The following is a 72,089-nucleotide window of genomic DNA, read 5'->3' as shown; positions in this document are numbered from 1 at the left end:
AGGACAGAAAAGAAAACAAATATGAGGAGGAGAAAAATGGAAGATATATTTAAAAATAGGAAAAAAATGAAATTCTAGAAATAAAGTAAAATGTCTGAACTAAAAATTATTCAGGATCAATTTCCAATATGTATCTTTAATTTAGCAGAGTTGACCTTTAAATTATATTACATCTATGCACATAAAGTATAACACTCTTATAACAAATACTTATATACCCTCATCTTTGTGCATTGTTATTATATACTTTACATAGATTATAAATTCCATAATAACTACAGGTTATTATCTTGTCTTTAAATAATCAATTGTCTTTTAAAGACATTTAAAAATAAGGAAAGAAATTACTTTTTTATATTTACAAACATGTTTACCATTTGGAGCATTAATTATTTTTCTTTCTCAGTCTATATATCCATATGACATAATTTCCCTTATGCTTCGATAAGTTTTCTTAACATTTCTTATAGTGTATGTCTTCAATGATGAATTCTCTTGGCTTTTATTGGTCCTAAAGTCTTTATTTTGCTTTTATTTTCTAAAAGGTAGTTTTGTTGGATATATAATTCTGGGTTGGCAGATTTTATTCCCAACTCTTCAAAGATGTCATTCTATTGTCTAATGGGCTTCATGGTTTCTGATGAGAAATATGCTGCCATTCTTTTCTTCATTTCTCTGTATAGTATGTGTGTTTTATCTCTGGATCCTTTTCTAAATTATCTGTTTATCACATGTTTGCAGAATTATGAAGTGTCTTTTTGTGCTTTTCTTTGTGTGTGTGTGTGCTTTTCCTTATGTTTCTTCTGCTCAGGAGTCACTGAAATTCTTGGATATGTGTGGTTTTAGTTTTCATCAATTGTAAAATTTTTCAGGCATTATTATTTCAAATGCTTTTCTTTTACCTCTTGTATTCCTCCCCAAACATGTTTTTGTTCTTTTTCTCTGTGTGTTCATTTTTAATAGTTGATGCTATGCCTTCAAAGTCTCTGATATTTTTTCCATAGTATCTAATTTGTTTAGTAATTGAAAAAATAATTACACAAGCAAAAGAAAAAATACTAATAAGGTCATAAAGTACTTGATCAAGACTTCAAAAAAAAAAAAATCGAATTGACATTTGTAGAACACTCCACCCAACAACAGCAGAAAACACATTCATTTCAAATGCACATGAAACACCCACCAAGATAGACCAAAATCTGGACCATTAAACAAAACTCAATAAAGTTTAAAAGATTCAAATTTAAAACATGTCATCTGACCATGCTTAATATAAACTAGAAATCAATAAAAACAGATTTCTGAAAAATTTCCAAATATTGGAAATATTTTTAAATCTAAAAAAAGTTAGAAAACTATTTTTAAACTAAATAAAAGGATGATATATCAAAAACTGTGGGAAGTGGCTAAAAAAGCATTTAGAGGGAAAATTTATTGCATTAAAATCTTTTATTAGAAAAGTATAAATATATGAAATCAATTATTTAAGCTTATAATATACATAAAGAAATTAGAACAAGAATGCCAAATAAAACCCAAAGTGTATAGAAGAAGGTAAATAATAAAGATAAGAAAAGAAGGTGAAAAAAAAAAAAACTGTAGAGGAAAAAATAATAAAACAAGAAGATGGATTTTTAAAAGATCAATAAAGTTTATAAATCTCCAACAAGGGATTATTTAAAAGACAAAAATTATCAATATCAAATAAAAGAAAGAATACAGCTACAGTTTTTACATGCCCTGAAAGCACAGTAAGAGAATATCATGAACAATTCAATGTCAATAAATTTGACAACTTGGATGAGACACACAAATTCCTGAAAGACACAGACAACCAAAGCTCATTGAAAAAGAAATAGATAAATGGTATAGCCCTATATGTATTGAATAAATTAAATTTGTGATTAAAATTCTTCTCACAAGATTAACTCCAGGTTCAGATGACTTCACTGGTGAATTCTACCAAACATTTAAAGACGCAAAATAGCAACTCTACACAAACTCTCCTGGAAATTAGAAGAGTCAGGAACACTTTCCAGCCCATTTTATGAAGCCAGCACAGCCTTGGTGTCAGAATCAGATGAAGATATTACAAGAAAAGAAAACTATAGATTCATATTTTAGCAATTATTGTGGCAAAAGTATTTAACAGATTTCTAGAAAATTGGACTCAGAAATAAATGATAAATTAATATGTCATGACCACTTGGGGTTCATCTGAGGAATCAAAATTTGGATTAGCATTAGAAAAAAATAAACTTTGCTCACTGTATTAGCAGACTAAAAAGAAAAAAAATACATGTTCACTTCAATAGATGCAAAAAAAAGAATTTCATAAAATTCAATATTCATTCCTAATAAAAACTCTCAGCAAACTAGAAACAGAAGGGAACTTCCTCAACCTGAAAAAGGGGCATTCATGACATTTTTCTACTTAGTCTAACACTTAATGGTGAAAGACAGAATGAGTTCCCCTCAAGGTTGGGAACAAGATAACGGTGCTCTTATCACTTGTATTCAACATTGCATAGGGGGACCTAATCCGTGCAATAAGGCAAGAAAAAGAAATAAAAGACATACAAATTGGAAAGGAAGAAGTAAAATAGACACTATGTATTTGTACAAAATCATAATGAATCCAAGTAAAAAAAAAAAAAAAAACACAAGAAACTACAAAGAAGGAGAACTAATAAGTGAGTTTACTAAGGTAATAAGATAAGATGTCAATATAAAAATGCAATCATATTTCCATATACTGGTAACACATAATTGGAAATTGAAAAGAAGAAAAATCTATAATAGTGTCAAACCTATTTAAGGGATAAACTTAAGGTATGAGCAAAGACCTTGACTTGTAAATTACAAAGCACTGCTGTGAGACATTAAAAAATATCTAAACAAATGTAGAACTATATCATGCTTATGGGTCTTAAGACGTAATAATGTTAAGATGTGGATTATCTCCAATGTATAGGTTCAACAAAATCTCCTTAATAATCCCAATAGGCCTTTTCTATTGTTGAAGTTGACAAGCTGATTCTAAAATATACATTGAAATGCAAAGGACATAAACCAACCCACACATTTTGAAAAATGAGAACAAAGTTGTAGGCCGTATGCTACCTTGTTTCATAATTTTCTTTAAGATAGTATGGTGTTGGCATAATTTAGACATACAAATCCATATTACAGAACAGAAAGTCCAATAATAGACCTATACATCTATGGCTAATTAATTGTGACAAGGGTGGCAATGTAATTCAATGGGAAAACATCTTCTTCAACAAACGGTGTTGGAATGACTAGATATCCACGTGCTAGCCAGCCTCCAAGATGACCCCAATAATCTTTGCCCCTTAGCATTCATGTTTTGTAGTAGCTTCCCACTGAATCACAGTAGTTTATGTGACCAGTGGAATATAGTGGGAATGAGAGAATAAGTGTGACTTCTAAGTAGGAGTGACCTTCACTGTATGGGAATCAGATCACGTTGCTCCCCTGCTCAAAATAGTCAAATAGTGTCCTGTCTCACTCAGAATAAAATCCGTAGTCCTTCCCTTGGCTTACTAACACGTGTCTGACACCATCTTCTACTCCTCTTTCCCTTACTCCTCTCGCCCGCGTATTGACTACACTGTTTCTTGACTCTGTCTTGATCTTGAAATCAGCATGGCTTACTCCCACACTTCACTCCAGACTCCGATTAAATGTCACCATAACAAAGAGTCTGTCCTAAGTATTGTCTAAAAAAACCCACCCCCACAACCCTGAGCACACTATACTGTACTCTGCTTCTCTTTGCAGTATAAACTGCCAGGTGACATGTGGGGTATTTGCACGTTTGCTATTGCCTGCTGCCTCTCTCCTGAAATTTAAGCTCCATAAAAATAGGGATTTGTTCTATTCGATGCCAAATCCCCAATGCCTAGAAAAACACCTGTCATGTGGTAGGTGCTCGTTAAATGCGTTGAATGAACAGATAAACCTCTGTATTTTATCAGCTGGGAAAACAGTGGACCAAGAGAGGTAAAATGATGCAGAGATTCAAAAGAGAAGAAGTGAAAATCAATGGGGGCAAAAAACAGGGGTTTATCACAACATCATACCAGCCCCAAACAGCATTCAAAAGCTCACAGTTTGGGTCAGCTTATAGGTGAGAAGTGAAGACTTAGTCCAGGAGTTAAGCCAAGTTGGAAAGTCTGGAGCCATTCAGGCAGCCCAGCTTGCAGGGATATAATGCTGTTGAGAAGACCCCAAAACAGAGAACAAATAAAATAGGCTAGGAGCAGATTTGGTACTACCTTCTGAAGGAATAAGTATCTGAAATGGGTCAATTTCTGGGTTATTCTGGGAAGAGCAGGTGAGGAGTAGAAAAGAGAAAGTTATCTTAGCAAAAAGGGGAATTGGAGTTTTATATATTTGCTTTATAGTAGGAAATAGACCTGGAGAAATTCATTTAACTTCTCTTAGCCTTGATTTTTTCCCACAACAAAATAGGGATGACAATAATACTCATTTCATAAGGTTATTAGGATGGTGATGTGAAATATGCATGTGATTATTAATTGAGTGATTTTTCAGATACCACAAAGGGCTTTAAATAAAATTATTATTTAAGAAAGAAAACAAAGGGAATTGCAGGTAGATTATGTTCAAATTCTGACAAATAATGAAAACAGGATTCCAGGATTTTATGAAACACTCTCAGCTCTGCTTTCTTCCCCATCTTTCCTCCTGAAACTTGTTATTTCTGTCCTCATTTTCCATGAGTGCCAAGGACAGAGGCACCGCAGAGACTTCTCGTCTCCCTTTCATTGGAGAAGGCCCTGCGTTTCACCTTGGCACCTAGCCACCCAGTCACAGACCGCAGTGCCTAGCTCCCATTGTCAGCTAGTGGGATTCCAGTGAAACTGATCTGTGCCAATCCTCTGTCACCTTCTGGGGCTTGCTTGCTGTGAACTTGCTTCTTCCCGCAGGCTGGAGCACTGCAAAGATACCTGGCCAGCCTGGGTCCCTAGGTAACTTGTGGAGGAAAACCCTCCGACCCACTCTAGGCTGTTTCATAAGAAAGAAATGAACTTTAATCATATGTCCCTTTGTGACAGCTACATAGCCAGTATCCTAAATACTGGGATAGTGCAGTTGACGAGGTTTAGAGTTAGAAAATCCAAGTTCAGAGCCCGTATCAACCACTCACTAGGCATGTGACCCTGAGTCTTCATTCCTCAAAGTAAATCTGCTAATAAAACCTGCCTTGCAAAGCAAGTTTAAAGTTGTAATGTTTACAACTTTAAAATTTGTATAGTGTCTGATCCTTGGTATTTATTTGGTAAAGTGGTATCGTTATTCACCTTATTGACCATACACAAATGCCTACCAGAAGCTATAGCACCTGAGCATGTCACGAAAGAAAGGGACAAAGGAGAAGAGAGGCCCCAAGGTCCTGCGACCCTCACTCTCCTTTTTCAGTTCTCTGGGAGTAGCAATCTCCTCCCAGAATTTCATGCCGAACACTAAAGACGGCCCTCACAAGTCAATGTGGGAAGTCTTTATGGAGCCAGGTTTCTTAATCTTACTTAAGTAAAGGTATTTCCATCCCCCCAATCCATTACTTCACAGAAGCCTTGGTGACAATAAACTGTGTCCTGCTCTCAAATCATGTGCTTTCCCTCAGCTCAGAAAGCTAAACACTGAAGACAAAGCAAAACCTCCATGATCCTCCAAATAGGATTGTTGTTGTTTTAAAACCCTCAATGAGGAAATGCTTGAAAATAACTTTTCAGCCAGAACACGACCAATGCGGGCAAGTCCTCCCAAACGCCCTGGGGGTGGTCCCTCTCTGCTCCCTGGAACTCTCCCCTTCAAAGAAATCTGTGCCTCAGATTTGCAACTTTCACATCAATGGCGGAAATCTCAGGCAAACACACAGCAAAAAACATCTTTCCAGATATGATGAACTGTGATGTTTACCATTTTAAAGGAGTCACTTCTTAGTCTGCTACACAGTAAATAACCCATTTGTTTTACTAAAATCACTTCACATAATAAAGAACTGTGTAAATTCAGCAGGAGCTCTGTCATCCCGGGGTGACGAGTTGGCATTGGAGAATTTATCTCTACCATCCACCAGTATGAAGAGCTGGGGCTGCGCTTTTTAATACGGCAAAAACAGTAAGAAAGTTGCAGTTCCGGCTTGTGAATTCATCAAGAGCTGACTTCATGAAATCTTAATGAACAGATTCAAGCAAGGGCTGGGGAAAACTCATTCAGGCAAACAAAAATGCACAAATGAAAGAAACATTAAACCCAAGAAAATACGAACCTATGGAGCCTGAAAATTTAGTCATTCCTGGTATAAGAAACAGTATCCTTTTGTGTATGTATATTCATACATACATATATGTATTTAAGTATATATGTGTACATACAAATGTGTACATTTGTATGTACACATATACTCATATATATAGAGAGAGAAAAGAAAGACAGAGAGAGACAACATATGTATCAAATAACCATAACTCAGACCACTATGATCTAATATTGTACAATGAAACTTTCAATAATGATAAGTTAATAACCTGGATTAAAAGTTGCCCTTGGTCTTGCCCTGTAAATTGCTGTCAGCAAGGGAAAATTCGACTGCCCATTTTAGAGAGAATCCCTGAAAGCAGAATTTACTCCAATATATGAAGGTATAGATGCATAACAAACTGGAGGTGCCCAGTTCATGGTTTTTTTCTAGGGACAAAGATGCTTTTTCTATGTGGAAAAAAAACCCAACTCCATCATCCGAGTCCTCTAGATGCCCCACCCGCCCCCCACCACACACACACACACACACACACACACTCACACACACACAAACTCATCTGAACACACAGCCAGGAGAGGCAGAAATCTGGGTGATATTTCCAGCAAAAGTGGGGAGGACAATGAAGGTTTATAAAGGGGCTATTCATCCCAAACGCCAATAACAGAGTGAAACTATGGTAGGCTATGAGGTTCAAGCATTATCCATGGGACACTGGCTCAGAGGCCACATCGTCATGACAACACTGTGGAGGGGAGTTTCACTCTCCTTAGAGGTGAGGTGTTTGCCCCCATCTTCCCCCGTAGCTGGTTAAGTGACGTGGCAGAACATAAACATTTCTACGACTGGATCTCCTGCTTTACTGCTAGTCCACGATGCACATGTGATTCTGGTCCAATTCTGTTGTCCACGTGAGAGTCCCACTCTTGTCAAGGACATGTGGCCCCTTCCTTCCATGTCACCTGCCAAGTAGCAAAGGCCTAGAGCTGAGAGGGAAATGCAAAGGCTCTGTCCCCAAGGAATTCATCTGAATTGCAAGAGAGATTGGACGCGGGAGGTTTTGTTCCTGCATCCATATGCATCTGGCTGGCACCATTCCTTTCTTCATGCTCCTCACATACCCAATTGAAATCAGTCTAAGCGTCTGGCTGGTACAACCTTCATTTTAAATAAAAGTGCATCCCACCCAGAACATCTCAGAATGCTAGAAAATAGACACACAACCATAGAGATATCAACTGAACGATTTGAGCTAATGGTAGTTTTATCTCCCTATAAACATTTTATTATTAATTCTTTAAGTGGTTAACATGAAATTTTTGCAATACTTTCATTTGGGAGGACTTGGTAAAATCATCCACTTGTCAGGTATACAACTGGAAGAATTGTAATACAAATATAAGTGATCATATTTTGGTCACATGTGGTTAATTTTCCTTAGATAAAACAGAGGAACCCAATATGGAAATGTCAAAATTGCCTCAGAGGGAAAAACTCAATTTGAATATTTATGTACATGCTCCAAGTTGAGGCAATCCAGCAAACTGTTTAATAAAGACAAAAGGATTGAGCTGTTTGTGCATTTTAATTTGCAAAACAAAGAACATCCCATAAATGTGATTTAGTTATATTATTACACTCTTTAATTTATTATTCATGCATCTTATTTTCTATAACCAAAACAACAAGACATGTGTTGCAAAATATCAGCATTGCCACAATTCATACCACTTACAGTAAAACTTGGGTTAACTGGTGCACAGTCAAGCTGGGAGGCCAATTGTAACAAGGGTATGTGTACATACATATAAATGTGTGTGAAAGAGAGAGAAGATCGTTTTATCGATAAAACATAAATGAAAGAAGTCACAATGGAGAAAATATTTAACTTCCTCAGCACAGTGCTATTACCAACTGTTTTCATGTTTCGTGGAATGGTTTGTCTTTTCTACCCCTAACTCGAATGTACACTATGAAACACAAAGCCTTGTCTCTCTTGCTGTCTATCTACTCTTTTCCATTCCCTCAACCAGTGCCTGCCTCTTCACAGGTGTCCAATCATCCAGAAGCTTGAAAGAACGAGGGAGCAGGAACTCTTGCTCCGTGCACATCACGCACTTGGGATCTGTATGACTAGTAAAAAATCACACCACAAGACGGCAGGCCCCCAGTGGCCCCTACACATTTGTGGGTGTTTTAGTTAATTAAGTAATTAATCAATTCATCTTAATTGTGACAAAATATACATAAAATTTACCACTGTAGCCATTTTTAAGTGTACAATTCAGTGACATTGAAGGACACTTCATATTGTTGTGTAACCATCACCACTACCCATCTCCAGGACTTTTTCATCTTGTAAAACTGAAACTGTACCCATTAAACAATAACTCTCCATTAATCCCTTCCCCCAGCCGCTGGCAACCTGCATTTTACATTCTGCTTCTATGAATTTGACTATGCTAGGTATCTCACAGAAGAGGGATCAAACAGTATTTGCCTTTTTGTAACTGGCTTATTTCATTTAGCCTAATGTCCTCAAGGTTCATCTGTGTTGTGACATGTGTCAGGATTTCCTCCCTTTCTGAGGCTGAAAAATATTCCATTGTGTGAATGTATTACGTTTTGTTTACCCATTCATCTGTCGATGACAAGTGGGTCACATTTGGTTTTGATGGCATGTTCCGGCCTGGGGTTTGTTTGTTTATATATTTGTTTTATTTTGTTTATTCATTTTGAATGTCTTTAGATAGGGCATGTCTTCTCCAATTCCTCAACCCTCACCACCCCCTCCTTTCTTCATTCCTTCTCCCGACTTTACCATTAACTCCATTTGTCCATGCTTTTCAATGAAAATTAAATGATAATGATTGTATGTCACTTGCTAAGATTAGAATAGGAATAATCCACATTACAAATTAAGAATTATACCAGAGGAGTTTCTACCTAACGTCTAGTTAATTTTGGTAAAAATTTAAGAAAACATTCATTTTTTGAGCCATCTAGGGTTAATAGGTAGAAATCTGACGGGCATTCTCCTCTGCCTGTTTCATTCTGAATTGTTCTATACAATGCTGATATGGTCACTGGCCTATCTGTGCACAGAGCATACTCTGGCAGAAATTAGGTGGGTGGCCAGAATTCCTTTCATTCATTCATTCATTCATTCATTCAGTCAGTCAGTCAGTCAGTCAGTCAATGCATTTGTATTGAGTGCCTATAATTTGTAAGGTTTTGTATTAGCTTTGCAGACATGAGCATTAACACAACAAAGATCTTTGACCCTTGCGATGCTCATTATTTCTAGGGGAGCGAATAGTAAAGAAACAGTAACCCCAACTGATGTAGAACTTAAATATGAAAAAGTGCCAGGTGAAATCAAAACACTGAAAGGAGTGTGAAGCTACAACAGCAAAGAGAAGGGGAAATAGTCCTAGATGTGGGCGAGTGTTGGAGGGATGGGCAGGGGAATAAGTGCTCATCTCAAATGGAGACAATTACCATGAGGTGTCTGACAATGAATACAAAGTACACAGGGGCAATGATGATATAGGTTTGCTCATTTCCCTTCCTTTCCAGTCCTTTTTCATTCATTCAGTCAAAACTTTATTCAGCACCTACTATGTGCCTGGCACAGAATTGGGCACTAGGAATTAGGGATAGAATGTTGAACCAGACAAGCATGGTTCTTACCCGTATGGAGCTTCCATCATGTTAGGGAAACATACAAAAACACAAGAAAAGTAACAAACAAAATAATGACAAATGCTGTAGGTGCTATGAAGAAAACCAACCAAGGCTAAAATAGAGAACAACATGGTGGGGGAAGCACTTTCAACAGAATGGTCAGGATGATTACCTTCTCTGAGAAAATAACATTTAAGGGCTGTCCAAAAAGATGAGAAAGAGCTGGTTGTACAATGAAACAGAGGGAAAAGCACTGTGGCCCAAAGAAACAGCATAAGCAGAACCAGCCGTGAGTTTGGCCAATCTACACTTGGGAGGCTGCAGTGGCAGGAGAGCGTTTGATGGTAATACGAGGTTTAAGACGTATGGGAGCCTGCTAAGCCCTGGCAGTAAGTTTACAGCTTTTTCCTTTTTTTTTTTTTCTTAATTTTAGACATAATCGGAGAAGTGATAGGATCTGTTATCTGTCTTAGGAAGCGGCCCTTGCTGCTGTGTGGAACATGGATCTGTGATGCCATTTAGGAGCTGCCCAAGTGAGAACGGCTGTGTCCTGGACTCTGCATTTCCATTGTTCTATTTTCGTGGGATGCCCCTCCAGCTAGAATGTAAGCCACAAAAGGGAAGGACTTCTGTCTGTTTTGGTTCACTGCCACACCCCCAGGGCCTGACAGTGCCTGGAATGCAAGAGCTGGTACTCAACAAATATGTCTTGTTATTAAGTAAGATACTCACCCTCTGAAAAATGCTCTTGATATGCTATGTAGTTTAACACATCATGATAATGACCAGGGTAAACTCACTGAAATGATATCTGTGGTGGGGATTCTTATCACTGTCACATGGCCTAAGAATTCTCCGCAAACATGCCAGCAGTCTCACTCTACTTTCAAGCAAAGATTTAATATCTACAAGCAGCTGTAAGATTGCAGATCACTAAGGCTTCATTGCCTTTGCAAAACAGACTACAGGGCATTTTCTCGTGGGCTCTGAAATATTATCATAAAACTAAACCTCACTTGTCAAAACAAACAAGCAAAGTAAATTCCATGAGGCATTATAGCCTCAAAAGCAATTGCATTATTTTTACAAGCTAATTCATAAAACCAGATAATTCATAACAGCACACCCCTTCCTAAACGTGAATGTGAGAGACTCTATAGCATTAATATATCAGTGCAGATGTGTAAATAACTATACTGATCCTTCAATAAAAGTGTTTTATTCTCATCACTATTGGATAAACATGCTATCTGAATAATTTACTTCTTCTTTCCCTTTTGAAATAATATTTCTAAAGGTAAAAATTTAGATTCAGAAAATTAAGAAAAACTGCATTTGATTATAGTCTGCCAAACTTCAAAAGAGGAATATGAATAACTAATAATCACAATAGTAATAATAATAAAGTATTTGGTATGGCAGGCTCACTACTTCACATGCTTCAACCAATTAGTCATCTAAATGGTTCCAATTATTCACATATCTTGGCATTGTGCAAATAAAACATCCGAATGACTGACTGCATTTTTCTTTTCTCATTCAAAGGTTTTTACTCAAAGTTATTGAACTTAGAGAGGAGAGGCAATGCTTTTGAAGAGTATATAACATGCTTTGATTTGATTTATTGTCACAGTAGAAACAACTGTCAGTCATTTAATCTTTTTCTTCTACCCTATAGGTGCATAGGATAAGAAAATTATATAGATACTAATATAAAATAACACTCAATATGCATCTGATCATCTCCGTTCCAAATTCCTTTCATATTCTGACTTGAGTAAATATAGAAAGAGCCAAACTGTTCGAGATCCAGATGGAGTCTTCTAGAGAAACATATATATATATATATATATATATATACACACACACACACACACACACACACACACACATATACATATGTGTGTATATAGATAGGTAGATATAGACATATATAGATACATTAGATAGATATATAGATATATGTGTATATATACATAGAGAGAGAAAGTAAACTCATTATAAAATGCAAAAATATATATCTTGATGGTTGTTAAGGACCCACAGGATCATATTTCTGGCTTTAGTTGACCAGGAGTCCTTACCTGAAATCACTGGACTCATAAGGTTCTGTAATTAGAGCTTCTACTTTATACTAATAGAAGCTGTTTCCAAGACTTAATCCCAACCACACATCTGTACCCAGTAGGTGTAATGGACCTTATTTCTTGATCCTTGGGCAACATTTGCATCATTTAGAAAGTAAATTGGTATTTCCGATTGAGACGATTACCTGCTTATAAAGAGATATTTCAAACTAGTATCTAGTAGGAAGTATTTGACTATCCTAAATATAGTATAATGGGTCTGAAGGGTGGGGTGAAGACAGTGCTTGCAAAGGTGATGGATTATTCAATTGAATTGTGAAAAGAAGAAACAGGATTTAAAATAAATGAAATTGGAAAGAAAACAATATTTGCAAGCACTCTCAAAGTAAGTAAGACTCTATAATATAACATGAATTTGTTCTTGAAAATACCTTGACTTGAAAGCTTTTGAAATTCTTTGATGGAAATTGCTATATGAGTACAAAGCATTAACATTATTAGTAATTATCGTTATAAAAATTAGTTGAAAATAGTGACACAGGAATTTTCAGTTAATTTCACAAGTGTAAATATCACATATCCTGCTAACATGACCAAAATATATAAGTGAACGTATAGACTGATTGTTATTTTTACTCTTTCCACCTGAAAAACAAACATTACAACCAGATGTGTAAAACTCTCAAATGTATCAAGTGACGTTTGACTGCCTAGAAATAGGTTTCTTATAAGAATGCACACTTTCTTTCCCTAATGTGATTTCATCAACCACCTCATTTATCCCACAGTCTCATGTTTAGCAGTGAGTACCTTCCAGGCACTGTGCTAGGAACAGCTGATCAACAGAGCCCCCAAGAGACACTCCACCTTCTAGGAGCTAAGTGCTCATGTGGAATATTTACTTAAGTTTAACCGCTTTTATTATTATTAGTTGTAGGAGGAATAGTATCATTATTAATATTTGATTGAGTCTCCACTCGGTAAGAGTAAAATCATAAAATGTTTAATTTCTGTGCTTCCTGATGTGCAGAAGAAACTTCTGCGGTCCTTTGGATTGACTGTGGCAGGGATTGGGATGGTTTTCCATCTTCTTGCCAAGTAAAATGCATCTATTTATCATTCTGTCTTGATGGAACAAGCATTTCAAAGAGCCTCTTACCTTTAACAATCCCTGGACCAAAGTGTGCATTTTCTGGGTGTGCCCCAGGCCCCAGGAGCAGTAAATACAATAAATAGTCAATTAAAATTCAGCACTTAACAGCCAAGATAGAGTGGAAATACACAGGGGTTTCCTAACCCAGCCCCAGGGACTTAGGAGAGGTTGAGGTCTGAGTTGACTCACAGTGTAATGAGTCCACCGTGAAAACTAGCACATTCCTCACATCTAGCACACACGTATGGTTCAAAACAGGAAATCTCCCTGTAATCTGAATGGTTACCCTGGGCCTCTCTCAAATTTTAGTTCCATTTTTGTCACGTCGGAGGTTTGAAGGAGTGAAGGATAGTTCCAGGAAGGAGAACTTTTCGCATTTCTGCCAGAGGAGGCAATTCTCCTGTGCACAGAGGAAGGACTCTGGCTTGCGAGCCCTCTGTACAAACACAATACGGGAATCGCTGGCGGAGTAAAATGCTGCTGTATGGGGGGGGGGGGGGGGGGGGGAAGCAAAGCAAAGAATTTGCCGTATGTATAAACCAGGGTAGAGACTGCGGAAACCACAAGTTAATCATGGGACTCCGCTAATTAGATGACAGTGTGGGGCTTTGCATGGAAACGAGGTGTGAAGAAGTTGGAAAGGGTCCAGAGGAATGCAATACCTGTATTAGAAAGTCTAGAGAACCTGGCTATTTCCTCTGCCAGAAGGAAGCTAAGCAGCAGTTTAAAAGTCCGTGTGTCAGCATAATGAAGAGGCTCAAAAGCGGGGACGACTGGACAAGTTGAAAGGGTCAGACGGCAGCAGAGGGATTTGGGTTATGGCGGCTCCAGAAATAATCACTTGTTCACATGCTTGGGGGAGGCCATCAACTAGATATAGGTGATTTGATTACTGCCTTGGGCAGGGGAGGTCAAGACCCCTGCAACCGGAGAGCGCTGCCCAAGCCCCTCGGGAACCACTTGTCCACAAGTCACAGTCCCATAAGACAAGAGCCGTATTCCCGCTCCAGCCCTTACCCAGCCTCACTCCAACCTTTTGCCAATAACGCACATCAATAGCAATGATTCAGAGCCCAGAAGAGAAGAAACACTGGTTCTCAACAAATGGGTGCAGGCAGGCGGTTAGGGAGTTTCCTTTGTCTTTTCTTGTAGAAAAAATTTAAAGGTTCTGATTCTTTGCACTTTTAAAAAAAATAAATGATACGCAAATACATCATCATAAATAATTCAAAGCAAGGCAGAAGTACATAAAATATAGAACTGCACTATCCAACATGGTAGCCGCTAGCCACCCCTGGCTCTTGAACACAGGAAATGTGGTTGCTGAGAAATGAGATACGCCGTGAGTCTAAAATACACCTGGATTTCAACGACTTTGGATGAAAACGAGATTGTAAATATTGTATTAATAATAACTTTATCCTGATTATATGTTGAAGTGATATTTTGGCTATAATAGATTGAAAATATATACTATTAAAGCTAACACCATCTGTTTCTTTTTTACATTTTTAAATGCGGCTACTAGAGATTTTAAATTAAATATGTGGTTCACTTTATGTATCTTTTATTATATTTCTGCTGAAGAGTGCTAGAATGAAAGTTTCCCTTTACTCTCAGCACTCCTGTCCCCAGAAAAAGCACTGGTAACATTTTGATTATTTATTAACATTGTTCTTAAAGACCTTCTTCGATACATAGACATTAAAAACAAACTAAAACCATTCTATATGTATTTTGCTGAAATTGTCTCTGTTTTTCTGCAGGTCTGGGCGATTGCTCAATGTTGGTACATGTGCATTTCCCTCATTCTGTGTCATTGCAACAGGCATGTTGTATGAATGTCCCCAATATTTATTAATGCTCTTATTTATGGAATTTAAGTTCTTTTACATTTCTTTTTTGTAAAAGTATTGCTGCAATATGTACACTTGGACTTTCTGGGTCAAACGGAATGAGAACTTCTCCTTTCGATAGAGAATGCCAAATTGTCTTCCAAACAGTATTCATCAAGTTCTGTTACCACCTTGTACAAAAATATCATTTTTCCCACACCTTTGTCAAGCTTTTAAAATTTTGTCCAATTTGATGGATGAAGTATATATATATATATATAATTTAAATTTAGTTTTCCCTGTTACCGCTGAGTTTGAGTATTTTTTCACATGTTCATAACCAGTACAATGACTACACAGGAAACAACTTTATTTATTCTCACAACTTCCTGTTGAAAACCCAGTCCAGGACTCAGACTTCTTCACGTTCTCTTCCTCTTCCTCACTTTTTGTGTGAAATCTCAGACAAATCACTTTGGTTTCCCATTACTAACCGAGAGTAAAAGTCTTCCCATCTCTTACAATCACAGGAACAATCTTATTTCAGGAACTAAAATGGCCAGTTCGGGCGCATAAGCTCATAGTGCTTTACTGCATTCGACTTGAAGCTGACCTATCCCCCAGCCCCTGCTCTTCAGATTGGAACACGGCCCTTCCCACACCTCCCCTCCCCCACCTCTATGAAGGAGCTGGTGTGTGCACTGTGATTCTCTCTTCCTCCCTATTCCCCCTGCCGTACTCACTCTAAGTTATTAACTGTTTTCTTTTCTTGATGGTTATAGAAGCTCTGTACATATTCTGGATATTAATTCTTTGTCTGATATATATGCTGCAACTATTTTCTCTCAGCCTGTCACTTCTTTTTCTTAAACTATATCATATCTTTTACCAAATATAGCTCTTGAATGCTAATTTATCAATCTGTTCTTTTAACTTCTGTGGTTTGTATGCTTAGCAAAGCCTTATATACTTCAAGACGACAGAAATAGGCTCATTTTTATTTTTGTACAAGCACCCTTGAGATATAATTCACATACACTACCACTTGCCCATTAAAGTGTACAATTCAATGGTTTTTAATAGATTCACACAGTTGTGCGATCATCAACGCAATCAAGTTTAGAACATTTTCATCACCTTAAAAAGAAACCGTGTACACTTAGGATACCATCCCTCAATACTCCCATCCCTACCAGCCCATGGCAACTGCTAACCTCCTTTCTGCCTTTATTGATTTGCCTACTATGGGCATTTTATACAAATGGAACCATATACTACGTGGTCATTTTAATGGGTCTTTCACCTAGCATGTCTTCAAAGCTGATCCATGTTGTAGCATATACAAGTTCTTTATTCCTTTTCATTCCTTTTTATCCACTGTATGGATAGACCACATTTACTTATGCATTCATCAGTTGATGGACATTTTGGGTTGTTTCCATCTTTTGACTGTTGTGTATAATGGTTCTATGAACATTCCTGTACAAGTTTTTGTATGGACATACGTTTTAATTTTCTTGCATCTATACCTAAGAGTGGAATTTTGGAGTCAAATGATAATTCTATGTTTAACTTTATGAGGACATGCCAGGCTGTTTTCCAAAGCGGCTGCACCACTTTCCATTTCCACCAGCAGTGCATGAGCGTTCCAATTTCTCCACATCCTCACTAACACTTGGTATGATCTGACTTTTTGATTCCAGCCATCCTAGTGGGTGTGAAGTGGTATCTCATTGTAGTTTTGATTTGCATTTCCATAATGACTAATAATATTAAGCAGTTTTTTCATGTGCTTATTGTCATTGTGTACCTCCTTTGGAGAAATGTCTATTTGAATCCTTTGCCCATTTTTAGTTGGGTTATTTGTCTTTTTATTATTGAGTTGTAAGAGTTCTTTATATAATACAACATCCCTTTTCAGACATATAATTTGCAAATATTTTCTCCCATTCACTGGGCTGTCTTTTCACTTTCTTGATAATGCCCTGATGCACAAAAGTTTTTTTGTTTTTTAATTTTGATGACCCCAAGTTATCTTTTTTGTCAGTTATGCTTTTGGTGTCATATCTAAGGAGTCATAACTAGTGCTAAGGTCACAGACGTTTGCTCCTATGTTTTCCTCTAAGAGTTTTATAGTTTTAGCTCTTCTGTGTAGATCTTTGATCCAGTTAATTTTTGTACCTACTTTGAGATAGGGGTCCACATTCATTCTTTTGCATGTAGATATTTGGTTGTCCAAGGAGCGTTCATTGAAAAGATGAGTCTTTTCCCATACAATTGTTCTAGAGTTGTCAAAATAAATTGACGGTAAATGTGAGGCAAGATTCCTCTCTATTATTTTCTAAATTGATAGTTAATTGTGACAACATTATGTTTGAATTATAGATTTTCTTTCTTTATTAACTTGAAAATTCACTGTATCTTGTGCCATATTTTTCCATAAACATAGATTTAACAACTTTTCGTTATGAAAACTTCATGTCCAGGTGTGTGTCTGTGTAACATTTCCCTTTGTAAGAACTTGTTTCCTTTTTCAGCAATAACAGTTTCTTCTCTTATTTTATGAGTCATTTCTCTCCCCCATTGTCTGTATTCTCTTCCTCTGGAAGAGATGGATGACTTTGGATCCATTCTTTATGCTTTACCTTTTGTTTCACGTTTTCTAACTCTTTGGGCTTTTCCATTATTTTCTGGAAGAATTCTTCAATTTAAACTTTACACTAATTTACTCTTCATTTGTATGTGTTTGTGGTTTTTCTGTTATTTCCAAATCTACTTAATATTTTTTTTTTTACAAGTGAGTGAATGCAATCTCCTCTCACATCTTCCTGAGGATATTAGTTTATTGCCGAGGTCCTGGGCAAGCCTCTGTCGTAGGCTGTCTTGGTGCCTGTGTATGTCTCCTCATTCTTAACGCAAACGTGCACACAAGCCAACTGCCAGCACCTGTATTTCTTTGCCTGAGGCCTTTCTCTTGCCTCTGAAGCCCATGTTGCTGCCAAAATCGGAAGCTGGAGGAACTGAGGAATTACACTCGGGGAGCAGCCCTCATCCAATGACTGATGGGAGTTGGCGTATAATTACCTGAGCTCTCTCACCCTCAGGTTGGATCACTCTGCCTCACGTGTTCCACACTGGATCCAGTTTCCCTTGTGGAACTGAGGTCTAGTTGCCATAGTACATGCTGACTTGATGTCATTCTCTTTATTGGCTGCCTTTCTGTCCCTATGTCTCTTCCTTTCTCTCTTCCTTTCCTTTTCTTCATCTCCCAGTGAAATACTAACACTTGCCTCGTTGTCTCCGGGTCTGCTTCTAGGGAAACCCAAACTAAGACACCCTCTCAGAGTTCAGCTCATTTCTCTGGGTTTCAGTTCTTCTGTATTTTGTGTTTTACCCCTCTGCTTTTGGTGGCTGATGATTCTTATTTGTTTGCTTATTTTCGTTTTTGAGATTCCCTACTACTTCGTCTATTTAGGCTGAGAAGCTTGCCTTAGAGGAAAGGAGTCATTGTAAGCATTTCTTTCCTAACCTCATCTCTCCTGCATCCAAATCCCAAGTCCCTAGTCTCAGTGTCTGACACGTCCTGGGTTGGGGGTGGGGACAGAAAGTAAAGATAAGAAACAAGAGCACTTTTATTTGATGGGCACAAATGTAACCTGGTGACAGTACCCTGGAATGTGGTGTATTCGCAATGTGAGTTCTAACATGTGGGGCACTTTGCTGGGTTCTCTAAGAGTCCCTACCAGAAACCTCTAGCTGAAATTCCTTTGATTCAGTGACAGCTGAAAACTCCAATCCCTCAGACCAGGGGCACCCACATAGGTTTTCTTTATTGTGGACCATTGCTTGCTCCCAGTGCAGTATTTTAAAGTCTTTTAATTCCTCAGATATAGATCAAATACCAGTCCCTTGTGCATCCAACAAATTCCAGAGAAAACATGTCACATTATCATTGAAGCAGTCCCCAGGCACACCCACACACACCCAAACACACACCCATTTGACTTGGAGAGGAAACATCCTGGTAGGGGGTATTAGGGCAATGAACAGACACCTCTCCCCAAGGACAACCTCTCTTCCTGTGTCCCACCCTCTACCTCAGCCTTTTTATAATGCCAAGACTTCCTTTCTAGTATGGTTTTGGGGATCTTATTTAAGAACATTTTCCTACCCCAACATCTTAACAATATTTTCTTTTTTTGTTGTTGAAGTTTTGTTTTTGTCATTTAGATCATTTTTTTTTTAAGTACATTCTTCATTCCCCTTAAAATCACAGTGACCTGAGGTCTCCAGGTATTCTACTACTGTTTTTCTTACTTCAGAAATGGGTGGGCCCTGGATATGAGTAAATCCAGCTAGAACAAGGCAGCCATGGCTCAGCTTTGGTTTCAAATGAGACTTTTAATTATGAAGTGAGATCATTGTCTTGGGAACTTTGTTAAGAGACAAACGGTTTCCAGATTCCAAAATGCTTTTTGGCGTATCAGCAAGATGCCTAACCCACTTGGATTGCAGAGCTCGGCCATGGGAAGTTTTCATTCCACATTGGAAGAGGTGAAGAGTTTTTCTAGCCTTGGATATAGAAAAAGGAGAGATGAGGAAAGGCTACAGAAGAGGTTATAGATCAAAACTGAGTTTCTCCCTCCAGCTGCAACCGTGGGACATGGTGCTGGACATGGGGGAATCCCAGGGTTGTGGGCCTCTATATCACATCCTCAAATAATATTGTGACAATATTGTGTCCTTATGTAAGTGCCATATCCAACATGGCACCAACCACACAGTAGGTCAAAAATGACGACCAGAAGAATCTCATCATAGAAAGGACTGGAGAGAGTGTCCTTTGTAGCTACTTAATTCCAACATAGAATGGAAGGATCTGCTTCTCTAGGCCAAAGACACTTGCCAGGGGTTGGGGTGCACAGCAAGGACTCAGTGGGTCTCATACCTCCAGTACGCTGCTACAGACGGGCACATGTATGTCTCTAAGACACGTATGTCTCTCTAGGGAGGGTCCTGGTTTTAGATACTTGTTCTGGACTTAATGTTTCAGCCCAAAATGCCCAGCATCGTTCCTTGTCTAACTCTACCCCCAATTTTAGGGAAATTCCTGAGAGTTCCAACAGGAGAGAAGGAAAGTTATAGAGCTGAGGTACAATGAAGCTGCTAAGACAAAGCCTGCTGGATGGTGAAATATCCTTGTAACACCTGCTGCAGGGAGGTCAGCTGATCTAAGAATTGAATGGGAAATATGGCTGAGATTCAGAGGAGAGCCATCCAATGCCAAAGTCAAGGGTGCTGGTTATGCTGAGGGAAGTGTTTATCTTCCCCTATTGAGGATGCCAGGGTGGGCCTTACGCAGAAACGCACTGCCCTTCTGGCCAGTAGAACCAGAAGAGGACACTATGATATGCGGACGTGCAGTCTTATCCCGACTCCCAGACCCCAGCCTGGCAAGGAGAAGGGAGAGAGAAATCCTAAAAGCCTGAACATTTACCTAAGAGAAACTAAATTAATGCCAAAAGTATTCTCTTATAAGATAGAAATCAATTTACATTTCATAGGTAGTTTTTGCTCCAACCACAGAAGGATGGGGCCCCAATCATAGCAAGAGGTAAATTATAAAAACAATTAAAGGAAATTACATTTTCTGTTGAGATGACAACTCATTTCAGTGTAACATCAGCCCCAGTGCATAGAATAAACGTGTGACAAATAGCTTCAGATACTAGATGGCTCCAGCCTGATATTTTTTTAAAGAAAACTTTAAATGCTCGGTTTTCTTAATAGTATTGGCAATGAAACATTCTGTATCTTTAGTGTCACACAATATCTTTAGTGTCACAAATGTCAGGAAATTGCAATGTGCTCCACTTTGCACTTTTTTTCAATGTCTGCTGCAGCTACTAGACCATGGGGTGGAAACGTGGTCGGAGGGAGGAAGCCCAAGGCTTTTGCAGACAATCAATTATTTTACTTAACTTCAATTATAGTGGGAGACCAAAACGTTTAGCCCGCTCTTAGCTCCCCTATTTGCTTCTTCCTCGGGAGGCACTTTGAGATGCTGCTGTAGATAGTCTCCCTACAGTAAAAGGCTATTAGTGGGATTGCAGGACAGCCCAAGTTACAGCCACGTGCACCTTCACTTGTGTGAAGGGCATGGAGTTTTCTAATGGAATGACTTTAGGGAAGCCAACTCTGCAAGAGTGTGAGTACCCAACAATACAGACACAAAAGACCCACAATTATGCCGGACCCTGATCTTCAGGTCAGAAAGGGCTGAGGCAGCTGGTCAGCCTGTAAATGAAAGGACTGCTCAGGCCAATTAAGGGGTACAGGAAAGAGCTGAAACGACAGAAAAAGATAATAATGGTTACAACTTGGAATCTTAAAAGCAGGCGAAGGAAAGAGAAACGGCTAAGAAGACGAGAGAAAACACTATTAGGGAAAATAGTCTATTTCAAAAGAGCCAAGCAATAAAAGCAAAAGAAAAGAAAACTGAAAAGTGGCCTCCTCTCTCTTCTCCCACTGATAGGACAATGGCCTGTGGCTACTACAAAGAGAACAGTGATGGAGTTTCATCCCAAGAGATGGCTCCCTGTCTCCGACACCCCACCCCTGTGTTCCCTGTGCTCCAGCAGCTTCTAGAAAGTTCATCTTGCCCTCAGGCTCAGTGGGGTGTTGAGGGTTAGGACCATATTCCAATTCATTCTTTCCCCTGGTTCTAAATGTCACACAATGAACTATCTTTTGGACCCAAACACTCTGAAGCAGCCCACAGGATTCAATGCTGAGCTGCAGAGGAAAGCAGAAGAAGGGACGAGTCTATCAGGCCTGTAGAAATAATGTTCTCCTAATCAGGTTCTCTTGCCACTTAATGACCAGCTGTGCTAATTTCTACACTTAGTCATTAAGCTCACAGTGACCTTCCCAATTGCCATGAATGCTGAACTAAATACTTAAAAAAAAAAAAAAAAGTAAGTAGAATAAACAGCACATGCACCCTAAAACAGCAGTAGAATTAAAGAAAGAATGATGCAACTTTGTTTTGGTTTGTCAGATAGAAACATTAAGTCCAGAACAAGTATTTCAGATGGGGAATACTTCTGAAAGAGACATCAATGTCATAGAAGATGTCCATTTAGAGTATCTTTTGTGCTGGCAGCTTTGTAACAGATGCATCCAGAGTCCTAGGGAAACTGGGATTACTGAGCCAGGCCTATACCTTGAATGCAAAATATGGCAAGTGTCTTTGGCCTAGAGAAGCAGAAGGGAAAGGAGACTTCAGAGTCTGCAGAAAACAGCCAGAAGCTGTGGCTCCAGCATCGCCCTGGGTAGGGCCCAGCTCTCTGGCTCCTCAACACATCTGTTATTGAGTATTACTTATGTGCCTGAAACAGTGGTGAACATTTTGATGTATTTTCGGATTTAACATTTTGTCAATGCTATGACATGATTATTATTTTCAGAAGAAGAAAGGGTAGCTTAGGGAGGTAAAGTAACTTATCTGCGATCACAGAGGTAGCAATGGGTAAAGCGTTGTTTCAAATCCAGCCTGGCTCCAGAGCTCACGTCCATGACACTTATCTGGGAGCCAGTGGATACACGCTGGCTGTCACTACTGGACAGGAAGTGGCCTGACACAGACCCCGTTACTGACCTAGCCCTCAGGGTAACCTCATGTGAAGCCCAAGGACACATCCTAAGAGCCCCACCCTGGGTGTAAGGATACAGGACTCTAGAAACCTACACCTCCCTAAACACTGCGCTGTGCCTGATCCAAAAATGAACAAACCAAAAAATCGGGCACAAAGTTTTTGCATTTATTTACATCTTTTCTGCATCACAATATGCTCATATACCTATAGGAAACACTCACATTTTATGGATATTAGTTTTTCTTCAAATCAACATAGATCTTTTGTTGATACACTGGTCGCGAAAGCTGTTTGTGGACCATAGCTGTGTATGATCACCAACTAAGTCATGGCTTATGCTTTTCTCTGGTATAATTTCATTACCACGTAAAAGACCGTGTCTTTAGCCGTGTGGCTCCTTCACAGCATTTCCCTGTCTGGCTGTCTGAAAAGCTCCTTTCAATGTATGAGTAGAAAGTGCACATACAAATGTTTGCTCTCCTTTTATTTCTAAATACTCACAGCTATAGCCGGCCAGCAAGCGTTCTACGGACTTCTGTCGCTTTGCAGAAGGCAACTTGCTAAGTCAAGTGCACACTTTGCACTTGATGGGGACAGATATTGTCGAAGAAAGGAAAAGAAAAGAAAGTGCACATGGCCTTTTGTGGACCTTCATGTGCAAGATAGGGGTTCGGGAATCTTTTAAGACTTTCAGTTCAAACATTGGTAATATTTAAATTTATGATTTTTAAAATAAGAACATTCCTGGACGTTTCTCCTACCTGACAAAACACACTCCTGCAAAGAAATTGGGGGACTCTGTAATGGAATAAAGAATAATAACCAGGCTAAGAGCAAAAATAAAAGCCACAAAACCCCTACGTGAAAGGTCAGATCAGAGTGACTTAGTGGAGAGTGAGTGAGATGTGAAACGTATTAATAGACTATTAACCTAGTATGATGCTGTATCAAGCAGTACCTAACCAGAGAACCACTGGTTAGAAAGCACTCTGGGGTGTCAAACAGGGAATTTAATAAAGGCAATGAGTTACCTTAATGAGGAGTGAACTGAAAAGTCAAACAAGGGAGGCAACACAGTTGTTTACCACAATCGGAAGTCACCATGCTTCCTAGAGCCCTCCAAGGAAAGGAGGACCAAAACTACACAACCAGCTTGCCCATGAAGGGAAAGGCTCTGGCATAAGTCAGGCCTGGCAGGAAGCGGAGTTGTCACTGGAGTTTTCCCCCAAAGCAGAGAGGAACAGGAAAGGCCATCCGCACATCTCCTGGTTCCCACCCTCTAATCACAGCACCTCCCCAGCAACAGAAGGTTGGGAACCAGAAATAGAGCTCCCTGAAACCTGGAAGAGCACAGGAGGGACCAGGAGAGGATACAGAAGAGACAAGTAAATGACCAACACGGACCTGATGGTTTTCTTCACTCCACAGGAAATATGTTTAATTGATTTTCACTCATAAAAAACAAAACGTAATTTTTCAAAACTAACCCATTTAGAGTTTCAGGTGTAAGAATGTTTATGTTGTAATAGCTGGTATTTACTTTAGCAACACTGTGACTAAGGAGTAATATATAACGTTACTAATATATACTGATATTTATTTAATAACAATGTGACTGGATAGTAATATATACATTAAAGAGGTGAATATTAAATAGTAATATACACAGTCTTCTTTCAAGCTTTCAAGCCAGAACAAGAACTTTTACCATTATGTTTCTTTCTTAGGTTAAATTATATTCATATATTCAGCTTTCTATTGCATTTTGCTAGAATCTGATGCTACCCCTGTTCATTTCATGAAGTGGCCATAACACTATCCTTTGGTTTCTCAGAAATTCCCTTGGATTTGGACTAACATGGCACCATCCTTAGTGAATTTTATTCTCTGGGATAGTGTTTTTGTGAGAGGAAAATTTGTTTCTAAGTAAGAAAGTGAATCGGCAACTTTAAAAAGTGGGGAAGAGTGCCACCATGTTAGATGGCTCCCCAAACCTGCTTTGTAGGGGACCATAACAGGTGCATTCAAACTGAGTCGCTTATGGTTCTTCAGCCTGAATGATTTACTCTCAGAAAGAAAAAGGAATTTATTGACCAAACACATGCTTTCTTTGACTAACTGGCCACTACCTCTTCCTGGGTTTCTCTCCTTGACCCTCATCTCTCTCAAGTTCATAGAACAATATCTTTCTGTAAGACGGTGACAGTGGGAACACTTTTATTACATTTTTTCCTCAGGCAAAAGTGGTTCTTGCACCGAACATTTATTGACTTTATTAGTGAGGAAAAATAGGAGTTATTACTGATCAGTAAATCTTAAACTTACTTTGAATTATCAAGTAGCATTCAATGCAAAATCAACTGCCTCGTTAGCTCTTCGTTACAACCTTTCATAAGGCAGAACTGAAATACATCAGAAAAAATCTTTAATGTGGATTTCCTGGGCCCCCATGTCTACACTCAGCATTTCCTTTCATTCTGATCGTTCCAGGTCACCTGCTGCTTCTGCAGTGAGTCCCTCATGCCTTTGATCACTACCCTGATGGGGCTTTTCGAACACTTGATATTCATAATCAGAGAGCTGCATGCAGGTTATTGTTACATATTCTGAATATGCTTTACCTTTCAATGAGCATGAGAATTATTCCCCTGGTATTGCTAGGAGTGATGGAAGCATTCAAGGGAAAAAGTCTCCAGTAGAAGCACCTGGAATGTAGTGCGTGCACTGGATAGGATCTTTCTTTGCCCGGAGTTAGGGACAGTGACTGCCACCTACTGAAGAGGAAAATGAAATGAGATCACATGAAATGAAGGCAAACTTTTATCTACTACAGAGAAAGAACCTCCTGGGAAAATATGGGCCTGCTAGGAAATAGTCCTGGGTAGCAAAGGTGATTTATGCTTCCTGTAGTCAGTTCTGAAGTAATTCCCAGAATGGCATGAAGGGATGCCAATTTGAACAGAAGACAAACTGTGCTCTCTGTCCATTTGAAATCACATCACCTACAAGAGTAGTACAAATGGCTTGGATTTTTTATAGTCACTTACTTCTAAGGAGGTCCAAGGGCTTCCCACCCATGATCTCATTCACTAGCACACTGAACTCTATCCCCCACGTGCAAGTGCAGCGCAACTTCCCTGGGTAGAAGAGAGAGAAACTTCCTCTGTTCTATCCCCCTATCTCTGTTTAACCTTCTGCAGAAGCAAAGAGGAAAATATGTCAGCTGTGCTCAAATTGGCGCCCCCAAAAGAGCAGGGACTTTCAAGCCAGAAGACACATACCTAGACTGGGTTCACTCAGCCACTTTCCATCTGGATGAACTTGGCCAAGCCATTTAATCTCTCTGGATCTAAGTTGTTTGTTTGTTTGTTTGTTGTTTATCTGTCTATAAAATAGGAGAAATGACTCCTATCTTGAGGATTGTTATGAGGACTAGAACTAATACAGTTAAAATGTCTCAAACAATGTTTGGCAAATACTTGGTGTTCAATAAATAGTGTCATTTGTTATCATTATCTACTTAGTTGACCCCAAGGCCAACAATCAGGCCTGCTTCTCCTGTCCCACCCCTATCCCACTTTAATTCTCTTTCAAGCTCACTTTGTGACGTGATTTTAGACAAATGGCAGGAGAGAGGCAAGGGCATGGGTAAGAAGTGTCCAGGCTCGGAGTTTCTTTCACCTCCATCATAAATCAGCACAGGCAGCAGGGCCCCTCCCCTCCACCCATCTGCTCTTACAGAGAGTGGGGAGAAAGTCTGCATTTGCCCCACTGAAGTCGTTCAGCCAGTGATCTCATACCCACTGCTGTCAGGGAGGTGCAGAAATTTCCAGAAAAAGAAAAAGAAAGTCAGTCCTTAAAATCTTCCGAATGCTAGGGATCTAAGAAATGAGTTACCTAAAATCGGTGTGGCGTGCATTTAGATCTCAGACATACTAACTTCTTTAAGGTCTCATTTTGTGGCTCCTGCAAAGTACAAGCCACTGTCCTAGACCCTAGGAGCCAGGCCCTACCCTTGAGACAGTCACAGTACAGTTGCAAGATGACACTTTACACAAATGTAAAACAGAGTGAAAAGCAGCACATGTTTTACAGGAGTGTCAGCAGATTGTCCCCCCTTTCCCACCCAACCACTGCTGCCTACAGAATTGAGCTAGAGGAGGTGAGTCGTGTCACTTTGAGTCCTGTTTTGTCCTTCAACACTTCAAAATTATGACCTCAGGTTTTTCAGAGAAGAGGGACTATTAGCTTTGGAAGAAATAAATCCCACAGAAATCATCATTGCTTTTGTTTTAGTTTTAGTTTTTTGTTTTTTGTTTTTATCCCTGACTCCCCCTTGATGATAGTTCTCAAATTACTGACTAAAGTAGTCTGAACGTTACAAACACAACTTAATTATTTATTTCTAAAGTGATTTCCCAACTTAAGGAGTCTTTGAATGAAAGTATGTTTCCAGAGTTATATATTCATAGAAAAAAAAGTTCTTCTTATTATCGCAAGTTTTATTGAGATGTTTTTGGTACCTAATATATTAATTTTCTAGAGGATAAAAATGAAAACTGAGCATTTTTAAAAAACATTTTGTGCCTTCACTGCAGATTGAACATTAGTGTTGCAAATCAGTGTGTAAAGAATGTGTTGCTAATAGACACATTAGCAACCCTCTCTAGCCGTTGTTGAGGAACACCCCAAGCCTTGCTAGAACATTCCAGAATAAACGAAACATCAAGGGCCCGCAAACCTTCTTCTCAGTTTGGATACCACTCTGCAGGATTTACCCTGACACTTTTTAAACAGACTGCTTGAAAGAGACGTCTTGCCTGGTTGTGCTGGTTATCATTCTTTTTTTCAGAATGATTTCAGAAAAGACCATAAGCTTGTGACAGAGTGAATTTGTGATCTTATCCAATCATCTGGGCTGTTTGCAAAACTTCAGTAGGTGGCAGCGTTTTGTTGATAAATGTTTTGTTAGCCAAGTGATCTCATTTAGTGCAACTGTTGCAATATTAATAAACTGAACTTACGATCGTGTTTGCCAGGACTGAAAATATTGCCATTCTATCCAGCGGATGCTCTTATCTGAACTGACAGCAGCATTCATTGTATTAGAGGCGGTGGTGGTGGGGGCGGTTACTCTGTGTGATCGTACATGTGAAATTGATGGAGGCAGAGGAAGGGTTTGAGAAAGAAGTCTGGAGATAAAGAAAGGCAACATGAAGGAACTGAAATAAGATGTCAGGTCCACTATTTGACTGGTTCTAACAAAACCTTAGGCTTGCACATATGTTCACTCCTTGCCAGGTGCCCCGCGTGGCCCATAATGACCCTGGAGGTGATCCCTGAGGTCCTAAAGACACTGGGTGAGGGCCACTGGCTAAGCAAGCAGCTCGGATCCCTTGTAGCAAATACAGGAAGGCTCACCCTAACAGGCTGAATCACCCTAACATGCATTTCATGAGGCCAAGTCAAAGGGCTCCAGATGTGTCCCCAAGCTTCCCAGGGCCATTACAGACAATATCCCATTACCATTCCAAATTAAAACAACTTCTGCCAGGCCTGTCATGACCTACCAAGAGGAAAACTCCCAGAGTAGTATCTGGAAATAGGGGGCAACACATTCTTTACCAAAAGCCTCAGCCTGTCACTCAAGGCTCTTCAATATGACCCCAATCAATCATCTTTCCTTTTTTTGTTCCCCTATGTAATGAACCTTCCTTCCCAGATTGTAAAGACCTGGCTGGTAAACAGAACATTGGGGACACTTGAGAAAGTGCTCAGTATTTCTCAGGGCACCTGAAAATCCACTATCACACTAGAAATTTTTCAGAGTCAACTAGACCAGCATTTCAGGGTGGTTCCTTGTAGAAATCATAGACTGAGTCTAGATATGTCTTTTATTTCCCAATTCCTAAACTTGACTGCTGCCATTTCTCTCACCTGCTTCAGATGCCCCTTATTCTGTCAACTGCATCTGTTAGAGAGACAAATTCCATGAGTGGACTCAAATCCTTCCTCAGTAATAAAGGCTTCTCTGATCACCCCAGCTGAAATGGACATCTTTCTTTTATGAATACCCACTGCAATCATTGTTAGGCCACCTGCTTTATACTGCCTGAAAACAGTAAGAGAACTTGTCATTACAGCAACTTAACTGCAATGTCTGAAAGCTGTCCTGTAAGAGTCCATAGGCACTCTGTTAGAACTGAGCTAGTGCCTCATTTACACTGCTTTCCATTTACACTTTTATGTCACTTATTTCTGCCTAGTATTAAAATTATAAAAAATACCATATGTACAATGCCCGTTTTCCTCTCCAAATTGTAAGCTCTTTGCATGCAAAGGTCTACCGTATTTATCTTTGTATATCTCTAACACCTAGCCCAAAGGTTTACCAAAAAAAAAAAAAAATCTTTTGATTTAATTAGTGATTCATTGATGCCTTTATATTCAAATTAGCATGCTAGTCAGTGTGACTGTTCTGTGAGAAGGACTCCTTCAAATCTCTTTTTGGTGAAGTCACTTCTCCAAGATGCGATCGTTAAATTCCTCACCAAGGAAAGACCCACATGTACCATTTCAGCCACTATAGGAAAAGCCTCAGGCCTCTGGATAGTTACTCTAATAACTAACTGAATGGATCGAAAAATTATGGAGTTGATTTGTCTACAAGACAAATATATAAAGCCTTTTACTTAACACCAATTAGTAAACTTTGTTATTTCTATGATTTCTTATCAAGGCAAAAAGATGACCACCATTTACCTGAAGATCTTCTCTTTCTTTCTTACCAAGTCCTCTTATTAAAATCAATGAGGAATTTTGCAAGATACTGGTTATAAAATATATTAAATTGTCCCTTGTGGCCCAGAAGAGCACATCCTCTTTCTGAAGGATACCCCAAGTTACTGCTTGGAATGAGTTAGAACTGAAGCCCATTTTATTTACACAGAGTCTACTGCCAAATATGGATTGTTTTATGTAGCCACACTGATTTGTTAGTCCATCATGTCAGAGTGAGTTAGGTACATTTAAGAGTACATGACCTCCCATTTCTGTCAGGCACCATCATTACAACCAATTATTTTCTGAGAACCCCCAGTGAGCACAGTGACATCTATGCTAAAGATTTTACACAGAGATGGAAAAGATGGCATGGGTCGGAGCACAGATTTAGACACTTAGAGTATTTGGACAACAAGCATTTATAAAGCAACCATTATTTCTGACCATTCTTTTAGACGTGTAGTATGAGGCACGGAGGAAAAACAAAGGGCTCTGGCAGCATTACTAAGTCCCTCCAATATGTTTTCCAGGTACTTCAGAAATCTTTTGTGATAAAACCTCGCAGAGGTTTGGGTGGGAGAACAACTCTCCTTCAGTTTCTGTCCCTAAGCTTGCATTCCTTCATATAATATTGTAATTCAAATTATTGCCTTTCCCCATCGCTGTTCCTCCCCACAGAACCAACCAATGTCCGTGTGTGCATGTGTACACACACACACACACACACACACACACACACACACGGGTTTGTAGAAGTTTTCACCTATTAATATAAGAACTACAGGTTCATGATGAAACTGAGGGCAGAGCTTTGTTTTACGAAGACACCGCTGTGTGTACACTAGAACCACAAATCATTGTGGGGGCTCTCTCCTCAGGTTTAGATTAACAGACAGACTTGAGACCACATCACCGCTGCTGTTTCAAATGTCTAGACTAGCCAATAAAACCATGCTCATTCATTCCGCTGAAACTTCTAAGTCACACTTCCCTGGAAAGTTTGCATTTAAGTCAACCTGCCCATGGTTCACTTCAGAGTAATCTTTGGTGTTGTCAAGTCCCATCAGATAATTGATTAGCACTTTCAAGGAACAGCCCGTTGCTCCATTCCCCATGCTTCAGTCCACACAAATCCCAATGTGACGAAGCAAGTAAATACCTATATTGTGGACTGAAGAAAAAAGTACGTCACAGAAAATGTTAATCCCTTCACAGCAGTGACATAAATTAACTGCATAATTATGGGAGATCAAGCAGAAGTGTTTTTCATGACGTGCCCCCATAATTATCTCTTCCTCATATTGTTATCTCTCATGTAGTTGCACCATTATTAGTGAAGAATTAAAGTTATTATAGGATGGTGGATAGTATGCTACTCTCCTACTTTTCACATCCAACAATAATCAGCCTAATGGAAGGTCTAGAATTCACACTGCCAGTCTGACATGAGTGGGCACAGGACATATTAGAAATATAATTCTTAATTTTAGGATGTAGTCTTATAACATGGCAGGTCATGGAAAGGAGGAAATTGGGTCTGATTGTGATTGTCAGTTTGAAAAGTCTCACTATTGTCCTGATTAGTGCTGAAATCTTAAAATCTGACATCTCAGCTAGTTCTCTCAAGGTGTCATTATTTAAATCAGTCATTATTAGAACACAGGCAAGCAAATTAAATTAATTTTATATTAGTATGGCTTATTTGTCTGGCATGAAATGACATTGTAAAATTCATCACAAGAGCCACTTCTTACTTCACAGTTGAAAGAAGTTGTGCACTTGTCTTAAATCCAGGGAACCAGCTGAGAGATGTGCCAGAATGTACAGTGGGCAGGAGTTTCAAATCTGGATTCCAGCTCCACTTCTATCCCAAATTAGAGGATTTTATGCAAATCATTCTTCTTTCCTGGGCTTTTGTTGGCTTTCTGGCAAGATGAGGACAAATACTGGCTAAGGGTTATCTAATTTTAATATTCAGTGATGCTATTAGCATTCTATGATGCTGATACAGAAAGTCACAAAGATTGTGGTTGGCCACCAAAGCCCACAGAATTGCTGGAAACCATTTCCAAATGGGTATGAAGCCAAAGGTGACCAGTTGACCAGAGTGATAACAGGGGCTACTAGATTTGTACTTACAAAGGAGTTGAGTAGGTAGATGATAGTAGTGACGAAAAAAACTAAAACTCTTCATGATGAAGGTTTATAGAACAATGCTTATACATATGTGTGTAGCACCCACTTTGGAGGTAATTTTGATGTGAGCAAATCTTGATTTGAGTCCATGACCTCTTCCTCACTTGTTCACCCCGCTTCCAATTTTCCAGGATCTTTAGTGTTAGAATGGGCTTTGGGCAGACTGGAATTGCCACATAGTGTTTTCACATTAATCTTTAACTTGCTGATTGTTTTCACTTCAAATTCATGACCATTAATCGCAAAGAGGCCTGAAATTCTGCCTAAAAGTCCTCTTATATGTCCCTAGTCCATTGACTTTGTACTCCTCTAGAGAGTTACTTCATACCTCCTCAAATCTTCAATACTTCTTTTCTCATCTTCACTTTCCTCTCATAACTTTGCTTTCTACACTACTAGAAAATGGAAACCATAAACCTACCCTCAGCAATGTCCATATACTCTGCCTTCTTTTCTTATTCCAAGAGGGATGCAGGGCTCTGAGCTAAGACACATCTCTTCATTTTCCAATAGATCCTAACCCTTCTCAGCTATACAGAGGCATTTCTCTAATAATTGTCTCATCTCTTACCTGCTTCTTCCAGTTTGTTTTTGTTTTTGTTTTTCTCTTTTCTGGTTGACTGCCATTATCAGACAGATATTTTTTCTACCATCCTAAAAACCCAACCACTTTCTTCTCTATGTAATATTTCTTTGCTTTCCTTTACAGTGAAACTCTTTGAAAGACTCGTCTATACTTATTGTCTCCAGTTCTTCTTCTATTATTCTCTCTTAAAACCACAGTAGGCTCTTTCACCTGCCCTACTCCTCTCCATGCCACTTCATTCAAGTTGCTCTTATCAATGCCAGCACATATGCCCCCATTACTAAAAGCAATCATCAATTTCCAGTTTTCTTCTTACTTGATCCTTCACTATCTCCTCCTCATCTTTGAAATAATTTCCAAACTTAGCTTCCATGATATCTGACTATCTTGGTTTTTCTAATACCCCACTGGCCTTTGCTACTTTCTCCACATCTCTCTGGCTAGCTCTCTAGCCTTTTTTTAGGGGGGAGGGTCGGGGGAGCGTGTACTCCAAGATTCAGTTCTTAAATTTCATTTTTCTCTATAACTTTAAGTATTATATCTACTAATGAACCCAATTATTTTTATCACTAGCTGAGATATCTCTTCTGAACTTCAGACTCAGATATTCATCTGCCAATTAATATTGGGAGTCTGGCAGGACCATGCATTTGGCATGTCCAAAATGAAACTCTTGGTGTTCCTGTTTAAATGTTCACTATCTCAGTAAGGGCTATTTCATTCTTCCAGATGTTCAGGCCAAAAATCATGGTGTTATCCTTGACTCCTCTCTTTCTCACCTCCCACATGCAATCAGTCAATAAATCCCATTGGTGTTACCTTCAAAACACATTAAGAATAAAATGACTTTCCGCTACCTCCATCACCAGGATCTGAGCTAATGTTATGTCTCATCTGAGTTATCGCAGTTGCCTTATGATAGGTTTTTGAGCTTCCATCTTTCTTCTCTACAGACTATGGCCAATACAGTAACTTGAGGGATTCCATTATAAGGTAACTCAGACCAAGTCATCCCTGTGTTTAAAGTCCTACAAAAATTTCCCATCTCACTCAGACTTGACACCAGACTCTTCTCTGTGGTCTACAAGCAGCTAAGTAATTTGCCCTATTCACCATTAATTCACTGATCACATCTTCTATTACCTCTTCCCCAATACTCACTCAGCTTTAACTCCCTGCCACACTAACCTTGCTCCTGGAACATGCCCATAATACTGCTGCCTCCAGGACTTGTACCAGCTATTTCCTTTGCCTGGAAACTTCTGTCCCTGGCTTGCTCTCACATATTCTTCATGTATGTGCTTAATTGTCACCTTATCAGTTAAGACTATATGGCCTCGTACTTATAAGTTATCATTACAATCAACCCATTTCTTTTGCTTCATTGCCCATCCACAATTTGTTTTCCATAGCACTAGTAACCGTCTAACAAACTATATGTTATACATATATATTTTTTCACTATTTATCCCCAACAGAATGTAAGCTTTCCAGAAATTTGGAATCTCTGTTTTGTTGACTGCTATATCCCAAGCAACTAAAAAAGTTTCTGGCACACGGTAGCCACTCAATATTATTGAATGACTGAATCTTTTAGTCTCTTATTCTCTAAAAGTATTCAGGTATTATAGTTTATGATGATCTGTTCTAATAAAAAATTGGGGGGATAGATGTGTGAAGGAACTAACATTTTTTAATCCAAGTATTTTATATGTAGTGATTATGGTTTTATTTCACTTTATGTAGTGAAAAGGCCTGAAATTTGAGCCAGGTTAGTCTGACTTCAAATTCTGGTCATGTTGCTTGTCAACTAAAATAACTTTCAGAAAATTTCTGAGGGCAGCTATGAAATTGATGTAATGAGGGAGCCTGCTACTCAAAGTTTTTGAGAAAATGATATGCACTGACCTACATAAAGTACATAGAACAGTGTCAGGTACAGATTAGCTGCTCAGTAAAAGTGGTATTGAATGTTAGAATTGTATGAATTAATCTGATGTCTTAAGGCTCACATAAGGCTTAGTATATAATCCCCATTTCCTCTAGAGAACACTTTTGATTCAAAGGAGGAAATCTTATAGTAGAAATCAGCCATAATGGAGATTTTTATTGGTGATGGAAGGAAAGACACAATGAGAGGGTGGGGTAGGCAGAGCACCCTCTCAGACTTGGTCACATTCCATGGGAAATCACTCTCATTAGAGCCCTCAGTATCTCTGAGCTTTAATAACGTGAGAGACTAATTCAGGAGCACATCTGTGACTTCTGTAAAACAGAGACGGACTGTCTTTGAAGATTAAAATCTTACTAGAATGTCTCCCACAGAGATTAAATGCTGAAAAAGAGAAAAGACAAGCATGTGGGGAAAGGGTAGGGTGAAAAGAGAGATGAAACAAAAACTAGGAATCATTTCTCCTGTAATAATTGCTGCTTAACACCTGAATGGCTACCATGCATGCCCCGTGGCATGTTAAATGAGAAACTTCAAAGATTGTAAATATAAGAAAAATGAAAACACTTGACCCTAACAGTTGGTATTCACAGGCAGACAGCAGTTGGCATATACAGACTCAGATTCCCCAGCCCACACATGTGGAGAGACACTTGTTCCCAACATCCCCCTTCCTTTAATAAGCCAATAAATATTGATTCTGACCTGGTTGCCACTTGTTCTCCTAACATCGTCTTTCATTCCAAGGTTTCTCAAAACTATAAAAAGCTAATTTCCTGATTCCTAGTCTGGCCAGAAGGACTCAGTTTTTCAATCAAGATCTCCCAGAGGTCTGATAGTGATCATTATGAATGAGAAAAGGCATTTTGTATTCTTCCCGACTTGGTAGCAGATAGAGGGAGCAGGGCTAGTTACCTACTGAGGCAAGGATGAAAGTAAAACACCAGGACCTGCTACTCACCCTGGGAGAGCACAGAAAATGTGGGGCAAGAGCCTGATATCCAAAGGGGAGGTCAACAGTCACTGAAAAGTACAGTTTTTTGGGGGGCCGGGGGGCGACTAAAATCATGATCAAAAATTTAAAAATGATCCTCACTTCTCACTGCCAGGATTTTATCTCAGGCAATACATTTCTAAAGAACATTATTCTGAATAATACACAAGAAACTAAGTAATTTGCCCCATTCAATTTAGTCTTAAATTTGAGTTTTAGAAAAACATGTAATTGGAAGTTGATACAACCTACCTTTAGAAGCATTTTTTTTTTTTTTCATTTTTCAGAGTCTCTCGGTATTTGATAAGAATATTGAGACTCTACTATATGCTTAGCACTATTGGATTAGGTTATCTGGGAAACAGACGAGAATTATAAGACAGTTCCCTCACTCAAAGAGATTTCACTAATTGGAGAAACAAGGCAAACATGTACACTCAGAGTTTTTGTTCTTAATATCTGGGGAGCCATGGACCTCTTTGAGACTCTGATGGCTGGTACAGAGGCCTGTTTTAGGTAAATTCAAATATACATGCGCTTGTCTACTCCATTTTAGAGAATTTCACACACCTCATACACCCCTCTGTGGCCCAGGATGAGGTTAAAGTTCCCATCATATTTTGCTATAACATTTCGTCTTTGGAAACACGTGCCACATATTTGAAGTATACTTCTTACTTTGTCATTAACATCTAGTAGAGTTCCGTCACATAATACATACTGTTGAATAAATAAATGCATCAGTGAGTTCAGAGTGCCTGCATTGGAGAGTATAAAAGGCAGAGTTGATAGTCAACAGTCTGGGCCACACTTGGTTTATAGTTGATCATAGCAATAGAAAGTCCATCGGGACTTAGTATAGTTAGGAGGGGCATCATGAGAGGATTTGAGCTGAAACTTGACAGAAAAATAAAATTCATATGGATACAACAAAGAAATCAGAAAGTTCTGTCACCAAATCACAAAGTAAGAATGAAGACTTCTTGTTGGTGGGGGAGTCATGTGATACCCTGGTCTTGAGAATCAAGGTAACGGTTGTCCTCTTGCTATATGGGAAAAGGAGCCTTTATTTTAAGGACATCTGGGGTGTCTGGAATTAATGGAAACCGGAAAGACTGAGGTTGAAAAGTAAGCAAGAAAATCCAGCACTGAGGCAGCTTGGATTCCTCCTCCCAACAAGCTTTCCATTGTGCAACCAGTATGCAAATTCTAGGGAGATAGCACTGATAGGATGAACTTAGGTTACATTCCTGCCCCAGGTGTACCAGAAACACATTAAACAAAGAATTCCCCACCCACCCACCCCCCCCACACACACACAGCTTCTGTAGTCAGAGGTGGCATGGGAGGGAAGCATAAGAAGCTGGCACTAAGAACTGCTCTCCCACAGTAACTACATGAAACAATTCTGCCCAGACTAGTCAGGTGCTAACAGGAAGTGAAGGAATAGTGGTAGATGCCAGAAGTCAAACCAACAAATTTCTGAATGATCTTGAGCAAGGACCCTAAGGTACCTCCCCAAGCCTATTACATGACAGGGATGATGATCATAACTGCCTCCTTTTGGGGAGAATTAAATAAGATAATTCACAGAAAGCTTTTAGCTTGGTGCCGAGTGTATGTTCAATAAATGTCTGTTATCATTGATGCTATTGTTGTTATTCATATTTAGCTGTATACGGAGGACAAGATTTGAACACCCATGTATATTTAACATCAAACTCCAGGTGTATCCTATATTTAGTTCCTCATCTTGAAGACACAGAAGGGAATAAAGAAAGCAAATGTTGGTGAACACTATACAGAAAAAGTAGCATACACACCCACTTTCTAAGAAAAAGATCATCTCCCTCCTGACGAATTCACTCTTTTCCTATTCAGTATTCCTCTATTCCCTGCTCTCTCAGCTTTATGTAATGTCCTAACCTAACGACTTCCTCCAAGTTTACTAGCTCCCAAGGCCTGTAATTGCTTTTTTTTTAGATTAAAGTTTATTGGGGTGACAATGGTTAGCAAAGTTACATAGATTTCAGGTGTACAATTTTGTAACACATCATCTATATATCATATTGTGTGTTCACCACCCAGAGTCAGTCTTCTTCCATCACCATAGATTTGATCCCCTTTACCCTCATCTACCACCCCATCCCCCTTTCCACCTCTTTAAAGTCCAGGCTGGTGGCTTGCCCTCAGGAAGGTTCTCCCTGACAGGCAGGAGGGGGTTGCTTTCACTCCTATTTCCCACAATTGCCTTGCCCTCCAACCAACAAAATAAGTGTGTCTTCACCCAACATCCAACCTGATGGAACTTGAGGTGGATGAAAGTGAAACAAAATAACAAGTACTATACAGATTTTATTTAATATTTTAAACGTTACTTGCCTCACACTTCTAAATGTTCCAGAGTCCTACTCTGAGATATACTTACACACTTCCTCCCATGTCTCCTGAGAGCTTGACTTTCCCTTCCAAGCAACACAGAATCTTATGTCGGTACGATACAGATATTTTCATAGACCTTTTAACTAGTCTCCACCATTTCTGAGTGGCTGCAATTCACTCCAGAGAAAAACTTTCACCACCTCCTTTCCTCTATTCCTCCTCAACCTCCAACACTGCGAGAGTGTGTGTGACCATAAGGGTGAGGCATAGGTAGGAAACATCACTGGGATTTTGGAAATGAGGTCAAAGTTGATAGGAGGCAGAGGAAACATTACACTGCTTCCTTTTCCCACTTTCCATGTCATATCCCCATAATATAAATAATGGGAAGCAACACAACTGACCAAAGCGAAGACTTTGAATAGTTTTTCTCATACTCATCAGAGACCAACACATCAAACATCAAATTACAACCATCTCCATAACTGCATGTTACTCACCGCCAAGAGGTAATTAGAGTTTTCATCTACTCCTAAAAGCCTCCTTATACAGTCAAACCTTGCATGCAGACTCAAAGATACTTTGTTGAAGGCAGGTCCAATCCAATAAATACAATGAGAGCACCCACCTTACTAATTATGGCTAAAGACTAACAGGGACGTAAGCCCACACGTATGTTAGTAATGCTTTTCTGTCATTGATCTGCCTGCACACAGCCTTGCCTCAATCGGCAAAGATGGGCGCTATCAAAAAACAGATGGAATGCCAACCAAGACATAATCAGCAAACCAAGGGACAGAGTGAATGTACAGGCTGGCAATCACTCTCAAAGGTGTTGATGTCCTTATGTTATTCCTTTATCTGCTTAAATCAAAGGGTTACAAGAGAAGGGCGGGCGGGGGAAGCCTGGTGTGATTAACAATAGGTGCAAGACAGGATGAGCAGATTCAACTGCTCCATATGCAAATTATACAAGTCTGATTGCATCAGACCATGCACAGTTTAATGAGGATAGTAGATGCCTTTATCTCTGCTTGGATATGTTCCTAAAAGGAAGACGGTTCCCTGATAAAGCTCAGTTTAATAAGGAGATTTTTCATTACAGTCGATGAACATTTGCATATCTGTCCCTCAGCTTCAGCTCATCTCTGTGTTGTAGTCTCAGTCTCTTTCAATCTCTAGCTCCTGTTTGTCTCTCCTGTCAAATTCCCCCCTTGGCCCTCCCAGCCTTTTTCTGATCCACTTGGCTATTCTGATTCTTTTTTCTTTTAATGGAAGTCAGTGAACATTCCCATGTTGTTGGCACATATTTTAGGAGTGGGTATACTCGGTGCAAATTAAAGAGAGTCTTACCCAGATGAGATTGAAATCTTTAAAATGTGATTTGAGCAGCTATTTATCTCAGAGGATTTTCGATTTGTTTAACATTGCCATGTTTTAAAAATTCTTTAATTGGTTATTTAAATTTTTTCTGGTAATTTACTATTTGTATTTATTTTACTTTTGTTTTTTTTATTTTCATTTTACTAGATTGCTATGTAGCTTTAGAGCACATGTTAACACAGGCTTCGGGGTTTGAAGCCCTTGTCTACTTTCTACTAACATCTAATCTTGGATGAGTCTCTTAACTGCTCTGCCCTCATGTTCCTCATCTAACGAAGTGGTGACAATACCTATTCATAGAATTAATTAAGGATAAAACTATATAATGTATGTAAAGCTATCAGCGCAGAGCTTGGCACACTGCATATGCTCAGGAATGTTTGTTATTCTTCACAGCACAGCTTTTCCAAAAGTATTAAGTATATAACTACATCTCTGATATATGCTACATATATATGTATATTTCTATGTAGATACATACAAAATGGTCCCTGTGGACCAGGATGGGAATTCTAGGATATGTAGTTCAGATTGGTCATATTGACACATCCTAAATCACATGCACGTATATGTGTATGCAAGCAAGTGCACATATATGTGTGTGTGTATCCACATGCATACACATATATGTGTGTGAGTGTGATTTGGATTGCATCAATATAGCTAAACTGAACTACGTGTCCTAGAATTCCTTTCCTGGTCCACAAGAGACATTTTGCTCAAGATTTGGAAGGTGGAAGTAAAGCAGCAACCATCTTGCTGCTAACTCTTGGGAGATCAGAATAGAGCTTGAGACAGTATCGCAACTGACATACACATATGCTGTCACTTACTTTCTACCTTAAGGGGTCAGCATGGAGCTGACTTCCGGCTTGCTCAACATGTGAGCCACAGGAGTGTTTTGCTCCATACACTCCTCCATCTTTATCAAAGATGAACACCTCCATCTTTGAAGTTACAAGTTTGGAGGTGGTGAGAGACCATCTTAGGTTCCAGTCTACCCCACTTCCTGTCCAGGTTCACCTTCCCTTCCTGAACATCTGAATTGGGGACTTCCAGCTCCTGCACTGGACATAAAAACAACAGTCTCACATAGACCGTGTAAGTTGCCCCCACAACTGCACCAACAGTGAAATCTCCATTTTATTTTTATACACCTAGCCCTTGGAAACATAATTAATAGCTTAGATTAAAAATAACCATAACTCTAAAATGAGACAAAGCTGTGAAAATCAATATTTTATAGATGACCAAACCCTACATAGAAGTTGCTTCTTTATGACTTTTCCTAGACAGAAATCTCAGTGAAGGCTAAATCAGGTTTGATTTGTATCAATTTCTTGCACCTAACATTGAGCTTAATACTCTCTTAAGTTTTTGATAAATGGGGAAAAAAATTACGTTGGTATGTTAGGAAGATTGCAGTGGTAGAATTTTTTGTGGCAGGTTGAGAACAACTGACAAACAATAAACAGTAGACAAAAACTAAAATTTTACACATTTTTATATGTGTATTCAACTATGAAATCATCACCACAATCAAGATAGTGAACATATCTCTCACCCGGAAAGTGCCTTGTTCTCGTTAATCTCTTCCTTCTTTCTCCTTTGCCCTTGTCCTCAGAGAACCACCAATCTGCTATTGTCACTAGACATGGGTTTACTATCTCTAAAATGTTATATAAATACAGTATGGACTCTTTTCTGTCTGTTTTTTTTTTTTTTTTTCTACTCAGCATATTTATTTTGACATTCATCTATGTTGTGTATGTCAATAATTTTTTTGTTTTTTTATTGCTGAGTAATATCCCATAATATGAACATGCCATAATTTGTTTATCCATTCACCACTTTATGACTTTTGGGGTTGTTTACAAATAAAGCTGCTGTGAATATTCCTGTACAAGTATTTGGATCACATATACTTATTTTTATCTTGGGGTAGAATGATTGGGTCATTTAGTATGTTTAAAGCTTTAAGAAAACACTAAAGTAGTTTCACTATTATATATTTTCACCAGCCGTCTATGAGAGTTCCAGTTCTTTCACATCCTAACCAACTCGAGATTGTCAGTTTTTAATACAAGTGTAGTCGTTCTTCTTTCTCTCCTCTTAAACTGGAAGCTAAGGTTATTGTCTGAGACCTTTCTTGTCTTGTAATATAGAGATTTAATACTGTAAGTTTTGCTATAGTGCTACTTTTATTCCACAAGTATTGACATGGTGTGTTTTCATATTTTTTTCTAATCAGAATTCTTTCTAATTTACTTCTGGTTTCTTCTTTGACTCATGGGTTATTTTAGAACTTTGTTATTTACTTTCCAAATCTTTGACAATTTTCCAGAGATCTTTCTGTTACTACTTTTTAATTTAATTCAATTATGATCAGAGAACCTACTTTATAGTATTTATACCCTTTTAAATGTATCAAGATTTGTTTTATGGCCCAGAATATGGTTTCTCTTAGTAAATGCTCTGTGCACACTTGAAAACAATGAATGCGCTGTGTTTCTCTGAAAATAAGACTGGGTCTTATATTAATTTTTGCTTCAAAAGGCACATTAGGGCTTATGTTCAGGGGGTGTCATCCTGAAAAATCATGCTAGGGCTTGTTTCCCAGTTTGGTCTTATTTTCAGGGAAACACGGTAGTTCTGTTATTGAGTAGCATTATATAAACATCAATTAGATAATACTGGTTGAGAGGGTTGTTCAAGTCTTCTATTCCTTGTTTATTTTATATCTACGTGTTCTATCAATTGTTGCAAAAGGGAGCATTGAAATTTCTGACACTAATTGTGGATTTGTCAATTTTTTCTTGTAGTTCAATCAATTTTTGCTTCATATAGTCTGAAGTTCTGCCACAGAGTGCATATACACTTAGGACTTTATGGCCTCTTGATAATTGACTCCTTTTTTTATTATGAAATGATCATATTTGCCCCTGGTAATACTCTTTGCTCTGAAATATAGTTTGTTTGATAATAACATAGTTGCTCCAGATTTCCTTTAATTGGTGTAGCATGGTATTTTATTTTCCATCCTTTTCCTTTTAATCTATTATTGTCCTCACATTTAAAGTGTGTTTCTTGCAAGCAGCATAGAAATGGGTCTTGCTTCTGTATTTAATCTGACCATATTTGTGTGGTGTTTAGGCCATTAATATTTAATGTGATTATCAGTGTGCTGAGGTTTAAGTCTATCATCTTGCTCTTTTGTTATCTATTTGTCCCATCTGTTCTTTTTGCTCCCTTTTTAATATTTATTATTTTTATGATATGATTTTGTCACCTTTCTTGGCTTATTAGCTATAAATGTATTGTTATTTTAGTGGTGGTGATGGATTTTATACTATACACATTTAACTTATTACTGTCATCTACCTTAAAGTAATATTACATTCATTCATATGTAGTATAAAAGCCTTACAATCACAGACTCTCATTTCTCCCATCATGATCTTTAGACTCATATTGTCAAACATTTTACTTTTATATACATTGTTATTGTTTTGTTTAGACCTTAAATTATATTTTAAAGAGGCTTACATAATAAGAATGATAAAGCTGATATATTTACTCATGTAGTTACTATTTCTGGTGCTCTTCATTCCTTTGTATCAAGCCATATATCCATCTGTTATTGCTTTTCTGCCTAAAAGACTGCTTGTTAAAAGTAGTTAAAAATGTTAAATTTTTATGTTGTTCTTCTGGTGATGAATTCTTTTTTTCTTTGCCTATGTGAAAACATCTTTATTTTGCTTTGGTTTTGAAAGCTATTTCCAATGTGTATAAAATTTTATGTTGACTTTTTTTTTTTTCAGTATTTAAAGATGGTGCTCTACCATCTTTACACAACGTTTCAGGGCCCTACCAAACAGGACCTGAATTCAGAACCACCCTCTAGTCTCAGGAAAGAACACAAGCGCTGGGCAAAGAAATGAAAGGCAAGGCCACCTTGGCAAACAGAGCGCTGATTCAGGTTAGATCAGCATCCAGAGTCATCCTACCCCCAGATGACTCACCAAGTCTGTTGGCACTAAGCCAGGGACATGATAGAATCGGATCCTACTGCTGCCTTGATGGACTCAATCCTACGTCTATGAATGGAAAATATCCATTGCTGGGTGGCCTTTGGGGAGCTAGAGAAAATACGTGTGTCCTGAGACACAGAAGAATAAAAGTTTAAAGACATGTTTAAAATTTAAACAGAATTTGAATGACTCATTCAACCTATCACTAGCCTTCTGTGGTGTACATAAAGCTTCATTATATGAACTGAAGATGAATTTGCCTCACGCAACTTGTAAGTGTAACCTCAGCATACTCGAAGAGTAAATAACAGAATACACTCTACTCCCTGGTGCTGTTTATCTGAGTTATGCAAAAGCTTCACTGGGCTATTATAGGCAACTGAACCGACAGTGCCATCAGCCTGTGTGTGAAGGAGCAAACCTGGTGCACGAGTGTGATCACAGACCATCTTGATCAAAATCTTTCTTACCTCTAAAAGGGTAAGCAATGAACAGAGATGTGTGCAGGTGGCAAGGGGGAATTTCATGTATTTCCAAAACATGTTATTATTCAGAACCATTCTTTGCTTTTATTGGTGAAGATCTGGTGATAAGTGGATTGCTGCCTGAGGTTTGAAAGAACTGAGCAAATCAATTTCATTCCTTTGGATGTTGCCTTGAGTTATGAAATTATTTTAAAACTTAATTGCTTTGCAAAGAGTTATTTTTGTGCTATGAGCCTATCAGAGTTCACAAGCATATGGATGGTGTCAGTCAGAGTCAAGAAACATAAGAAACCAAACCTCTTAACAAGAGCACCTCTATTTTCTACATGAATCTGAAACCATGGCTTCAGACCCAGGACAGAGTGAAGAGGGGCTATCTCATTCATTAATTCATTCATTCCACAGATTTTTATTTTTTTTTCTGTGTTTCAAATAAAGTTTCTAATGGAAGTTTTGACAGCTGCTTTAAACAATTCACGGTACCTTGTATATCTGCAGATTTTTATATTTATGACAGGATGTTATGTTGCCCTCATTTTTCAATTACTCTCTCTGACTTTTCATGTTATCTGAACTATATAGAGAATAAGCCCTCATTGGATAATAATTATGTGTTATAATTCTTCTGAGTCTGTGCAAATAAATAGGTGCTTCTTAATTTATATACGTAGTAGCAATTGCCTTTTAAAGTTAATTGTTTTCTTAATGTTGTTCGTAGGTCTCTTAGCGAACACACTACTGAAATGCGGATCCAATTCCAATCTCTGAATTCTTGTACCTGTGAACCAAAACAAAGACCCACACCTTCCTCTTAGGAGAAGCAAAGGCAGTGAACAATCCTTACTATCAAAGCCCAAAGCTAAAATTCTAATTAACCTATTTTTTTGGCAACTATAGCCCTTGTGAGTATTATGACTCTTTGTCAAGGTCCATAAAATATTTAGTAATTCCAAGATATCTAAAAAAGAGTAAGTAAAAATAAAACATGTTGTTTTGTGCATGTGATGTTATTCTTTTTATGATATTTTAGACAGCTATATAACTAATAAATCCTGGGCCCTCTCATGCCTGGTCTCTGTGTGGAATCTTAACAAAGACACATAGCCCAGCAGCCAAAAAGTAAACATTAAACGAGAACTCTAATATTGACTTATGTTTCTAGAAAAACATCAAAAGGGAACCAATGAATAATATACAACACTACTCAAATTCCTTTCCTTTTTTCCTTCAATTCTCTTCCACACAACTTCTCACAACCTAAAATTCAAACTAACCCCACAGTCCCAACTATAATGATATTCCCTCTATCTTCTCATCTCATCCAACTTTAATAAGTAAATCAGCCTACTTTCTCCGACTGTGGCCTTTGTCCACTCTCTGGACCTCTGTGGCCCTGTCTTTCTCCTAATTCAACATGAGAGAAGACCTTGAACCAGCCTAGAATGGATTCTCCTTTAGGGAGCGAAGGAGTGAGGGAGGGAAAGAAACAAGGTGTAAAATATTTAACCATTAAAAAAAAGTCCCTACTACATACAACTAGAATTTAAGAGACCTAGGCAGTTTTGCAGATTTTGGTTACATGTGGCAGAAAATCAAGGTCCGAACAATAGAGCAACTCAATTATATGATACTTCAGTAATATTAATATTATTACCTTAATTCCCTAACTCAAATCAATAACGTGACATATCCTTAAATAGCATAATTCAGCTACTGATGGCACACAAACCTTTGTCCCAGGGGTCAGCAAATAACAGTGAACCTCATGTTGTGTATGACCCACAAGTTAGGAACATATTTAACACTTTTACATGATTGGGAAAAATCAGAAGAAGAATATTTTGTGACACATGGAAACTTGGTAGAATTCAAATTTCAGTGTCCATAAATGAAAGCTGTATTAGAACACAGTCACACCCTTTCATCTACACATTTTCTCTGGTTGCTTTTGCATGTTGGCTGCTGAGTGGAATATTTGTTGCTGAGGTGGGATGACCCACAGAGCCTAAAATATTCACTATCTGGCTTTTATAGAAAAAGCTTGCTGACCCTCGCTTATCTCATAACATCCCAGTATTACTTGATTCAGGAAGTTACACTAGTATCTCCTTAATATTTAGACAGCAAAAGGTCATTGGATGTATGGTACATGAACTTTTTCATCCTATGAAAAATAGGGCACCACAGAATTATCTGCCCTAAAAAACTTCAAGCCTCAGGTTGGCTAGGTCTATGAAAAAAGTGCATATTTATAGGAGAAATAGAGTCTTTGGTGCTTTGGATCCTATTTTTGCTTTTATTAAAACAGGACCAAGGACTTCTTAAATTACTGTTATTATAACAGATTTAGTTAGTTGCTAGGCCAGAATTCACTGGCAGGAAGGACTACCTTTACTATTTCAGTTGGACCCCAAGTATCTCTCTTTCTGCTCCTCACTGAAATAGCTGTCCAGTTATTTACCATCAAACAGTGGTCTTCTACCTTAGCGAGGGCTGCACTGCAGGCAGAGGGGGCACGTGGGGGAAAAACAAGGACACATGAAGCCATCGCAGCCTTTCCAGAAGAAAAGCACCGTGCCACTACCAAATACATTAGAAAAGTAAGAGGCTCTGTTCATATTACAATATGGAAATGCCACATTGTCTGCATCATAACTTATAAAATTATTCCACTCTGTTTTTATCCTCTCGCCTCACTTCTGTTTACCTCTTTTAATTTGAGCATTGAATACCTCAAGTCCTGTTCATGTTTCATGCAGCAGCCAAGCTCACTCCCTGTGCACCACATCCCCCACTCCGTCTCCTTAAGTCACTTGAAAGCATTCACTTACCCAGCCTTGGAGGTAAAAGTGCTCTGAGAACTTCAAGGTTACCAAATGCAAAAGCTGTCTTTTATTTATTTCACAGTCAGTATACTGAGGACACAGAATGGAAATGGCAGTTGTACGTATCTGCCTGTGTTTAGAAGAAGCATTAAAAAAGCAACAGAACTGCTTAAGACATTTTTTTTAAAACAGTATTCTTCAGTTAATAGCCTTGTTTACACTTGCATAGCAGGCCGAAATGCAGAGTTAAAACTGATCTTTAAAAAGATAAACAAAATATATTATTATTAATGTGTGTGAAAATCTAAACCATTAATGAGCATTATTGAGTAGTTGGTGTAGAGGGGGAAGCATTCGAAGTTATCAAAGAAAAAGTCTTGGTGTCAAAGAGAGTGAAACTCTAGTTTAAAGAATAGTTGAACCTACTACTTTTAAGTGGTGTGAATTTTGAAGTCATGGAAAGAGATTTAGAAGACACCAAAATGCTCAGGAGCTCACAACTGAAAGGGGAAGAAATAATTGGTGAGATCTAAGCAATGAATCAGAATGTTCTGCGGAGCACAGCTTTGAAAGGACGAACACTGAACTGGAGTTCCTCTTTTGTGTAAACAATTTGGTCATAAACACACACACACACACACACATTCCCCTTACATCCTAACAGCAATATTTCAGGTCTTAATTTGGCAGGTAACGAACAAGCAGCATGTTCTAGGTTCTGATAGTAGGTCCGAAAAACAGAGATCAGTTATGACTCTACTATTTAGTATCTGTGTGACACATTAGGCAGGTATTATGGGATGAAGCATGCCCACCCAAAATTCATGTTGGACCCCTAACCCAGTACCCTAAACATGACTGAATTTGGAGATAGGACCTTTCAAGACATGACTAAGTATAAATGAGGCCGTTGGGTGGGCCCTAATCCAAACCAATGGTGTCCTTATTCGAAGAGGAAATCTGGACACACAAAGGGACCCCAGGGATGCACGTGCACAGAAGGCCATGTGAGGACTCAATGAGAGGAAGCCATCTGCAAGCCAAGGAGACACAGACTCAGGAGAAAGCAAATCTGCCAACATCTTGATCTTGGACTTCCAGCCTCCACAAATGTTGAGACATATTTCTGTTGTTTAAGCCTAACCCAATCTGTACTTTGTTTTGACAGCTCAAGCTGCCTAATACAGAAGGTAAACAGAATATAAACTCCATGAGGGCAGACATGTTTGTCCCTTTGCTCCGCAGCTGTACTCTCAGCACCTTGAATAGCCCCAGGCATACGGTAGGTCGTCACTAAGCATTTACAGAATGTGTGAATAAATGAGTGGATGAACTCAAGCTTCCTGAGCCTCCACTTCCTCATCTGTGAAAACAGAACCATCATTATCCTACCACACAAGGTCCTGGTCAGTCTCAAAGAGAACACATACGGACATGTTTCTTGTATCCACAAAGGACCACACCAGCAGCATTCTTCATTACCATTCTCATCACCATCATCACAGCAGTATATGACTTCTCATTATTCCAAATCTCAGTTTCATTGTAACATAAATAAAAGGGAACTGTTTGTCTCAGAGGGGAGGTGGAAATAGTAAATTATCAGTTATTATGTAGGGGGAAAAAAAGTAAGACTTGTTAGATGACAGATATTTTAGAATCATTATGATTATGACTTTGGGTATTCTGGGACTGAAAAGACACAAGAGTTCAGGATATATAGTTCAAAACACCTCAAAGCAGGGGCAAGTGCTTTGTGCAATTAGCATCTGAATATCAAATTATGGAACACAAGCAATTGGAAATGTCCATAAGATCGGGGTCATTTTCACAAATAGTACAATACTTATTGTACCCAAGTGTATTTTTGTATAACTATTGTAATAATGAAAAATTGTCCCCTGTTTTGTAGGTAATGCTAATAATGCTAAAGGGGAAAGAAGTATCACATTTCCAAGCTGGGCACTTTTCCAGCATTCAGAATGTTACCACAAGAAATAGATGACAATTTAATTGCTTCAAAATCAGGTTCTTAGACATACAGTTCATAATTTTAAAGCAATTCATCCATGTTCAATCCCTGAATTACTGATGCACAATTTCTTGCATTCTGTCATATTTTGCCACCTAAAATTATTAAGGTTAATTTGATTTTAGGAAAGTGAGTGAGATTTGGAGACAGACATTTTGAGTTTCACTTCCCTCTCCACAACTCTTGATTTCTAGTGATGGGCAAATGGCTTTAAGCCCTTGGAGCTTCCGTTTCCTTACCTGTAAAAATCAAGGTTATTGTGTCAACCACACACAGTGCAAATATAGACTCTAAAATTAGACTCCAGGCTGTAAACTCTAGCTTTCCCCTCACTAGCTGTGTACTGGGGCAAACACATTAGTACACAGTTCTGGGCCTTCGGAGGTCCTCATGAGGTTCTCATTTGACAGTTCCTCACACGCGCTGTATGATTTGGCACTACACAAAGTCAACCAGTGGAAGGGCGGGGGAGAGTGGAACCCTCTATTTGTGGAGCCTTGTGACCTGGCACAGTCTCTGCCCATAGAAAGGAGTGTGCTTCTTTACCAAGTAAGATACAGTCTTCTTCCCAAACCATGGACCTACCCTTAGGAAGCACTGTTTCCCAATTCGCACAATGTGTTGTGTAAGCTCATTGCATCCAGGTGCCTGTCTCATTTGGCAGCTATCCAACGTGAGGATTAAATAAATACGTATGTGAAGTGCCTGCCAATGCTGGTGCACACCTTGTTATCTGTCGACTGTAATACTAAGTTCCTCTGGAACAATTACCCAAACCTCTGAGCATAGATTTCAGGGTCCTTAACCATCACTGCCTGCCCGGCATCACCAGCCCAAGCCCTCTGCTCTGCACCCAAGCCGTTGACCCACCTCCCTGCCTCCATGCCTGTGAACCAGTAAGCATCTGGAATGTCTTTCTACCTGTTTCCTCTGCTGACGAGCTACTACTCACTCTTCAAGATTCGTCTTCCATCATGCATTTCCTGGTGCTTGTCCTAAGACAGTTCCCAGACCCCCGCCCACTCCTATCCCCAAAGTAATTTTCCCAAAGCATCCAGCTCAGAAGTACTAAAGTCCAGATTTGAACCTCAAGCTCCCTGACTCCAATTTCATCTCTTTCCATTGGGCTGTTCTACTTTCTTTTATACACCAAACTCAATTCGGATCACCTTAACAGTGCTTCTGATGTCTATTCATTGGGCCCCATTAACTTTCTCTAGAAATCTGTTTTTTTAACCTCTAACATCTAACCTATCACACTGTACTGAAATTGTTGATTTTTCTTATTTGTCTCTTTGACCAGACTGCTCGAAGCCTCAATAGAGATTGTTCCATCTCTGGGTATCCCAGACCCTGGCACACAGCAGGAGCCCAGCAAATGGTCTGGGCCCAAGGGAGGGGAGATGTAGTATTGTGAGGGCCAAGGAGGCAATAGATGAAAGAGTATTTATTAGCTGTCAAGCGCTACTAAATGATTATTTGGTTCCCCTTTTTCACTTGCTCCCACATCCTTAACTTCATCTTTCTTTTTTTCCCTCAGAGTCCAGAATTATGATACACAAGGAGAGGAAATCCTGTAAGTCATCTATGCAATGAAAAGATGAAAATTTGCAGCTTTACATAAATTATACTTAATATTAACATGTCAGGCATAATAAGATCAGGGACTATATATCTTATGCATTTTTGCATCTCCATTAGCACCTAATACAAAATAGGACTTGCAAAGGTGTTGATAATTGTTTTTGAATCTTGCATAAAGTTGCATAGAATTTATATCTGAATTCTAATATCGTGCTATTTCTTACAACTCCTCAAATAAAGATGCAGAATCAAGGACCAACTAAAACTAAATAAACAAACAAAACAAAGACAATGGTGTTTTGATAATTCTGTAGACTAGAGGCTATGAAGCGTAGAGGGTATGCTTGTGTGTGTATGTTGTATGTGTGTGTTTGCTTGTGTGTGTAAACATATCTGCCTTTTAAGGAAAGAATTGGGAAGATCAAGACTTTAGGGCAAATATGTAACCCTAAAAGGAAAAAAATTACCTCTAACGAAAATCTTAAGAAAATCTTTGAGTCCCTTTTGAATGAAAGATAAAATGTTTGGGAAGATCTGAGAACTCCTGAGAGAATAATGTAGCTGAACCTTACGATTTAGGTGGGCAAGAGCATGAGGCACACTACCAGCTTTGGGGAAGGGAGATACGCATGGGGGTTGAGCAGCAGACCAGAGTGAGAGAGTCAGAAGCTCAATTCCAAGGAGCCCACTTGTCAAGGCCTCATGAGGCAGGATATGCAGAGAGCACCTTGCCAAGCTGGGCCAATTAGGTGAGGCTTCCTCTGCTGGAACTCCCCAAAGGACCTTGTCAACCACAGGAAGCACTGGCTTCTACAGGATGAAGAAGGCTTGGATCTCAGGTGTTGTGGCCTTTCTGTGGCTAAGGGAGCACATGTGAAAGGTGGTGGGGCTGGGCACCCCAGAATGTGCACCAGGAAGTGGGTCTCCTGAGAGAGACAGCACTGGGAAGCATGGGCTGTTTGAAAAGGCACTGGGAATGTACATATCACCTTGAGATACTGAGTTCATTTCCTTCAGAAATATACCCAGTGAAATAAGTCAGAAAGAGAAAGACAAATACCATATGATCTCACTTATATGCGGAATCTAAAGAAAAGAATAAGTGAATGAACTAATCAGAGACAGTTTTGGAAACATGGAGGAAAAACAGAGGGTTGCTAGAGGGGCGGGGGGGTGGGGATAAGGGGAAGGTGAGAGGTTTTGGGAACGTACAGAGGGATAGTGGATGGGGGGAGGGGGGTTCACACAGTGTGAGGGATATAAATGATAAACGTCTAAGTTTTGCTTTGTCTTGTGCACCTGAAACTAATTAAATAAAAAAAAATAATAATAAAAAAAAAAGAAAAAAAAAAGAAATATACCCAGCAATGAGATTTCTGAATCATACAGTAGTTCTATTGGTAAGTTTTGGAGGAACCTCCATGGTGTTTTCCATAATGGCTGTACCGACTTCCATTCCCACCAACGGTGCACAAGTGTTCCCTTTCTGCACATTCTCACCAACACTTATTATCTCTTATATTTTTGACAGTAGCCATTCTAACAGTTGTGAGGTAATGTCTCATGGTTTTGATTTGCAGTTCCCTGATGATTAGTGATGTTGAGCACCTTTTTCGTGTATTTTTTGGCCATTTGTATGTCTTCTTTGGAGAAGTGCTTAGTCAGGTACTTTGCCTAGGTTTTCATTCGGTTATTTGCCTTTTTGCTGTGAAGTTGTATGAATTTCTTATATATTTTGGATATCAAGCCCTTTTCAGATGCATATGCAAATATTTTCTCTCATTCTACCAGTTGCCTTTTCATTTTGTTGATGGTTTCCTTTGCAGTGCAGAAGCTTTTTTACTTTTGTGTAGTCCCTCTTGTTTATTTTTGCTTTTTTTGCCTACTTTTGGTGTCATATCCAAATAATCATTGCCAAGGAGCTTTTCCCCTATGTTTTCTTTTAGGAGTTTTACAGCTTTACCATTTCAAGTCTTATGTTTAAGTCTTTAAGTTTTTGAGTTGATTTTTGCACATGGTATAAGAAAGGGGTCCAATTTCATTGTTTTGCTTGTGGATATTCAGCTTTCCAAACACCATTTATTGAAGAGACTATCCTTTCCCCATTGTGTTCACAATAGCCAAGATATGGATACAGCCTAAGTGTTTGTTAATGAATGACTAGATAAGGAAATGCTATATATACATATATATACATATATACATATATGTGTGTATATATATATATATATATATATATATATATATATATATATATGAAATATTATTCAGTCATAAAAAGAAGGAAATCCTGCCATTTGCAACAATGTGGATAAACCTGAAGGGCTTTATGCTAAGTGAAATAAGCCAGACCGAGAAAGACAAACACTGTATGATCTCACTTATATGTGGAATCTAAAACAGTTGAACTCATTAAATCAGAGAAGAACAGTGATTACCAGGGGCGGGAGTGGGGGGCATGGTGGGAAAAATGAGATGTTCATTAAAAAAGTACAATCTTTTAGTTATAAGAAATAAGTTCTGGGGATCTAATATCCAGTAGGGTGACTATAGTCAATGATACTGTATTGCATATTTGAAAGTTGCTGAGAGAGTATATCTTAAAGGTTCTCATCATACACTCCCCAAAATGCAATGGATGTGTTAATGTACTCAACTGTGGTAATCATTTCATAATATATATGTATATCACACCACCGTGTGGTACACCTAAATCTATGTAATTTTTATTGGTCAATTACACCTCAGTATTTCTGGAAAAGAAAAGAAACAGAAAAGGCACTGGGAACTTTAAGCCAGAAGCGTGATCACAAACTCAGGGCCACAACGTACAACAAACTGGACTGTGCAGTGCTGACACCTGGAGGTATCTTTCACATGGATTGTACCCTCTGACTTGTGCAGTACACAACTTGCATAACTGTACATGATGGCTTTGAGACATGTTTTCCTGGGAGAAATGGCCCCGCTGAGATGGCAGGGCATCAGAGCTGCTGTGTTGTGCTGGGGTGGTGCTTCCCTTCCTTGTCTAGTCTCTGTGACTGGATGTTGGGAAAATTAAGACACTCAGGGTGAGGTTTTTCCAAACCTGCTCACGCTGAGTAACATTCTCAGCTCTAATTCCTCAGAAATGAACGAAAGCACTGATGTGAAGCTTTCCTACAGGCTTGGCTTAACCTAGCTTATGGTGTGGCACCAATAGCACCAAAGAGGATTTAATGGAAATGTCCGTGTTTGAAAATCAAAATATTTGGAAGTCTTTCTCTGATATTACAGGCAGAAGCGGGAGGATGAAAATAACTTGATAACTGTTATAAAATGTACCCTCACTACAATCCTACATGGTAAGTATTTTCATTACCATTACACAAACAAAGAAGCTAACACTCAGAGAGTTTGAGTAACTTGCCCAAAGCCACACAGCTAAAAATTAGTGAAGTCCAGATTTGAACTTCCACCTGCCTGACTCCATTTTTACCTTTATTTCCATTTCTTTCTAAACTAGACTGATTCATTTAATGATACCCCTGATTTCTATTCATTAATTAGAGCTGAGGCTAAATTGGGCCCAAAGTTTACCTCCAGCTATTCATGGTTCATTTACCATCTGTTGGTAATAATAGTCAGTGTTTAAAAAATAAACAAAAACATCCACTGTCCACCATTCTTATCACTCCTCTGTTGCCAAATCTTTCATTTGGTCTTTCAGCAGTGCTGTGTCTGGAGTTTCTCCTCAGCCTATTAAATGTAACTGTTTCATCTTCTGACTTCAGAAACATTCAGAAAAAGTCTTGAGCTGAAATGTTAGCAAGTTGGATTGCTTTTCTTCTCCTTCCAGGTCACAGTAACTACCGCAACAGCAATAATGACAGCACTTTCTGACATCAAACCTTTTTACCGTTAAGTACTCAAAATCACTTTAACTTAAGTGGGTGAGGAAAACTCTGAAGAGTTGCCATGGTTTAAATAAAATTTAGTGGAAAAAAAAGTAGCAGAAGAAACTATCTTACTTTAACATACAAAGGGCTATATTTCAGTTTTATCCAATTAGCAGTGTTCAATATTATTAAAATCTGTTGACAAAGAAGTAACAGATGCTCAGTTTTCCTTGATGTTAATTAATGAAGTTTTTACCACTGAAAAATTTGGAGAAACCAGATCTTTTATAATCAAACAGCTTTTGCCTACACAAAAATCTATGTCTGGAAAAACGTGTGTCAATATTCAAAAAGGGTCATTATCCTTTTGAGTTTTCTAGATCTTCATTTCTCTTTCTTAGGGTTCCAGCTCCAAATAGTCACCAATTTCCATTGAGATAAATACTGATAATAATTGCATGGTGGAAATCATTAGATATTTCTAGCTGACTCTTTTATATTGGGGATGGCTCATTGGCAATGCTATAAAATTAGAAAACTATTATAATTCTAACAAGAAATTCCATGAATTTTCAACTATAGAGAATAGTTTTTGTGAATGTTGATTTTCTAACTTTATTGTAGGAAATTTCCAACATATAAAAAATTAAAATAATACAGTGAATGCCTAATTTCCCATCACCCAGCTTCAACGATTACCAATTCCTGGACGTTCTTGCTTCATTAATAACTCCACCCTCTTCCCTGTCCCCACATTAAATCATTTCATGCAAAAGTATCTCAGTGTGAATCACAAAGATAAAGATATTTCATTTAGACACAAGCAAAATAGTTCTCTTATATCTTCAAAAAGACACTAATTTCTTAAGGTCAGCATACAAATTTCTCTGATTATGTCATGAATCTTTAGTTGTTTGGTTTCTTTGACTCAGGAGCCAAATAAGGTTTCTATATTGCACTTAGTTGTGATAAGCTCCTAACATCTTCCTGATTTTCAATCACAAACAATTATTTCTTGCTCAGGTTACGTGAGGACTGAACTGGGCTTGGCTGGGCTCAATCCCATATATCTACTTGTCCTGGAGCCCTGGCTGCAAGGGCAGCCGCTCTCTGGACACGCTGTTCTCAGGATGGAGGGAGGAGCGAGGAGACAGAGCCAAACCATGTAAGTACTTTGAAGGCTTCTGCTTGGACGCAATGTCTGTCACTTCCACTCACTTTTCAATGATCAGAGAAAGTCGATGTCCAAGTTTAAATTCTGTTTGGGCTCCAAGCCAAGGCCAAAGTTTTTCCTTCTGCTGAATCGGGAGAAAAGAAGGTTTCTATGGAGAATGTTTCTGTTGAAGGTTATATGACCCAATAAATGAAGAAATCATCATTTCTTCAACGCATGGTCAAAGCATCTTGATTCACTTACACCGATGGAGGTCCATCTCCATCAGTTCATCACACCTCATCATTTTAATACTAAAGGCCTAGGACCACCCACTGCCTCAGACATCATAGAGAAGAGCCTTAGCCAAAAGTCTCCCTGCACGGCACTCCAATACCCGTCCTCCTTACTTTGAGTCATTCTTTATGGAGCTACATTGGGTGTTAGTAGATGCTCTAAAAATAAAAACTGGTTCTCATGGAAAAATAGTGGATTAAACCAAATTAACAGTTTTCTTGGTCACAGGTCTTCTCAGAAACATTAAAATGTACTACACATATAAGTCTCAAAAATGGGTACATGAAGTAGGCTGCATTTCTCAAATATATTTGATCACAGTATCCTGTTCTCAGAGAGTCTTCAGGAATTAGCATCCTGTGGAATGTCTTTGGGAAACGCTAGTCTGTCTGAATGATATACTGTCTTTGTAGACTATGATGATTTCTGAAGCACCTCCGATTCGAACCTTCTTGACTGTGCTGTTATCCCACCACTGACCTGGCTGCATCGTCCGGCTGCTTTCCAAAGAATCCTGACGCTGACGTCCTGCTCAGAGTTAAGATTCTGATGTAAGTGGCAGCTGTGGGCCCCGGGCATCCTGCTAAAGCTCTTCTGGGTTACTGTACGTGAGCCTGCTATTAAGAACCCGGACTCCACCCTCCCCAAAAAGTCCATTTATTGTTAATTTGCTTCATGCTACTGATGTGACTAGTGAATTGTTTATTTTATTCCCTTTGGGGTCCCTTGTCCACACATCAGAAGATCGCTTTTGCGTGTTTTCAGTGTTACTTAAACCAAACCACTCGAGGCCGTCTCAAGGCCTATCGTATAGCTGCTTCCCACGCTGGCGCATCCTCACTACTAACTGTGGCAACGTGAAAAGCGCATCTTCCTGGGCCTCAGCTCCAAACATTCTGATCCGCGGGTGGCAGGAGACCAGGGAATCCGCATTGTTCTCAGGTGATGCTCATGATCACTCAGCGTTGGGAACCACTGGCCTACTCAGTGTGACCCCACCTTCCCCTTCCCTAAGACTACTAAAGGCAAAATGGTTCTAATTGTGCCAAGTTCCCACATGGGAGCATTCTAGTTTCACATCTACAGACTATTTGCACAAATATGACATTAAAAAATTCTAAGTAGTATTCACTTCCCAAACAATACTGTGTCAGTAGTAAACACTTGTGACTGGCACTTCATGACAACTGTATAACCCTGAAGACCAGAAATTTTGGTACACTTAAGGGCAAAAAACTTGTCTTTAAAAATGCTATAATTTCCATCATCTTTTTCTTGCTAACAATTTTATAAATGTTAAACGAGTCCTGAGTCAGAAGATAATTGACTCAGGGAACTAATTTATTTGGGGGATTTATAGCCCCCGCCCATATGGAAGTAACAGACACACCAGTAATGACAGTAGCATACGTAAAAGTTATCCAAGTGACATAAACCATGTTCATAGGCGTATTTAATTCAGACTGGGGGAATGAGGTCAGGAAGGACTTTCCCAAGCAACTGATATTTGAGATGAACTTTTAGCATATGCAGGAATTAGCTTAATGAGAAAGAAATTCTGGCATTATGGACACCCCACGTGCAAAGCTTTGGAGGCAAGAAAAGATAACGGCACAGTTAAGGACCTGGGAGAACTGAAACATTCTATGCCTTAATTTTTGCATCCATAAAACAGGAATCAAAATGGTACCTATCCAATTGGAGTACTGTGAAAAGCAAATTATGTACTTAACATATGCTTCAAACAATGCCTGACACACTAATTGCCCAATTAATGTTAACAAATGTCATTTATTATTTGTTCATATGATATTAGAATGAGTGGGAAAATTTGCAAATATGTAATCCAAACATCATTTTTGAGAAAGTCTCTAATCAAAAAATCTCAGAGGATGATATGATTAAAAACAAAAACAGTCTATATGGCGTCAAGCACTAAATAGCAAGGGCAAGAAGATGCAGTCTGTACAGTTTTTAAAGGTGAACGTTTTTTTTAACAGAATGACAAGTTTGTGCGAGAGTTCAGATCTGATTCATGGCATGAAAATGACATTTGACGTGCCTCTGATCTGCTCTGCCTAGAGAATGCGAGTTAGTGCTAGAGCACGCAGCTGGGTCTTTTCCTTCCTATTCAGGAGGGGGATGCAGGGTAAGAGGCCAAGGCTATGCACTGGCAGCAATTATACTCTGAAACCCACAGCCTGACAGTCGCTGCTCCTGGGCAATCGACACTGCTTCCTGCCGCTGGCTGCTTAATGCTGCAGAGGTGATGGAACCTGAAGGGAGCGAGCGAACAGGTGGTAATTATGACTGACACAATGACGGCCTGTGCAGACATGTAACCACGGAACAAAACACCGCAGTTAGCTAACAAGAGCTCGGTGGAAGGTTTTTTGCTGGCACTGTGTCTCCTGTCTGACACCTCTGAAATTGGAGGGAGGGAGGGGGAGGCCTTGTGAGCTGGGTATTCAGAGGTATAATAGGCCAGCTGAGCCGAACGGAGAACGCTTAACTTTTGTTCCTTTAGCTGTGATTATATCAGCGCCTGTTTTCATGTTGATTGTCCATAGTGCTCTTTGCCGGCAATTTTTCCTTTTGAAAATGTGTCCTTTGGATGCTTTCTTTGATACAGTACAGCTCTCTCACACCCAGCATTCTCAGCAATTTTCCAACAGGTCTTGGATTTCTTGATATTGAAGCTCATAATATATACAAAAGAGGTTTTTAGAATAGATCATTTTCTTCTCCCTCTCCCTTGAGGTTTTCATGGATCTACTTTGTCCCTCTCTGAAGATAAGGATAAGAAATACTGGGGAATATTCTCCCATCGGCACTTCTGCTGATTCCTGTAAAGTTAGAGGACATCCCCTAGAGGCATACTGATGCCGAGTGCAAAAAAAGTAACAATTTCTATAATGTCCAATAAGAGCATTGTTTGACCGGAATCCTTCTCCATACTAGTTTTCCTTCAGAGATTCTAGGTCATCCCGTCCCCTGCACTAGTTCACCTGGTTCGGCCAATTCTAAGCCTCCACTGGTCGAACTTGAAGTTGAGTGACTGAATTTCTGACTCTCTTCCAGGGTCCTGTAATAGCACATCCATGAGCTGACTGCTAAAGAAAATAACTTCCGTTTCTTCTTTAAAGAACTAGACACCGTCCCGTCTGCGTGACAACATGGCATCATACAGATATTTGTAGGAAGAATGGATGTGTCTTTGGTGTGGACAAGAATGTATTAACTGTGTGATTACCTTTTGTCCTGCTCTGAGAATAATCCATTAAAAAAAAAAACCTACCTGAAATAGTGAACATCTGTTTGTCCCAATAACTACAAATTTCAAATATAATTTAATTCTTTTCCAATTCGATTTGGAACTTTCTGTCCTGTGGGAGCATAATGTTACAGTAGAAAAAGACATGTTGGTAGCTCTTTGGGGGACTGTAATAGTAAAGGAAGTCACACCAATCCATCAGGATTGGTGAGGAGTTTGTAGATCCATTCAAATTAAGCTTCAATTCTTTACCTTGAACTGTAAGTACCCAAAAAATGCTTGGTTTCTGCAAAACATCCTTTCAATTCTTTTTTTTTTTTTTTTTTCAGGTTCCTATGGGGCAGTGCTTCCCTCTGAATCCTCTCAACTTTGTCAGCCCTGTCCTTTCAGAAGGATTCTCCCTTTTCCACCCACCCACTCTCAGTTTGCTCTTAATCTATCTTTGCTACTTTATTCTCCCGAAATCAGCCTTCTATCACTTGTATAGGTATAACCCCAAAATTTCCAACTTAAACCTGACCTACAGGCTGGGCTTTCGTTGGATATGATCCCTTTATCTCAGATAATCACGTTTCCTAAACGTTCTTCTCAGTGTCCCAATGATTGCTTCTAAGTAAATGAGTTCTGTCTATTGGTACCGTTATGTTCCTACATTCTTTCAAGCTGACAACCGTTAGCATCGCCTTTGATTATTTCTGCTCTTTGATTCTTCTTTGCTTACACTCACTGCATCAGAGACTTGTAGTTTGAGAGAAACTCTAAAACTGAGACCAGTCTTTCTACAACTGAGATAACTGCAGCCCAAATAAAGCAAGCTGTCAAAGAAGATCCCAACCTTCAAAGACCTTGTGGCAGAACTGAGACTCATTCACCCTCACAACAAGCATTTCTAGAACACATATGGTGGAACAGGAGCTGTCCTAGGTGCTGTAAATACAAATAGGAATATGAATCCCTGATATTTCACTGCTGAGGGTCTAGATCAGGAGATAAGTCACAATCGGATAATTTAGAATAATTTCTATAAGTACAGCAATGGAGGAGGCAGGGGCTTATTGTGGGAGCTCGTGCAAGGACATCTGACAGTGGGAGAAGAAAGGGGAAAGGCCAAGAGAGAGGCAGGAGATTTCTAGTTTCACTCCTCTGACCTAGCTCCCAAGCCACTACTAGACAAATCTTCCCAGTACAATACAATTAGTATGACAGCTCCAAAATTCCTTAGGGATAGTTGATTTAGGTAATGCCAGGGGATCTACAAAATTAACCATGCCTTTACTTTTATTGTATCTTTTTTGGGGAAGACTTGAAATTGCGTTTTATATATCCATTTTTTGAAGCACCATTCTGTAAGATGCTAACAAAAACAAACTTTGTATTCTCTATCACATTCCTTTGAAATAACTCTTTCTTGACCCTGAATGAAATGTGCATCCCTCCTTGGGATCAAATTGCCCCTTCAGGTGGTCTTCCTGGGCAAGATACCTTTAAGACAACTCTAGGTTGGCTCCCTCTGTTGGGCCCTCGCTGTGCCCACAGACAGACTCCCTTGCCCTGCCCTGGGCAGCGTGCTTCTTGCTGGGAACTCTGGCTTCACTTTCTCTGCCAGCCCCAGCCAGCATGTACCTTTACATAGTGTTTGTGTTCCCCAAACTCCAGAAGACATGACAAGTTCTCTGTTTGCTTCAGTTGGCTTCAGTGACGGAGACACGTGTATTCCTCACTGCTGGGGGTGGCAGAAGAGGTACAGCACACTGACCACTATCCCTAAATGGTGCTAATGACCCCACCTCTGTGTAAAGACTAGAGGTGATACGGGACTGGCCTTCCATCCTCCTGGCCTGCAGTACGTGGTCTTGCAGCCAGCTTTAGAGTGGTAGATATTTGACACCTATCATGTCACCCTCAGTTTTTGAGGCCTTAGCTGAATGAAACAGAGATAACTCAGAACAAGTCACACTTAGCATCTTGTTATATAGGCAGGAAATCTAGTCTGGCCAGAAGGGACGTAGGAGACTTAGAAACAAGTACACTGTTTTCACCTGGTATTTGGAGTGACTTGGTGTGGTACCAAATCATGGTGAGGGCAGCTTAAATGACCTCTGCCCACCACTGCCACCAAGTAGCCCTTCACACGTGACTGAAATTCAGTTCCGTAACTCACCTGGTGAGAAAACATAACAATACCCTTTTCTTATCAAGAACAAAATGGGGTAGGGGGAGTGCAAATTACTTTGCCTAACTGTGTGGCTTTACCTAATTCAACCAGACCTAACCATCCAACCTTACTTCCTACTTGTCCACAAAATGAAACCTTCTTTTTATCATTTACTTGAATCTAGTATAAATTGGCCAAACGTCTATATGAATATCTTTCAATATTCCTATTTTCCTGTCATGTCCTCAGATTCATAATAAAGACCATTGGCTAATAAGTTAATAAAGAATGGATAAAATGCCTATATACGACAAGTAGTCCTCAAATTTCAGGAATTCATGACATGGATTTGAACAGGGTTTACACTGGAGTTTTTTTTTAGATCCAGACATTCACAAATAGAAGTTTGTAAGGAACTATTTCATGGCTTCTCAGCAGTGGGATTCTAAGCTTCACAGTCATGACCCATACAGCAAGGAAAGCACATAATTAGGAAGATCTACTTACACTATTGACGTGAAAGGAGAAGTTGAGGACAGATCAATGAGATACCCGAATTTCTAGTTTGTTTCATTTAGTGATTTTGAAGCGCATGAAAAGTGGGCCAGGAAAAATACTATAACTGAAACACTGGAATGTAATTATAATTCTTAGCTTCAAATAGACACCTCCTAGACTTGAAACTAGTAAGGAGAAGCAATTAAGTTGAAATAAATAAGGGTTTAAGTCACTTCAGTTCTGAGACTGAAGCCACATATTAAATATATTAAATCCCATACAATAGAAAATTACAAAAAACCTTTAGACAAATGTTTTGATTCAGGGAAGCTCATGATAAACCCTTGTGAGAACGTGGAACGGTAGTCCTCAATGAGCCAGCATCTCTCTGCGCCTGCCCCTCACCTTGAGCTGCACTTGGCTGCCTGCATCCCCTCTTCTCCCCACTGGCACACCATGCTGTTCCTTGGCCTGCATCCTACACACAACGTGGCTTGCAAGTTCTAAGAAAAGGAACTATAAACTACATAAGTCAGGACTAGGGAAGTTTCTCAGCTATCACATGGATATCCTTTCCAACTCGAGAACCAAAAATAAATGATGACCCAGAGGAAATTCCCTTTAAAACAGAAAAGTAAGAGGAAACAGTCCCTGTTTTGATTCCTTTGTACTACCAACCACTACCACCCCACCACCCACCCAAATATTGGGCAAATTATCTAGGTGCTCTGTGGAAAGAAGCCACTGACTATATTTTCTTATGAGTAATGAATTTTTTATTTAGTTTTCTTTAAAAATGAGGAAACTGTGTTCAGTTAGGCAAGTAGACAAGGGAGAATATACCCACAGTTCTAGCTGAAGGGACATTTGCATTAGAGTTAAATAAGACAACTCCGGGCAAGATAATGCCATAGAAAGAGAGGGTTTGGGAATTAGTTGCTTCATTTGCAACTTAGTATCTGCTCTTAATTTCAGTACTACTGAGGTTGGCTGACCAATTTCATCTTTCTGCATTTCAATGACACCTTCTGCAAAATAGCAATAATATCTGTTCACAGGGTTATAAGGATTAAATAAAATAATCTCTTTTAGTGTCTGCCTCACAGTTATAGATGTCTTATTGGTATTAGTATTTTCTTTTTCCCTTTGCCAAGTGTCTTAGTCTGTTTGCGCTGCTATCACAAAATACCACAAACTAGGGGGTTTACAGACAACAAACATAGCCTACCCCCAGCCCAGCAAGTAGTATTAAGGGTCTGTTGAGTGTCATTTTCACCTGTAAGTTTGCCAAATATTATCACCTCTGTGCTTTCACTTTCTTTGTACATAAAATGATGGTTTGGCCTTGATATGCTCAGAACTTTCAGTCTTTGTGAGTCTCATGGAAAATGTCTTTGACTTTCATTCTTTCTTTTCCATTTTTCTTGTTTATCTTTCAAAAGTCAAAAGGCATGTTCTCCTGTAATACTTAAACATTGGGGCTTGTTCAAAAAAAAAAAAAGAAGCACATTTATTTTTCAGTTTTGGATACAGGAAGTCCAAGCTCATGACACCATCTTGGGCTCTGGTGAAGACCCTCTCCTGGGTTACACACGCCTATTTGTGTCCTCATTTGGTGGAAAGGGGTGGGGAAGCTCTGTGGGACTTCTTTCATAAGAACACTAATCCCAATCATGAGGGCTCTGCCCTCATGGCCCAAGCACTTCCCAAAGGCCCCACCTCCTAATCCATCTGCTTTGGGGGTTAGGATTTCAAAGTATGAATTTGAGGGGCACACAAACCTTCAGACCATAATACCAAGGAAACATATGTAAGAGCATCCTATGTTTAGTTGGGCTTCCATTTGTCCCAGTGACTCTCAATCTGGCTGTACACTACAACAACTGGGGGAGAATTTTTAAAATACCAGTGTCTACACCAACCCCAGACCAACTAAATAAGATTTTTCTGGCAGTGAGATTTTTCTGGCAGTGGGACCTAGGCATTGGTATCTTTAACTACCCCCAAGTCATTCAGATGTACATGCTGGGTTGAGAATCACTGTTGACCTCTCAAAGCTCTCCCTTTGTAGTGTAATTAATTAGCATATCTGCTCTTCACTTTCTAATACAGTAGGCAGTAGCCATACATGGCTATTCTATTGGGCTGTGGCTAGTCTGAAAGGAGATGTGCTGTAAGCATAAAATACACACCCGATTTTGAAGACTTAATATGAAAAAAAGAATGTACCATGTCACATTAATAATTTCCACATTGACTATATGTTGAAATGATAACATTTTGGATATTTCAGGTTAAATAAAATACATTACTATAACTAATTTCACCTTTTACTTTTTGATGAGGCTACTGGAATATTTAAAATTACCTGTGGGACTCACATTATATATTAGACAGCACTGCTCTCCATCAATCATTCTTAAAGTAGGATCTCTAAATTGGAAGCTTTAGCATCACTGGTAACTTGTTAAAAATGCAAATTCTTGGGCCCCACTGCAGACCTCCTGTACCTGAGACTCTGGTGGAGTCCTGTCATCTGCTTTAATAAGCCAACCAGGTGATTCTGATATGTGCTAAATTTGAGAACCACTGCCCTAGATGATGGTCAAATCATATGTTCCTTTTTGACTGAACCTCCTTGTTCTCTGCCAACTCATCTACAATTTGTTTGGGAACAAAATCTCCAGTGGATTTTTTTTTTAGGATTTTCTGTGTGACATTAGAGACGAGAGTCCTCTAAATCTAAGCTGCTTCTTTTTTATGGATACAGGGAAAACAGTTACTGAAATAAAAAATAAAACATGCACAGTTGCATTTCAAATAAAATATTAGACTCTTGACATGCTTGAATCTCTTCAGGTGCTTATATTATTTACCTAAAATTTATTTAGAATTTGTTAAATACCGAGACGTTTAACATCGAAGGCCATTTACAAATACACACTGTGAAATTTGTATGTCACAAGATATAATCATCAAAAAAGTGTGGATTGTTTCTGTTCTGGCCATGAGTCCCCCAGTTCTCTGACATATTTACTTGCCCCTTGGTCTGTATACTTATGCTCATAAGCTCTCTCTGGTTTCTCCAGAGCGTGTTAAATCTCATCTGTCAGCCCCTTTGTCAACTCTCCTTGAAAAAAGAAAAAGAAAATGATTTAAGGTCAAGAAGCTCCCTCACCACGAGCAGTTTAACCTAATTTGTCTGAAAGGAGATTTGAATTCTCAAAAAGAAGGCTAAATTGGAAACTAGCAAATTAAACACTGACATTCAGTGAAAGCTAAGAGTGGTGTCCTTCTAAACCAAAAGAACAGGTGTTCCAAGCATCCCTGGCAGCTCTCAGGGGTCACAGGTGGCCATCAGGCAGTGAGTACCAGGCACACTTCAGGCCCAGAATGGGGTGAGGTGCTTGTCCCTTGGGCACTCCAGAGGAAATGGAAGTAGCTGGGCTTGAGTACTGATGGAGGCAGAGGGCACGACAGACCCAAAGTGAAGTTACCCAGTTGAAGGGAGACAGAAGTTAAAATTCACTAATCCATAATTTTGTCTAGATCATATTACCCTGAATAGTTCACTATGCAAATTAATAATGTGAGAACAGTAAGTACATATTTTTGGTTCCATACCATAACTGAGACATTAAAGTAGCCCAACAGCCTTAATGGGAGACTAAACACCATGGTAACGGCATGGATTCCCAGGTCCAATGGCTGCCTGTTAAAATCTCTGGGAATTGGGATTACCAAATGATAGTGGGTTGTGAAAATTCAACAGTATAAGGAAAAACAAAATTTCACCTGAGTGAAATAAAAATGAGAACATCCTGTATGCTAAGTATAACACTCCATTACCATTACTTTAGATCTCCAAAAGACGTTTCTAGAATATAAGCTAAGCTGTACAGAGGAAGAGTGAAAAACAGGCTCTGGGATCAGCCTGCTGTGGACCTACGATCCGGTTTTGTCACTTGCAAACTTTGGGACCTTTTAGAAGTTAACTTCTCTAACAGTCAGTTTCCTCTTTTAACATGGCCTCACTGTCATGCATCCCACGGAGCTGTTGGCAGGATTAAAAGAGATAGTGCATTTTAAGTGCTTGGTCTTGCATCCAGCACATAGGAAGCACTCTATAAATGACAGATATGACTTTAATAATCATTACCATTGTCAACACAATTCCTATTGCCACTTCCAGAACACACACCCTCATGTATCAAAGAGGGACATCAACATTTTTTTAAATGTCTACTGCAAGCACTGTACTCTGTTGATGTTATTTCCCCTTTACTACATACCAAGGGTTAGGTTTTATTCTCTGTCTTTCACTGGTGGGAAAATAAGTCCCCAGGATGTTAAACAACTTATCCAAAGTCACACAGGTAGAGAGAGAGAGGGCCCCCAAATCTAGTTAGCTCTAAAATCTAAGCTTTCCACTGTAGCATGCAGTCTGTTTGAAATTCCATCATTGAGGGGGGAAAAATGCTAGCTTTTTGCAGAGAGGGGACAATTTAGATAGACAATTAAATTTTAACCAGAATGAATAGAAGTGCATTGCATGCAGAAATTAGTAAAGTTGTTTTTTTCTTTTTTTTTTAATTTTTGTTTGGGCAGTCTGAAATGTAAGCCTCTTAGGCTCTGGGCTAATATTGGGTTTCATCCAATGGCAAGAGGAAAACCGATTCTCAAGAGATCCAATATATCAGAACAGATGCCCGGTTGCATATATGTTTAATTTTAACAAATAGTTTTTCATAACTATAGGATTTTTCTATATTTATTAAAAAAATCTGGCACACGATGAAATATCAAATTGTGCTATTCCACCTCCATATGTGCCAGTTATCTATAAATATAGAAATGCAATAATTATCACTAAAACTGTTACTTGTTAGATTTTTGAAAACAGATAAATTATGAATATGAATTTGAAAAATAGTTTAAGGAGTTAAGAAATGGATAAATATCTAGAATCACTGACTTTCTGAATCAGGTGGGACCTTGAAACCCACCTAGTCCAATACCCAGAGGAGGGGTTTGAATTCACTCTACCAACTGTTTTGCAAGCCTCTGCTTGAACACCTCCAGGGACAGCAAGCTCACTCCCTGTAAAGGCTCTCATTTGCTATTGGACCAGTCTATGTCTTGAAAATTCTTTCCTTATGTTTATGCAAAGTGTGTTCATATTAACGCTACTATGAATGAAGTCACCACTATTTCTCAGGCATTTTATTAGCAGCACTGGATTCATTACCTCTCAGAGTCTTTAACACAACCTTATGAGATACTCATATGTTCACAGGAGACACGTAAATCAAGGTGCCAACTATGACGGAGCTAATAAGTGTCCCAGTCTGCCTGGCTCCAAGGCCGATGCTCTTTCCACTGCGTAGCAGGACGAGCAGGTGACAGCATCCAGGTGGTACTATTAGATTGGCTCACTAGGGGAGCACAGGACAAGTTCAGACCTGTTTCCACAGGAAACCCCCTCGCATATAAAACTGACACTTATCGTGTCTCCATTAATATCCTTTTCTTCAGGTCAAATTATCCCTGATCTTTCAGCATTTTGTGCACATAATAAAATGTGGTGTTTCTTCACCTTTCTGGGAACTCTTCTATGTATACATTCTAATTTGCCAATGTTCCCTTTCAAGCATGATGACCACAGCCAGGTATGGTACCCCAGAAATGGCCTGAAGAGTAAAGAACAGGGACCCATCGTGTCCTCGTTCTGGATACTCTAGCTCCATCAAGGCGAACTTCTAGCTTTTTTGACAACCACATATGACCATCATCTTTGTAGTAAACAAAACCCCCAAGTCTTTCTTGGTTTAGACCTTCCATCCCATGCTTCTGCTCATTCCAGAAAAATCTCTAAACATGTGATTCACTTGCCAGGTGACTATTTTTTATATATTCCCCTCCTTGGCTCCAGCATTTGCCCGGGAGTGGTACAAGACTCAAGCCAATGAGAAGCCTTCCAAGAAATATTTTTTAACTGAGGCAAGAGAATTATTTCATTTCTTCTGACTAAACGAGAAATGTGTGAGTCTGAGAGTTGTTTGAGGCCAAACTTCGTCTTTTGTGGAGAAAACTAAAACATATACCAGGAGAATCAGAAATTAGACAAATGGAGAGGGTCACAGCACCACTCCAGTTCTAGGGCCTTCCCAGTTTGCTTACAAGAGCCCAAACCTTCCTCCTTTGTGTCCGGAAAAATAATGCTTCTGTCACTTGCAACCCCAGGAGTGCTGACTGATTCACTGCTACCTTATCTCTGTTTGAACAGTTAGCTGACTTTTTGGATCCAAGTACTGGCCCTGATATGTATTCAATATTCTTAGATTCAGACCATCTTTCTAGCTTATAAAACTATTTCATTATCCTTTGCAGTTTCATGTCCTCTACAGATCTGATCATTTCGCCAGCAGACCCCTAACCCAAGTAATTAACAAAAACTTTAGCACAGGGCAAGGCTGTAGGTCAGGCCTGACATCTTAGAGCTCTAAACTGCTCTATCAAAACTGAGCTGGTCTATACCCTATACCCATCAGGGTATAGACATTGCTGTTCTTTCAGTCAAGGACTGAGTTCAAGTGTTGATGCTTCTACAGTTAGTCTGTCGTCAAACTCCCAGACCAGCCCCCAAGCACAATCTTTCTTATTCATGCATTCCCATCACTCAAGTACCTTCCATGATTGCAGAGCATAGCAGAAACAAATGACAATATAATTTACAAAAATCAAGCATTGAGCTGAATAGAAAAAGAGGTCAAGATCATGAGTTGGAGAAATCTAGGTCTCGTTTTATAGATGAAGAATCTGAGGTCGAGGACTTTTTTTTTTTTTTTTTTTTGAAATAATGAATGTGGAAGACGTTTCGCAGCATCTATTGAAATAATCACATAGTCTTCCTTCTTCAGCTATGTGCTTTTTCGATTTAAAAAAAAAGATACTTCTTTAGTAATGTTATAACCAGGCTGACTTAGATGATAGATTACCTGGGGGTGAGGGAGATGGTACTGAAAGTAGGAAGAAGGTGAAAGTATAAGATAAACTTGATACACTTCAAAGTTGCATGGTGTCAGCTTTCTCTGGGCTTTGCCCCTACGCACAGCAAAGTGGTGGAAAACAAAGAACTCTGGAGTCAGATAAGCTTGGGTTCAAATCAGTCCACTTTTTTCATGTGAATATTGGCATGGTAATGACCACTTCACAAGGCTGCTTTGAGACACAAATGACCACAGTGTGAAAGAATATTGCCCAGGGGCAGGCCCCATAATAGTTTCTCAGTAAAAGTTTCCCTTCCCACCCTACTTTATTTCTTCTTCTGATAATATGTAAAAAGATTTTTTTTTAAGTCCACATTCACTCGGGGAAGTAGAAGTAATAAAATTAAACTTATGAATGGATAAACAAAATGTATATATATATATATATATATATATATATATATATATATATATATATAATGGAATATTAGTCAATCTAAACAAGGAGGAAGACTCTGACACAAGCTATTACATGGATAAACCTTGAAGACATTATGCTAAATACAGTGTAATTCCACTTATGTGAGGCATCTAGGGTAGTCAAGGTTTAGTAGTCCAGTAGGCACCTATAGGAAGTGAGAAGGTGGCTGGTAGGGTGGGGCTGGGAGGACAGAAGAAGGAAGAGTTACAGTTTGAGAAGATGAAAAAGTTCTGGCGATGGATGATGATGATTGTTGCCATTAAGGAGTGGTTGTCCTTAATACCACTGAACGGTACACTTAAAATGATTAAAATGGTGAGTTCTGTTATGTATGTTTTACAGCAATTTAAAAAAAACCTTAACTACTTTTTTAAAATGAAAGTTGTGGCGGTTTTTTTAGTGTGGTCATTCTGAATTGACAATGTAAACTGGGGATTTCCATGCCATATGTCCCCCCATCTATAAAGCTCCCACAAAGCCCACAAAGCCCACAAAGCCCAACACCGGTTTTGTTAGGGTCTGGCAGCAATCCTCTCAGCTAGAACAGAGCACAGCAGCAGCACAGAAATGGGGCCCCCTGAAGAGGTGGTGGGTTCACCCCGTCCCAGAGCCTGGAATTTGCAGCAGCTCACAGAGCCAGCAGTGCTGATCCTGTGGCTCTGGAAGCTTCTACTTACTTCTCCCTCCTCAACACTGAACCTCAGGCTGAGAGATGGTAGAAACAGTAGGTTTCATCTGTTATGCTTTCTCATTCGACTAACTCTAGCGTCACATTTGTAATAACAGTTCTATCACCATAATTTTCAGAAGCATGTCAGCAAACATCTGAATGGTAAGGAACACCTTACTAGTAAAATCCCGACCCTCGTGGCTCCCAGTGATCGCTGGCTCCTCTGAACTCTTAGATCTTACTGTCTGTGTTACTCCATCGGTATTTGTTATTTGGAACTCTGCGACATCACATTTTTGTTGTCTTGTATTGTCACCTATCACCGAGTCAGATGCAGAAAATTCTTTAACACAATTTGACATCCTCGTTGCCTTGGGGCGATGGCACATCCCTGGGCTACAGAAGAAAAACATACGCAGCTATTCTGTCATTGCTCAGCATATTTTCTCTGGTTTTGCTGTCCAAACTGGTGTGATCTAAATTGCCACTTAATATTTGAGACCTCTAGCCTCTCTCTCCATGCTGCTGCCAGAATTATCTACTTAAAATGCAAAGCTGGTCATGTCACTTCTATGCTTAAAATCAGCCCATTCATCTATGTGCTTTGTACGTATTTTTTGAGCAATGACTAAGTGGAATATAGCCAGGCTGTGAATTGGACGTGAGTTGGTTGTTCAGGATACACAGAGGAAAAGATATATTCTTGTCCTCTACGAGCTTATAGTCTGGTGAAGGGACTGACATGACACTGACTGCAATATAATGTGGTTACTGAGGCCCCGAGACATAAAGGAATATGGGGTGTGAGGACTTAGGCACAGCTTCACAGACAATGCACTGGACACCCCCGATACGGGAATTTCCACTTCCCCCTTGGTCTCTCCTTTCTTCCTTTAGATGTCAGTACTGGAAAACTGAAATTAGACATAACTATCAGCGTCAACAAGAGAAAATCCCAGAGAGACAGCACGTTTGAGGCAACTGATAGTCTGGGAGAAGATATTTGCAATATGTACTTGACCAAGTATATAGATTATATGCAGAATTACTGTAAATCCATAAGGAAAAGCTAAACAACCCAATTTTTCAAAATGAATAAGAGACACAGCATAAAAGAACTATCCAAATGACTAAAAGCACATCAAATCAGCTCTACACAAGACAGTATACCCATCAAGAAAATTCAAAATAAAACCACAATGAGCTATCACTACATGCTGACCAGGCTGGTTAAACTCTAAGAGACTGAAAATACTAAGCATTGGTGAAAATGTAGAACATCTGGATGTCTTTTCCATAGCTGGTGGAAACATAAATTATTACAAACACTTTAGGAAACTTTTTGGCAGTGTACAAGAATGCTCATAGCAGTTTTTTGTTTGTGTGTTTGTTTGTTGTTTTTTCCATAAGAGCCAAGAACTGGAAACATTTCAAATGTCCATCAACAGTAGAATGGGTAAATATCCTTTAGTATCTTCATACAATGGAATACTAAAGAGCCATAAAGAAGAACAAACTTACGCTGCAAATAACATCATGGTGAACTTCACCAACATAATGTTGTGAAAGGAAAAAGTAAAATACAAGAAAGTTCAAAAATGACCAAACTAATCACTGGTGATGAGCTAAAATAATGGTAGGCTTTAGGAGGCAATTACTGGGAGAAGGCAGGATGGAGCCTTCTGGAATGCTGGCAGTAGTCTATTACTTGACTTGGGTATGGCGGTGGGGGGATTCATTGAGCCATACACTTAATATGTGTGCATTTTGTTGTATATATATTAGACCTTCATAGGATTGATTGTTTAAATGATTACTACCATTGAGCCCTGAGTGACTCAGTTGCTCCTACTCTCCACTGAGTCTCCACGTCCAGTCCAGTGCACCATCTATGACTGGAGGCTCCTCTACTATGGGTTGGGAGAGTTTGTACCGAATAAACAAATCCAGGAACCTAAATGTCAGAAGGGTACCGTGTTTCCCCAAAAATAAGACCTAGCCAGACAATCAGCTCCAATGCGTCTTTTGGAGCAAAAATTAACGTAAGACCCAGTCTTATTTTACTATAACATAAGACCAGGACTATAATATAATATAATATAATATAATATAATATAATATAATATAATATAATATAATATAATATAATATAATATAATATAATTAATATAATATAATACCAGGTCTTATATCAATTTTTTGCTCCAAAAGATGCATTAGAGCTGATTGTCCAGCTAGGTCTTATTTTGGGGGAAACACGTTAGTTGATTATGGGGGGTGGGGGGGTTATCACTTTATGAAGGGTGTAAATGTCTATTACATTACTTTGTATACCTGAAACTAATAAAAATAGTAATAATGAAAATAGTTTTCTCTGTATACACTAAACCCGTTCAGGGCTCTAAGGGATGGCACACCTTTGCGGATCATGTCTTCTTGGTTATAGAGAGAAGCGACTAGCTGTTAAGAGACATCACCAATAATAACCTTTTCCCTGATGCAAGTGAAGGGGAGGAGAACTTGGCATAGGAGAACCTCTTCCCAGTAACCTGGAAGGACGCTCTGTTCTACACCATGTAAGTTCCTTTGAATACTTAAAACATTGGGCATCAAACCAGGTGACAAGGCCCAAATTTTCTCTTAGAAAGGAATTCTGCAGCCAAATTCAGTTGGGCAGAAGTTTGTTACAGGAATTTAAGGTCTCTGACCAGCAGGGGTTGAATGGTCTC

Source organism: Rhinolophus sinicus, chromosome 2 (assembly GCF_057876585.1).
Source record: "Rhinolophus sinicus isolate RSI-liver-muscle chromosome 2, RSI-T2T, whole genome shotgun sequence".
NCBI classification, from domain to species: Eukaryota; Metazoa; Chordata; class Mammalia; order Chiroptera; family Rhinolophidae; genus Rhinolophus; species Rhinolophus sinicus.
Note: the sequence above shows the minus strand (reverse complement) of the source record.